The 71,775-nt window shown below is 40.2% G+C and overlaps 4 protein-coding genes across 10 annotated transcripts in view; 2 read left to right on the plus strand and 2 right to left on the minus strand.

Moving 5' to 3' along the window:
- Window positions 1-2,243: 2,243 nt before the first annotated feature.
- On the minus strand, window positions 2,244-3,688 carry LOC146575432 (uncharacterized). Its single transcript, XM_085272485.1, has 3 exons — window positions 3,411-3,688; window positions 3,030-3,312; window positions 2,244-2,897 (listed from the first exon to the last, which is right to left on the minus strand). Exons 1-3 carry the CDS (start codon window positions 3,671-3,673, stop codon window positions 2,244-2,246), a joined length of 1,200 nt encoding a protein of 399 aa, XP_085128611.1. The 5' UTR covers window positions 3,674-3,688.
- Window positions 3,689-8,269: 4,581 nt separating this feature from the next.
- Window positions 8,270-45,895, plus strand: LOC146575433 (beta-1,4 N-acetylgalactosaminyltransferase 2-like). 7 transcript variants are annotated; one of them, XR_014892121.1, is made up of 15 exons: window positions 13,762-13,916; window positions 15,517-15,644; window positions 16,574-16,723; window positions 16,979-17,085; window positions 17,714-17,751; window positions 19,383-19,449; window positions 19,821-19,934; window positions 20,126-20,212; window positions 34,249-34,430; window positions 35,143-35,286; window positions 35,799-36,027; window positions 38,328-38,371; window positions 44,547-44,949; window positions 45,031-45,156; window positions 45,441-45,895. XR_014892121.1 is itself a non-coding variant. In XM_085270151.1 (13 exons), the coding sequence occupies exons 2-13, from the start codon at window positions 15,517-15,519 to the stop codon at window positions 44,580-44,582; spliced, it is 1,326 nt and encodes a 441-aa protein (XP_085126277.1). In that variant the 5' UTR covers window positions 13,762-13,916; the 3' UTR covers window positions 44,583-45,895. The 7 variants fall into 7 exon arrangements, 5 of the variants coding, with proteins under 5 accessions (XP_085126275.1, XP_085126277.1, XP_085126273.1 ...); XR_014892120.1 differs by having other exon boundaries at window positions 45,031-45,895; XM_085270151.1 differs by having other exon boundaries at window positions 44,547-45,895.
- A 3,347-nt stretch (window positions 45,896-49,242) lies between these two features.
- On the plus strand, window positions 49,243-50,934 carry LOC146575434 (macrophage mannose receptor 1-like). Its single transcript, XM_085272553.1, has 3 exons — window positions 49,243-49,516; window positions 49,931-50,214; window positions 50,300-50,934. Exons 1-3 carry the CDS (start codon window positions 49,243-49,245, stop codon window positions 50,486-50,488), a joined length of 747 nt encoding a protein of 248 aa, XP_085128679.1. The 3' UTR covers window positions 50,489-50,934.
- An 18,811-nt stretch (window positions 50,935-69,745) lies between these two features.
- Window positions 69,746-71,775, minus strand: part of LOC146575435 (uncharacterized) — a 4,471-nt gene continuing 2,441 nt past the window's right edge. Inside the window, exons 5-9 of the mRNA XM_085270153.1 lie at window positions 71,496-71,715; window positions 71,161-71,372; window positions 70,901-71,048; window positions 70,713-70,822; window positions 69,746-70,381 (exon numbers count right to left, since the gene is read on the minus strand). Coding sequence (XP_085126279.1) covers window positions 70,070-70,381; window positions 70,713-70,822; window positions 70,901-71,048; window positions 71,161-71,372; window positions 71,496-71,715 — 1,002 coding nt within the window. The 3' untranslated portion in view covers window positions 69,746-70,069. The remainder of the gene's footprint in view (window positions 70,382-70,712; window positions 70,823-70,900; window positions 71,049-71,160; window positions 71,373-71,495; window positions 71,716-71,775) is intronic.

The raw sequence follows: 71,775 nt of genomic DNA on the forward strand, positions 1-71,775 counted from the left end.
AGTGTTGTGCAGTGAATTGTGCCTACAGTTTTGCATAGTGTGTGTTACAAAATTGCAAACTGAGTGCAAAGCAGTTTTTGTGCTTTTAGTTTTGCAAACTCAGTGAGTGGTTTTGCTATAAGTCTGAATGGTTTTAGAGATTGTGCTACAGGAATCACAGTTAGGGTTTAAGCATTCAGAAAAAACTGTAAACAACTCCTTGGTGGCAGAGCCCCTGGTGTTGATGAGGTCCGCCCCGAGTTCCTGAAGGCTCTGGACGTTGTAGGGCTGTCCTGGTTGACACGCCTCTGCAATGTTGCGTGGAGATCAGGGGCAGTACCTGTGGACTGGCAGACCGGGGTGGTGGTCCCCATCTTTAAGAAAGGGGACCGGAGGGTGTGTTCCAACTACAGGGGGATCACACTCCTCAGCCTCCCTGGGAAAGTCTATGCCAGGGTGCTGGAAAGGAGAGTTCGTCCGTTAGTCGAACCTCGGATACAGGAGGAACAATGCGGTTTTCGTCCTGGTCGCGGAACACTGGACCAGCTCTTTATCCTCTCCAGGATACTTGAGGGTGCATGGGAGTTTGCCCAACCAGTCTACATGTGTTTTGTGGACTTGGAGAAGGCATTCGACCGTGTCCCTCGGGGTGTCCTGTGGGAGGTGTTGCGGGAATATGGGGTGTCTGGCCCATTGCTACGGGCCATTCGATCCCTATACAACCGTTGCAAGAGCTTGGTTCGCATTGCCGGCAATAAGTCGGACTCGTTCCCGGTGGGTGATGGGCTCCGCCAGGGCTGCCCTTTGTCTCCGGTTCTGTTCATAATTTTTATGGACAGGATTTTTAGGCGCAGCCAAGTGGCGGAGGGCTTTCGCTTTGGTGGCCTCAGAATCTCATCTCTGATTTTTGCAGATGATGTGGTTCTGTTGGCTTCATCGGGTGAGGGCCTCCAGCTCGCACTGGAACGGTTCGCAGCCGAGTGTGAAGCAGCGGGAATGAGGATCAGCACCTCCAAATCTGAGGCCATGGTTCTCAGCCGGAAAAGGGTGGAGTGCCCACTCCGGGTCGGGGATGAGTTCCTGCCCCAAGTGGAGGAGTTCAAGTATCTCGGGGTCTTGTTCGCGAGTGATGGGAGAAGGGAGCCGGAGATCGACAGACGGATTGGGGCTGCAGCTGCAGTAATGCGGACGCTGCACCGGTCCGTCGTGGTGAAGAGGGAGCTGAGTGTAAAAGCGAAGCTCTCAATTTACCGGTCGATCTACGTCCCTACCCTCACCTATGGCCACGAGCTGTGGGTAGTGACCGAAAGAACGAGATCGCGGATACAAGCGGCAGAAATGAGCTTCCTCCGAAGGGTGGCTGGCCTCTCCCTTAGAGATAGGGTGAGAAGTTCGGCCATCCGGGAGGGGCTCAGAGTAGAGCAGCTGCTGCTCCACATCGAAAGGAGCCAGCTGAGGTGGTTCGGGCATCTGACAAGGATGCCCCCTGGGCGCCTCCTGGGTGAGGTGTTCCAGGCATGTCCCACCGGGAGGAGGCCCCGGGGCAGACCCAGGACACACTGGAGAGATTATATCTCTCGGCTGGCCTGGGAACGCCTTGGTATTCCCCCGGATAAGCTGGAGGAGGTGGCTGGGGAGAGGGAGGTCTGGGCCTCTTTGCTTAGGCTGCTGCCCCCGCGACCCGGCCCCGGACAAAGCGGATGAAGATGGATGGATATACTAACTCTTCATTTCAGAATAGAACACATCTTTCTCTGCACACACTAACTGTACAAAAACACTATAAATCTGACTCAAAATAAAATTAGTCTGTCAAAGAATAACACTTGTTTTCACTTCACGAGGTACATGCAGTCAATCAAAGTACACCAGGTTTCAAAATACTGGCTATTATTGACATTACAAAAACTGCATAGACTTTTATGTTTCAGTTTTACAGGTATTTGCATGCGAAACATGCAATCCACCATTCTGACACCAGAAATGTCTTGGTTGGTAACTGCATGTCCACATGTACAATAATGTTCACATTCAAAAGCATTCCAGTAAAAAGCAAACAAGTTTTTGTTTCTTTACTGTTTACTACAGGAGGTACAGTAGAAACACGGTATGATAGGACAGAGAAAATTTTACAGTATTGCTTACAGTGAACAAAATATCCATGAAACACACAAGAGCATTCTGAACAAAAAAACAACAGCAAAAAGCCAAGATAAAAAGGGGGGGAGGGGGAGGGGGGCTAAAAAAAGGCAAAAAATTGGCATCTAATCTCTGCGATCTTCAGGGTTAGGCCACATGTTTTCATCAACATCACATCTGATGTTATCCAAGTCGATGCACCTGGGATAAAACCGCCTGGTATGTCGGATCCACCCTTGGCAATCGTCAACTGTGATGTCCCTGGAGCCAGCATCCATGGCTTCAAGGAGGGACATCTGGTCATGTAGCTGATGGTCATAAACCTTCCACCTCCATGCAGAAAAGAACTCCTCTATGGGGTTGAGGAAAGGTGAATAGGGTGGAAGGAAGAGACTTACCAGTCTTGGGTGGACTTCAAACCATGTTGTTATTGCTTGCGAGTGATGGAAAGCCACATTGTCCCAGGTAATTACAAAGGTCCTCATGTTTTCACCCTCCTGACCCTGCTGTGGAACCAGGCGCTGGTGGAGATCATTGAGAAAGGCAAGCAAGCGCTCTGTATTATAGTGTCCAACCTGACATCTGTGAAGGAGTAATCCTGCATTTGCAATTGCTGCACACATGGTAATGTTTGCCCCTCTCTGTCCTGGCACATCAACTGTGGCCCTTTTTCCAATTACATTTCGTCCACGTCTACGCCTTTTGGCCAGATTGAATCCTGCCTCATCGATGTATATGAATTCATGAGGGGCCTGGTTGGCCTCCAATTCCATAACTCTCTGAAACAAAGTTTATGTAAGTCATGTTATTACTGTATACCATACTGTACTGTAATCTAGTATTGTGTAGGTTACCTACTTGCAAAGTGCAAAGCTTATAGAACTGGACATTGGATTGAATATACACTATACCTGGACATATTGTCGTCGTAGCTCCTTGACCCTCTCACTGTTCCTCTCAAAGGGAACAGTGTAGAGCTGCTTCATCCGCACTCTGTGTTTGGACAATGTCCGCGTAATGGTTGTGAGGCTGATTCTATCGATATTGTCAAATATCTCATGGTCCGCCACAATTCTAGTTTGAATTTCACGCAGTTTTATTGCATTATTTGCAGTAACCATTTCTACAATGGCAAGCTCCTGATCATTACTGAGGAGCTTTCCTCTTCCCCCAGAGGGTGGAAGACGTTGCATTCTTTAGAAAGACAAAAAATTCAACTTATGCATTACTGTATGACCATGTTGACATGTCAAGTGAGAATAGAAACAATCCATGTAAAATGCAATACTTACCTGTTGGTTTGTTGAAAGATGCGTATAATGGAGGCAACCGTTGACCGCCTCAAATTGGGCTGCACTCTTTCACCAGCCTCTCTTAGTGAAAGACCATGGTTGATTACATGGTCAATGATAGTGGCACGAATTTCATCACTGACTACTGTTCTTGCAGCCCTTGGAATGCCACCACCACGCATTCTTACACCTCTACCTTGCCCTCTCCTTGGGCCTGCTCTTCTCCCTGGGCCCCTTGCTCTTACTCTTCCTCGACCAGACATTACAGTGTTTGTCTTTTTTTTGTTTCCAAAAACATCACTCCTCAAGGTCCTGCCTTATAAACCCCACTGAGTCTAAGCCAGAATGGAAGAAGCTGTGGTTGGCCCAATTTACCCAACATAAATCAGCTGTGTGTCAATTATTCAATTGTTTGTTTATTATCAGCTGAGATATATTTTTGATATTGATATTGTTTTTGTACTGATATCATTGCAGAAGCAGAGGTTTTTATACTGTATCTAAGGTTTGGAATATTGTTTTTGCTATTGTGGGATGTTGTGTGTTAACATTCGTAGATACTACAAAAACAGTCCATAATTTTGTTGGGAGGTATAGCTTGTCTGTTAAGAAAATGTAAGCATTGTGGAAATGTGTTCACTGACTGCATATTGGGTGAACACGACATGAAATGTGTGAATGGTATGGCCACAACAGACTGATGCTGTGCTAATTGTGTTTAGTTTTGCAAATGTGACAACTGTTTGGACAAACGCTTGTTAGCGACTGAAAAAAACTGTAGTGCAAAGTGACGGTACTAACCGACTCTCATTTCAAAATGTCCTTATGATGCTTGCTACAGTGTAGCGGCTCAAATTAGGCTGGACCCGTTGGCCAGCTTCCCTCAGGCTCACTCCATGGATGATTACATGGTCCACTATTGTAGCTCTGATGTCATCAGCAATTTTATTTCTTACTCTTCTTACCCTTCCTCTCCCCCCTCCTCGTCCTCCTCTTGCTCCTCCTTGTCCTTGTCGTCCTCTTCATCCTACTTCTTCACCTCCACGTCCTCTTCCTCGGCCTTCTCTACTTCTCACCCTTCTTGCTCCCTCCATTGTACTCCGCACACACAGCTTACCTGGATTATAGTGCTTAGGCTGATTGCAAAGTGAACTAATTATCTAAAAAAGTTTTCACATGTGGCAGTGTGCCAGACAGTTGGCAAAATAGTGTAAATAATGGCCTTAAATGTGTATAGTTTTGCTAGGAGTGCATTGATCATTTGGTATTTGAGTGTAAAGCAGTGAGTTGTGTTTACAGTTCTGCAAAAAGAGTGCTGTGCAGTGGATTGTAGCTACAGGTTTACAACGTGTGTATTACAAAATGGCAAACTGAGTGCAAAGCAGTGTTTGTGCTTTTAGTTTTGCAAACTCAGTGAGTGGTTTTGCTATAAGTATTAATAGTTTTAGAAATTGTGCTATAAGAATCACAGTTAGGGTTTAAGCATTCAGAAAAAACTGTAAATTGGGAGCCAGCCCTCTCCGTCAACTTTCCCTTAGTGGTTTAGTGTAATTTACCACTTGCTCTCCCTTGCGTGTGCAGCAGATGACATTTTTCGCAATTACATTTTTTGTTGTCCGTATTATGTATTGCACATAACTTTTCAGAAATATCTTTTTCTCCTTATGATAACAGAAAGAAAACTGTAAACATCTTCCTATGTACATAATCCATACTTGTAGCAAACTGCAGGATAGCTTTACTACAACAAGGTCCCTGAGCAATAAAGGAGACTCAATGTTAAATGGACTTGTTGTTATATGTCTTTCTACTGTCACGGCACTGGGTTGTGTGGCCCAGTGTTTGAGTTCTAATGCATTTTTTTGTATTCACATGTTGTAGTTTAACGCATCTAGTTGATTTCTAGTTTGCAGTTTAGTCCTTTGTTTCTTAGTCCCTTTTGTCATCTCTCCCTGGTCCATGCGTCTACCTGTCATGTTTCATGTCTGTGTGGCTCTTGTTGTCAAGTTCGTGCCATGTCTATGTCTCTGTGTTTCCTGTTTTATTTTGGAAGAGTGTGGTGTTCTTTGTTCATTGTAGTTAGTGTTACTCTTCCCTGTATTGTCATTATGTTTCATTCTAGTCAGCTGTGTTCTCATGTGTCTCCACTTCCCCTGATCACCTCATGTTTGTGTTTAAGTCCTCAGTCTTCCTTCGCCTGTTCAACTTCCACCACGTTATGCCAGGTTTCAGGACTCTGTGCTGGTCATGTAGAGTAATTAATTATATTTACTAGTTACTTCTTGAAAAAAGTAACTGAGTTAGTAACTGAGTTACAATGTTCTAAAAGTAATTAATTACTGGAAAAGTAACTATTGCGTTACTTAAAAAAAAAAGTTTAACCCTCTGGGGTCCAGGGTATAATTGGCCATTTTTAACTACTTTTGATTTTCCCTCCACATTTCACCTTTAAAAACTATTTACTTTGCCTTGTTTGGCATCATCCTTTTCAGCACAACCTCACGTGTCTGAATTTACACTTACGTTTTCATTTTGACATACTGTATTAACACAGTTGATCTAAAATCAGACAAAAAACATACAATCAGAGTAGAAAATGTTATATTTTTACTGTAACAACCACAAACATGTTTAATGATCATATTTCATAACTTCCATCCATCCTCATCCGCTTTGTCCGGGGCCGGGTCGCGGGGGCAGCAGCCTAAGCAAAGAGGCCCAGACCTCCCTCTCCCCAGCCACCTCCTCCAGCTTATCCGGGGGAATACCAAGGCGTTCCCAGGCCAGCCGAGAGATATAATCTCTCCAGCGTGTCCTGGGTCTGCCCCGGGGCCTCCTCCCGGTGGGACATGCCTGGAACACCTCACCCAGGAGGCGCCCAGGGGGCATCCTTGTCAGAAGCCCGAACCACCTCAGCTGGCTCCTTTCGATGTGGAGCAGCAGCTGCTCTACTCTGAGCCCCTCCCGGATGGCCGAACTTCTCACCCTATCTCTAAGGGAGGGGCCAGCCACCCTTCGGAGGAAGCTCATTTCTGCCGCTTGTATCCGCGATCTCGTTCTTTCAGTCACTACCCACAGCTCGTGGCCATAGGTGAGGGTAGGGACGTAGATCGACCGGTAAATTGAGAGCTTCGCTTTTACACTCAGCTCCCTCTTCACCACGACGGACCGGTGCAGCGTCCGCATTACTGCAGCTGCAGCCCCAATCCGTCTGTCGATCTCCGGCTCCCTTCTCCTCTCCGGCTCCCTTTCATAACTTTAAATGCAAATATAAATTGTCAATTTTAAAATCCTATGCACAAGTTTTGCAAACAACAAAGTTATTTGCATCCATTTACCTTTTACCTTGATTTCAAACTATTTACAGAACAATCAGCTGTTCTGCATTCAATAAGATGCCACACAAACTATTTGTGCAACTCCAAAAAATCATTTCTGTCCACTATAAAGGAGAACATCACAGCCTGATACCTGCAGGTCTGACAGCAGCAGCTGTATCACTCCTGTTTTCTACCTGGAGACAGCAGTCGCCTCATTGTTCTGACACAACACAAAGCTATCCACAACACACTAACTACACAAGACAACACATTAACTACACACTCCAAACACGCTAAACATCACAAATCTCTCACATCTCAAAACTCGCTCTCTCTCCTTTTCTGCTCTCTCTCTCTCTCTCTCTCTCTCTCTCTCTCTCTCTCTCTCTCTCTCTCGCCATCACTCCTAAAACGTTGTTTTAGGTGACAAATGTTTTTGTTTTGTTTTTTTGCTCATAAGCAGAGAGTTCTCGCTGCGCTGTCCTTAGACAGTAAACGTGGCGAAACTATTGAGGAAAAAACGCCGCGTATATATTGTTTATCATGACTCTGGTTTTACTGGCCTATCAACACAGTTTATAAACTGGTATATATCACCTTGTTGCTTTGTCTTTAAGTGGTCATGTGATTGGCTTACCATGACTCCTTTATTCTTCCCCAGTTAAACAGCAGCACTCATGCGATTGTTTTGCCCCCTGAGCTCCAGGTGTTGTGCTAGACAGTGATCGTGATCACCGTCCGCGGGAGCGCGCAGCTGCTTAAAGCTGTAGCGTCCAGATTACTCACGTAGTCACAACTTCCGTGCAACTGATATAAGCTGCGGTAAGCTGAACACAGCTTCAACCGTCTGTTTGTTGAAAAATAGTAACGGACCGCATTTTCTTGTTAGTAACTGTAACGGCGTTGTAACAATAGGAATAGTAATTAGTTACATTACTCGTTACTGAAAAAAGTAACGCCATTATGGTTATGGGTTGTGTCCTTCTCCCATATACTTTTCTAGTATTGCTTTGTCTCCAGCTTTGGTGGGGCTGTTCTTATATTGTTGCCTTGCCACTGAAAGTATACCTTAGATCAGGGGTCCCGGACCAGGGGCCACTTGCAGCCCACGTCACCCCTACTTGCAGCCTTTATATTAACATGTAGAAATATAATGCAATTTGGCCCTTAAGGTTACTTTTTTGTTAGGGAGGATTTCTTTGTTGTTGTATAGTGTGATGTTAAAATAGGTTCTTTAAAAAAAACAAAAAAATATTTAATATGAAGGCAATATGAACAATTTTGCCATTTCTCCGCAACAGTTGCCCATAGTGGACCTCATCACAGCCACAGAATCTGCCATACGGATTAATGAATTAACACAGACAGAAGCAGAGCAAATCAGGATGAGAGTCTCGGCCACCCTCTCCAGTGCCAAAGTCCCTCCGTCTAACCTCACATTACAGAAGGCCGTCGCTTCCCTGAGCAAAGACCACAACATCACTATTTTACCAGCTGATAAGGGAAGGTGCACTGTGGTCCTAAACACAACAGATTACCATACAAAGATCACTACTCTCCTCAGTGACAACAATACCTACGAAGCCTTAAAGCGAGACCCCACAAGCAGCTACAAAAAGTAAGTTATAGCTTTCCTTCAAGACCTTGAAAGGGACAATATCAGAAAGAAAACGCAGCGTCAAAGGTGTGCGCATTTTTTGACGTCACACTGTGCGCCAGGTTATTGTTTCGGTGAAATGAATTTCTACAATGGCAGACTGACACAAAATACCATTACTGTTAATTTTCACACCGGGACACAGAGGAGGACAAGGTAGGAGAGGCAAGAACAGCCAGAGAGGAGGGCTGAGTCAAGCAGCACAGAGCTGAAAAGCTAAACCACAGAAATTGCCAGTCCCAGCCCCAAGGAAGAAGCTTCATGGCACCTCACCACTGTGGCTAACTGCTGCAATAACCCTTTCTTATCCGCTATCTCCGTCCAAGGTCCTAGTGGCTATAAACGCTGAACCCCGCTAACTGGGAGCAGCAAGAACATTGAGAAAGGAGTGCTGGAGCTGTGGGTAGCTGGGACTTGGCCACTTCCATTTCACCAGAGTGCATGTGCGTTATAATAGTTCTAGTGGATTATTCAACACAATATCAACACAAGTAGTGCAGCACAGGTGCTGTTTCAGGTCATTTCCCGAGTCAGCACCCTGAAGGACATACTGACTGACTCAGGCACATAAACCATGTCTTACACTGCTGCTCTGCATTTTTCAATTAAATGTTAACCTATTACTGAACTTTATTACCAGTAACTCATTAAAAGAGCTCTATGTGGGCTTTGAGAGCACGACCAGTGAAGCGGAGATTGGATTGTTAAACTGCAGAACATTAAAGCAGAGTTTTTCTGTAAGTCTCGTTCGGCAATTTTATCCAGTAATGGCATGAATAATTAAATGCTCTATATAAAAAAGGGAGATTACTGAATTCCATTAATAGATTACATTTTTACTCGAGTTTTGAACTAATAAAAACTTGAACTAATAAAAAAAATGAGAATTCGTCTTGTGATCTTTTCAGAGCTGTGGGTGCATGATAGCGCCTAACAGCTCCCCATTCCCGGGAATGCAAAATAAAGATCATTTTTTGAGTTAGACCACTTTGAGCCCAGTTTTTCCTCGCGGCCGAAAGAATGCAAAGAACCGAATTCAATAGTATATATTCGTATATATTGTTAGTAAATGTTAGTAAAAGTGTTAAATAAAAGGGCTGAAATGAGGTCATTTGCATTCTTTAAACTAATATTTTTGTTTTCCATTGTATCAGCAATAAATCACCACTGTATAACCATCTGCCTAATGTTGTTTAGGTCCCAAAATAGCTTAGTTCTTTTGACACGATAGCTTTTTAGGCATCCTGCGGTGTCTAGTTCTACAGTTGGTTCTGTGGACTGCGGAGTTTGACATTTATAGACTGGCCTTTTTCCAGCGCATTGCACAAATGTTTGATCAGCTCAGGAACAGATTAGGAGTTTGGAGATGTCATCAATGCCTTTGATTTTTTGTTGCTCATTGTGGTCCTGAGCAGTTTGTCTATAAAAAGTTTTTTTTGGAGCTTGTGTCAAAGCCAGATCACAAGTTTTCCATGAAAACTGTATTGTAATAGTCGCCCTGACTATTACAATAGTCAGGGACGGACTCAGGAGCAGACTGAGGAATACAGTTCTTTTTTAAACAACACCGGGTGAACTACATACAGGTGGTGGTGGTGGTGTGTGTGTGTGTGTGTGGTGGGGGTGGGAATGTGGGGGTGTTAGGGGTCGACAGCTCCTTGCTTGGAATTCCTTCCTTTCACACACACTCCACTTCAAGCTGCCAACACTCACGCTCAGGGGCTTAGCCATCCTAAATCCAAAGTTAACATTAATTCCCGAGTAAGCACCAGGAGAAACACATGTTTGCAGAGCCGGGCGTTCACCAACACGAGTTACTCAATACTCCAGCGACGAGTAGTTCTCCTGCATTATGAATCAGCCAGCAGCGACTACACTGAACAAACATAAATTTTTAATCCTCTGCTCTCTGTAGAGAGAAGGTGAGAGACGGCAACATTTATAGATATAGCTGTAATTTCTAAATAGTTAACAAGTAAAGTAACAAATAGTTCCTTTTCTTAAACCCTTTGAATTAAAGCTGAAAGTCCACACATCAATCATATCTCTATCTTAACCTGACTAACACAGATTAATGACTAGAATATGTGTCCTAAAGTATAGACAGTGGATGCTAAAACATATTTAATATCAATATGATTATTGATTGGGTTGCTTAGTTGCACTTCAGCATGTGACAGTAATTAAATTATTACACTTTAGCTGTGGCTCATTGTCAAAGTAGCCGTTCATCTTACCTGAATCTTTAAATCTCTCCCCTCCTAATTATGCCCCTCCATCTATTTTCTTACCACATTAATTTCATCTACTTCATCTTCCTCACTTCTCCACAGCTGGTGCTAGTGGCAGCAGCCTCATGTGACTGCGAGGCCTAGTTACAAGCTGTTATTAGTTGTTGCTGGTACTACTGGTACCACTAATAGCTGATGTTGTCACAGCTACGAAGCGTGTGTGTTTAAGGAAAGGACCCAATACGCACAAATGGTTGAAAAACAAAGTAAGGCTAACAAAAGGCGAGCCATTATTACGGCTGGTAAGAAGAATACAAAAACAAAGCAAACAGGGGCGAAAACTAAAACTAGAACCTAAACTGGGGAAACGAAACTGTGATAACCATGACAACAGACATGGACATGATTCTGAACAGGAACGTGTAACAAACTATGATAAACGTAAATCACGAAATACATGGAACATGACGTGGCGTGGTGGGAGGAAACACAGACGGCCAGACAAAGACTGAAAGAACACACAGACTAAATACACACAGGAGAAGAGGAAACACATGGGGAAACAGCTTAGTGAGGAACATAATGATGCCACAGGAGAAAAGTGAGACTAAACACAATCAACATAGAACACGTGACAATATGGAACACACAGACAAGAAATGCATGACAACTAACACAGAGGACGTGGGTCAAACATAACCTAGACTACAACTTGAGGCAATCTAACAATAATCAAAGAACTTAACATTATCTCAAAATATAACACAAGAAATCAAAAACGTAAACTGAAAACGCTGCACCTGTTGTTTCAATTCATTTAAGTTTAATTCGGTCTTAGAATTAGAATAGAATTATTCTATTCTCCATAGGGCACTATGGGCACTACACTATAAAATGAGTATAGAAACAGAGATACTGATAGATAAATATTAAGATAAATAGATAACAGGTATAAATACAAATATCAATATAAATATACAAGTAGCTGTGAAAATATATGTCGTGGAGTACGAAAGTGACAGGGTGCATTGAGATGTGATTAGTTCTGTTCCGCATGTGTGGATCTGACCCAAGTGGATGAATTAAAGAGTCTGATAGCAGCAGAAGGAACAACTTCCTCTAACATTTTCTCAGACAGCGACAGTGAAGGAACCTGTTGCCAAAACTGCTCTTCAGATTGTCCAGTGTGCTATGGAGCGGGTGGCAATCATTGTCAATGATTGCCAGAAGTCTTGCCAGCATTCTGTCCCTGATCACCTCCTCCAGGGTGGCAATGAGTGTGTTCAGTCTGTTTGCTTCCTTGCCTGCCATGCCTGCACCTCAGCATGACACAGCAAAGAAGGTGGTGCTTGCAATAACACACTGATAAAATGTTGTAAATTCTGACCGTTAGTTCTTGCCATAGATCAGCGGTCCCCAACCCCCGGGCCTCGGACCGGTACCGGGCCGCGACAGTAGAGGCTCAGGTGTGAAATGTATAGTTTTCAGGGTTTTTACCGGTTTTCAGCGTTATTTTGTTATCGTTTTTATCGTTAACTCGGTTTTCCTGGGTCTTTTCACGTGTGTTATGAATAAATCTTCTTTTTTTTCGGTACCGGTACTAGTTTTATTTTGTTGTATTTATCTGTGACACCTTAAAGGCCGGTCCGTGAAAATATTGTCGGGCATAAACCGGTCTGTGGCGCAAAAAAGGTTGGAGACCGCTGCCATAGATCATCAGCTGGATTCAGGTCAGGTGTTTGGCTGAGCCATTCTAACAGCTTTATTTTCTTTCTTTGAAACCACCTGAGAGTTTCCTCAGCTGTGTGTTTGAAATCACTGTCTTGCTAAAACATCTACCCTTGTTGTATCTTTATCAACCTGGTAGAGGACGGCGAATTTCTATCAGAATGTCTTGGTATCTTTTTCCATTCATGTTTCCTTCAGTTATATAACGCATGTCAGTGCCCTGTGCTGAAAAACAGCCCCACATCATGATGTTCTCTAAACTTCACTGTTGGCATGGTGAGGTAATATGCAGTGCCCTTTGACCACCAAATATCATGTTTATGGCATCCAAAAACAGACTATATTCTCCCAGTATTTCACAGGCTGGTCTAAATGTTGCTCAACATTCTTCTTTCATGGAGTCTCGCTGGTGGTGAGAGTGCATGCAGTCCATTGTGGTTGAATGCATGACTCATTGCTTACTTTGACACAATTGTACCTGCTGATTTCAGGTCTCTCTGGCTCTCCACAATTAGCCAGTCTGTATCAAGCATGTACATGTCTCTATCAGTCTGATTTCGTACTACATTTAACCAGCTGTTTTGCCAACACTTCACCTTCATTTTCCATTCATATTTCAAACCCCCTGTAGGTTATTATCCATGTCACATACAGCTCAATGCTTTTAATTCAGCTGTTTTTTTAAATTAATGTGTTTTAATATATTTATGATAGTTCTGCTTCTCAGCTTGTGAACAATTGTCTTTTTGGTTTGTTTGTTTTATCATAGCTACGTGGTCCTCACAGGACAGCCACCGCAAACATATGCTTGGATGCTGGACATTAAACAGAATATAAGTATTTAAAATGAGCTCAAGCAGTATTAATTCATTTTTATTTTTGGTATTTTAAGCAGAATTTTCATTAATACAGTTTTATGTGTTAACTTTTGTGTGTACTGTTGTACTGTACTAAAGGAATGCTTTGAAAAAGTCTTTCACCACTTGTCATTGTCAGCTAATCTTTGGTAATCCAGTAGATATTTATTTAACAAATGAAGTAATAATATGTTACAGTTCTTCAGTCAGGAAGAAACGCAGGAAGGTAAATTTATCATGTAGAGTGCAGATGGGCAGTATAAATAGTATGTTTTAATCTGGTCCTATTTATTTTGAACTGATAAATCATGGAGGAAGCTGTTTTGTTGACGCTGTGTGTGTATGAGTTTATGGGGTGATGGCATCTCTGCTTGTCTTTCTGTAAAAGTCATTTGGACCTGTATTATTTTGGATTTTACAGTCTACTGGTGCTTTTTGATAGTCTCTTTTTAGAACTCTTTTTACAGTGCAACAAGGGGAAGTCTGTGGTGCAGGTAGGCTGTACATTACACCTTAGCACCGAGGGTATTTGATAGAGGTGTGCAGGCAGGTAGGAAAGACACTCCCCCAAGGGGTTTGTCGTCTGTCTTCAAACAAGTGTTGCTCGACATTTAACATGTTTGGATTTGCTTTTCCCCATACATGATTGAAATTACCTTTGGTCAGGCTTGGAGAATCAAACACGAAGCCACACCCTGCTGCCATTGGGAAAGGTCTGTATTAATTCTGTATCTTTCACAAGGCGGAAGTTTGTCATAGTGGAGAACCGTGTTCACGCTTTAACTATAAAGGCTATTTGACTGAGGTGCGCATGCAGGTGGCAACAGGACTCCCCTCAGGCTCTGTCTTAAAATAAGTATTAGTGGATATTTGACATATCTGGATTTTGTTTTTTGAAAGACAAACGCTGCTGCTTTTCAGGAAAGCTGTGTATTATAAGCCAACTTTTACTTTACTGGGAAGAAATTGGTGCTAAAGTTTATCTCCGCAATCACATTACCTCATCGTAGTGGCTGAACATGAGCTACTCTCGTAAGTCTTGTTGTGACAAGCACAAACACATTGTTTTCAATGTTTCTCAGGTTTCTGTTCCTCCATAACAGGCATTTTGTGAGTGAGAGAAGAGGCAGCTGCTAGTATGCATATTCTGATTTCGTGAAAAACATTCCTAATCTGTATATGATGAAACAAGAATAGTTTTATGTGTATTGACCTTGTAGTCAGAAATGGAAATAGTATTTGTTGACTGCTATTTTTTAGACAGTACCTCAACATGAGGCTTTGAGATTATGTTACATTGTCCGTCCCCAGTGGAGAGGAATATGTTTGTTTGTCAATGTCTCATCATTGTTTTTAAATGAATTGTGTTGAATTCAATATTATATGATTTTTATATATCAGATTTTACATCCACACAATTAGCAGAATTTGAAAATTCTTATGTTCACGTGTTCTTCACCCTTATTTTGGGTTTCTCTGAGGAGCCAGGCAGAGGAGCTTTCTCTGTCTTTCTCACTGATTGTCCTTCCTGTTTATAAAAGGAGGGGATGCCTTACACTATAGACAAAAGCAGTCACATCTTAAACCAGTTTTTCTGGCTTTAACTGGAACCCATTACAATCGCTTCTGTTCTTGATATTGTTGCAAGTTGACAGAATTTTTAGTGTAGTTTATTTACACTCATGGCTAAGTAATGTAATAAGTACTTATTCTAAGTCAGATGTACCCTTTACTTAGAAAAGACTCATTTGAATTAGAGGTAGAGGATTCTGCCAAGGAGCAATCAAATACTGCACTAAAAGAAAGCTACTGCACTGAAAGCATGTGCTTTGAGTCCAATATAATAATAATAATAATAATAATAATAATAATAATAATAATAATAATAATAATAATAATACATTTTATTTATTTTTTATAGGCACTTTTCAAAACATTCAAGGAAAACTTACAACTAAATAGTAAAATAGTAAAATATGACTAAAATAACAAGTATGCATAACTTGACAGTTGAAGGCATCATATTATTAAAATCAAGCAGAATAGGCAAGCTTCAGTTCACTTCAGTTTTATTCATACAGCGCCAAATCACAACAAAAATCGCCTCAAGGTGCTTTACCTTGTAAGGTAGACCCTACAATAATACATACAGAGAAAAACACAACAATCATATGACCCCTATGAGCAAGCACTTTGGCGACAGTGGGAAGGAAAAACTCCCTTTTAACAGGAAGAAATCTGCAACAGAACCAGGCTCAGGGCTCTGTTAACTTTCTATAACATTAGTGCTTTTGCGTATGTCTGTCTCCACAGATGTTTTTCAACAGATTTCAGCTGCTTTTTGCTGTTTGCCTGATGATCCTGATGGCGTTCTATTTCATAGATTTTAGTAAATATCGTGGAGAGCCACCCAACATCACTCCCACTACACCAGAACGAAGGTATAACAAACTCTCTGTCTTGATGCATGCTCAATCATCCAGGTAACTAAACTGCAGGTTTCCCCAACCTGCAGTCAGCTGAGACTGAAGAAGTCACTTGGATGAGTGACAAAATGTTTCTCCCACAAAACGCTACGTCCAGATGAACAGAATCAACTTTTGGAAACCAACTCTCTGTGTGTGGATATGAATTCTGCCTGCTTCTAATTTATTCTATGTAACATTTGATATTTTTTAGCAGTATTTCTAAAATAAATTGTTTAGAATGATCAAAGAAATACCATCCTTTTTCATATTCATATTAGTAGTTTCAACAATAATGAAAGCAATGACAGGCAGGCACAGGTAGTCAATATCAATACCATGAAACACACTTTTTATAACCTGCTTTGTCTTGCATGTCCATTCAAATATACCTGCAAACTATATCAAGTGCCTCAAAAAGTATTTGGATGGTTGATGATGGAGAATTATATAGGAGGTCAATCTGTCAAAGAGTTGCACTGTGTCTTTTATGATGTGAAAGAAAACATGATAGGATGCTGAGAGAGAAAGTTTTGTATTTAATGAGGACAGAGAAGCATGTGTATGAAGACAGTGGGACACCTGTGAGGTGTGCGGTTGGAGTGACTGAAGCGTTCAATGTGGGGATAGGAATATATCAGGGATGAGCTCTGAGCTCCTTCCACTGTTTGCAATGGTGATGGATAGTCTGATGGATGAGGCCTGCCAGGAGTTTACATGGATTTGGATGATTGCAGATGACATTATGATTTGGAGTTAGAGAAGAGATCAAGTTGAACTTCCCTAGGTTGGGTCTTTAGAAACTGAACAGCAAACTAATCAAACACTGAATGTATTAAAGAATGGAGTGCTAACCATACAGGACTTCTATATAACAGCCATTCTTCAGCATCTTTATCCTACAGCCATGTTTCCAGGTCATCTGTGACCAGACCTCTACCTGGTTCCTGCACCTGTCCTCAAGACTCATATATCCTAAAAGATCACCTCCCTAAGGAGCAAAGTGAGGAGCTAAAGCAGCGACGAGCTAGGGAGTTTCAGCTGAACAAAAACAGGTACCAGCTCCATGGATAGAATGCTGGAAAATTTTATTTTCCAAAGCATCAGCATGTCATGAATTGAACAGCAGTATAAAACTTGTGGGTTTTGACCATTTAATCGTCTACTGTGTGTGTGTGTGTGTGTGTGTGTGTGTGTGTGTGTGTGTGTGTGTCAAATATAAATGACAGAAATTGAACAATTGTATTTCATGTTATAAGTCAAGAAGGTAATCTGTCTTTTCCTCTGCTCACACCTCGTCTCTTCAACAGGACAACTTCAGTACTGTCCAGACTGTTGTTTGCCTTGCCTAACTCTCCTCTGCAGTATCCTATCCAGGGTTACACAGTGCAGCCTTTGACCTCCACTGTCATACCAGGTATACTGGGCTTAATATACAGAGCACTTTGTTACTGTTTACTGTTATTAAATTGAATGAAATGATCGTGGACAAAATAATCCCTGTGTGCACGATCAAACATGGGAAGCTCATGTTTATTGTGCTCCCCCACATATTTATTGCATTTGTGTGGCTGTACTCTGCACACCTCTTCTTCGCCCTGGCAGCTACTGAAATAGCTAGGGAAGGTGTGGTTAGCATGGCTACAACGTCACACCGCCAAATTAATCTCACTTTGATCTGTGGCTTAAGTGATTTCTATATAGAGGATCGTGGGGTTTTCCATGTTCTCCTAGAATGTTCACTGTACCCTGGGCCTGTGTAGGTTTTCTCATGATTTTTTTGGCTCCTTCCCACTGCCCAAAAAAATGCTTATTAGATTACCAGGTGGTTCTTAAGTGAACATGCATGCGAGGTAAAGTGTTTAAACTATAGAGTCTAAAGCACTGTATGAATGTGTGAAACACTTTTTAGAAAACATAAATCTGGATACCCCAAACCATTTGCCTTACCTAATCTACTTGCTTTGCAAAGTTTAGTCTTGTTGTAAACTCTAAATTTGAGTTAATTATGTGTCTTCTCATGAAAGAACTGATTTCATTTCCAGCTTTAGGGCTGCATGCAGAAAAAAGAAAGAGCTACAAGGTTGGTGTGACATCACAGATGAGTTGGGGATTTCTGACACTGATGCCACTATGGAAGCTTATTTCCACCACAAAAAAACAAAAAACGATCATCTATGAGTAAGAATGATGGTCTTAAAGTCAAATTGGTCATCTTAAAATTTTGTGTTATTATCTCAAAATTTCAAGTTAGGCATTTTCATCGTATTAACTTCTGAGAAAAAGTCACAATTCTGAGATAACTCAAAATTGTATCATTTTTGCCAATCAGTTGCCAAAAAGTATCAATTCATTAATACTTTTTTCAGTGGTGGAAACAAGCTTTCATATCTAACTGATGGTAAAGCATAGTAGATGTTTCTTTTCCAAATATTTATTTATAAGTGACTTATGTATGTATGTATGTATATATATGTATATATTGTACTATTCTTAGTTAGCGTATTGTCTGTCTTGTCTTAATGTTGGTTTAAAATGGAGCACTGTAACAAAAAATAATTTCCCCCAGGGATCAATAAAGTATTCTGATTCTGATTCTGATTCTGATGTTGCCTGGTCTAATCAAGATGGCTGCTGAAAGTGTAAAGTTCACACTTCAAGGGGGATTCTGATGTATTTAACTTTCAAATCCCTAAATGTCATTAAATGCAACGATTGTGATCCTACAGCTGATGCTAGCTTGGATCCTTCTCTTTGTGAAACAAGGACAGAAAAAAATTACATTGATAATTTTGCAAAACTGATTATGGACAAGACACGTGTTTTTTTTTTTTTTATATCATTATTATTTTACAGCAGCCATCTTGGTGTTAATCTTGCTAATCTAATATATTAATCTCAGTTTGCCAAGATTGATTTTATGGCATGGACTACATAAAATATTGCATACTATTATTCAAATAACTTGGTAACTTTGTAGCAAATAGACTGGTATACATAATCAGCAAAATCAGAAACAGCTTTCTAAAAAGGCCTGCCCACACCAGGTCTTAAACATGTCATGTGATTTTAGTTCAATCTCAGTGATCATAAAGGATATTTAGCAGTAGTGTCATTTAAAAAAACTAGCATCAGTTTCCATGCTATTTTCCTCATTTTCCTCATATATCAAATTAGTAGATATTCCCATAGGCATTTGTAGTGTTTCTTATATAGCGCCTTCTACTCTTCTAGAGCACTCAAAGTTCTTTATAAAACATGCCTAATCTGCCCATTCACACAAGAACGCTATGCTTTAACGTTCACACTCTGAGAGAGTTGGAGAGCACCTTGGGGTCAGTCTTTTGCCCAAGGATATTTGGCATGCAAACAGGAACAGCCATGGATCAACCGACCAACCTTCCAATTAGCAGATGACCTTCTGTACCTCCATAGCCAAAGGCATTCCATTGTCATCAAATATTTCATAACAAACATGATTTTCATTGAAATGCTTTCTGATTGTGAAACCTGATTGTGAAACCTGTGTTCTGCACTATCTGCACACTGTACCAGTAAGGGTATATAGTTAAGACATAGTTCAATCTGCAATACCTAAGAAAATCAGAGTAACTTAAGCCTGTTTCATATACAGCTTAGTGTAGCTATTATTGTTTAGATGATTGTATAGGTATCAATATTCTGCTTCACATTATTGAGGTCTTTTTGTTGTAGGTGGTCTTAAGTGTGTCTAAAGGCATCCTCACAACTGAAATACAACATCAAGACGTGACAGTTAAAGGTGAGAATTGACTGTCAGGACTAAAGTTTATTTATAAACTGGTGAAAAAATTAAATAGTTTAAATTCTAAGGTGTATGGGGCATTTGATGATGTGTTCTTTTTAGCCCAACTCTCCTGTTTCATGGAAGGGTCAGTAAAAATGTTTCCTTTTCCTAGTGGTCGTCAAGCAAATATGGGTAAAGCTGATCTGGCTAAGCAAACTTTCACACTGCTTTAGACACGTAAAAATTGAGTATCATGTATGATAGTCATACTATGTTATACGATCATTACAACACAAAACGAAGTTGCTTGGCTCTTACACATTAACATATTAACCAAGTTATTGTAAGACTGTTGTGAAATTCTTGATTTTTTTATTAATTCACAGGTTCTGGTGAGAACAAACTGATAATTGAATCCAATAACCTGGTAATCCTCAACAACCTGCTGGCCAAAGTGTCGTATACCAGCACTATCTACCATATAAACACTGGAGACCTTGGTAAGAAATGATAAATGACCTACAATTTCAAATTTTGATATCTGTATGTTCTTTTGTTTATGAGCGTTAATGGCTTTCTCTTTGCTCTGAATGTAAACTTCTAACATCTTTAACATTAAATGCAGGCGGATTCAGGTAACAGTGAAAAGTGTTTTCTTAATTTACTTTTGTTTTCTCCATTTTTTCTATAGCCACATTCCAGTTTGAAAACCATGAAGCGGTGTTCCCCATTGCCATCAAACAGCCTCATATACCAGTCCTGTACGACATAGGGACAGGTAGGAGTGCGCTTTTTACCAAGATTCAGTCATGAAATGCTTATTATTTGTAAGTGCGTGTTTGCATTATGCCCTCTGCACTCAAGGCATTTCCTACACTTTATCAGTCCGGACGAAGCTTATGACCTTCAAAAGACCGAGTGCCAACTCATTATAAGCACATTTGCAAGGTGTGTCTGAAAATTATTAAAACCACTCATTTTAGCAAAAGACATCAAAAACAAATTAGCCATTTTTAATTCTAACATTTGACCCCCGTTTTCACAAAAATCATGTGTTTGCTTCCGCCTCCTGTCCCACGGTTTCCTCTCCAGTGTGGTACTCAGCTTCTCGTGAACACAGGCATTTTATCTTCTAAACGCTATTCAGTTCATTTTAATGATTAATGCTTAAACTTGGAAATAATGATTTATGCTTCTCCCTGATTCTCTAAAAAAGTCCGGAAACCTCTTGGGTCACTATTAGCTTAAGTTTTATCATACCTAAATTATTAAAACACAAATGAAGTCATAAAAATGTTCATATAACCCTTGTTTGATGTTAAAACTCGACTTCCCCCCCTTTTTTGACACATTCCCATGTGTCAAACCAACGGAGCTAGAAAATTAAAAGAAAAGGTTAGTGACTTTATATCTTAGAAAGTATCAGACTTTCTCCTACCCAGTGTCGTTGCTCCAGTCCCGTCATCCTGTGTTAGGGAATGAAATCAATTTAATTGTCATGTTAGATCTGTTCAACTCCTGGCTCCGCCCAGAGCCTGCGTCCGCAGAATTGCCAAGAAACATAACCTGTAATAATATGAACTTCACTTCAATATGAACCTGTTGACTACTTTAGACACAGCAAAGAAACATTCTCTCCTCCTCGAGGACAGGCACTGACTCCCACCTATCTCCTGGAGCCAACTGTCCCTTATTGAGACCCAATATTGCGGCTACAAGGTTTTGCAGATTGTTAAATTGATCTGTGTGTAATGCTCTGAATCAGGTATGTAATATTAAATAAATGTCGTTTAATTAACTGCCACTACTTAAAACTTAGCAAAAGATATAACTGAATAAAAGATCACAAAGAAAAGCATGATATCAGTGTTATGTAAGCGCGTGCGGCCTTCCACGCCCAAAGTCACTCCAGTCCATAGATCAGCCAAACATCGCGCTGACTGTAGTTTTTAACCCTTATTAACTTGAACACAACTCTATAATGAGCAACAAACTGCAATATGTATAAAAATGATCATGGTTACACCTGCAATGAAAGATCATATGATTATCCCGACACCTGTAAATAGAAGATTAACCTGAGGTTATAACAATCACTGGGACACAAATGTTAATGTAATGTCAATAGCTTCAAGAAATGTTTAATGCAATGCTTGTTATATGATTCTGATGTAACAATAATGCTGATGCTGAAATAACAGTAAAACACCCCCTTTTTATCCCGTTTATAAACTTCACACATAAACGTTTATAATTGCCTCTTTTAAATTTTATTTCCCCCTGTTTTCTCCTCACTGACCACAGCAGGGGAATCTTAGTTTTGAATCAGCCATGAATCCAGCTCACCTGATTCATCACTGAGCCCCACCGTCACTGGCGTCTGACGGGGTGACGCTGCATACTCTTCCTTTAATGTCACTATTTTCAATCTGTTAATTAGAGTGCTTAAACATGAAGTAGACTGCGTCCACAACAAGTCAATACAGCTGTAAATGTGGCCAATTATCAATCTATTACCAATCAATAATGAAAAATAGCTTTTATTTTATGCATGCTTTTAGTCAACCACTCACCCAGAGGATCTTCAATCCCAGAAAATTCCTTCTCCTCATTTAATGAGTCCACCCTCCTTCCATGCCCTGGTAACTGGTCCATCCAGAGCCACATGATCTCAAAATATACATACAACAAGCCAAACCACACCTCGGTCACACCAACCCTTTTCCGCCCTGAAGATGTCCAACGCCATCTCAGTCTGGACCAGGGTTTTAATAGTTTTGCAATTTTCATTAGTTTTTATTTTTATTTAGTTTCGACTTCAGACTTTCAATTTTATGTCCGTTGTAATTAGTTTTTACCAATTGTTTGCTAGTTTAGTTTAGTTTCTATTTTTTTTTTTTTTTTTTTTGAAAATCCTTAGTTTCAGTTTAGTTTTGGTTGTGTTTGCAGTAATTAAGTGTAACAAAATCCCAGTTTCATCATATCAGTCATGCTCTTGTGCTTATCCTTGGGTATTGAGACTATTAACTCTTGCAGCACCGGGTGTTCGTAATTTTGGTTCAAGTGAATTGATAAACTTTTTGAAGGCAACTGACTCACACAGTTATGTAGATATCCCCGTCCTGTTGTCTCGGGATGCATCACGCTGCCTTGCATGGGGTTAGCTTCTGTTTTCTGGGGATGAGGGTTGAGTGTGCTCCCTTACCTTCTCAAGGTAAGCTAGGTTAGCCTTCTTGTGTGAGCTTTTCAAGTGCACTTTAAGGTTTGTGGGATTTTTCCCTTTAGAAATGTCCCTCATTTGCCCCTCAATTTGTCTCTTTCCACTACAAGACACTTGCTTTAACCAAAGCACAGTCATACTCAAAGTAATCCCAAATTGGACTCTGGCGCTTTCTCCCGACTTTTCCTGACATGATTCTGCGCGTGGACGGAGCAGCGTCACAGACGACTCGACTAACGTGCTTCCACCTGCTGGCATAATGAGACAGCAAGAAAAAAATCTGGAAACGAAACTTTATCTTCACCCTTGACTATTGTATGACACGCACACATCAATGAAAACTAAACACATTTTTGCTATAAATTCAGTTAATTTGAGTTAGTTTTGTGAGCACTCATTACAGTTTTAGTTAGTTTTCCTTTTTTGTTTTTCTTTTTATTTCCGTTAATGTTTTTTCACTTCTAGTTTTCGTTATTTCGTTAGTTTTTGTTAACGATAATAACCTTGGTCTGGACTGTCAAAGGTGACTTTAACGCTGACTGTTCCGACAATCCATTTTATAACATTTCCTGGTCAGATTAGCCAATCTCTGCACACTGGAATAAACATAATCAACATGGTCAATATTTTTCCTGCGTGTTATTTCACCATCTTATCGATTCAAATGCTCCATCCTTATGTGGTTTGCGACATTATGTTTATCCACTCTGTCTCTAAATGTTTGAAGAATTTTTCAAGTTTGGGGTCAAATTTTGAGAATTTGACCATAAGTGAAATTTATGGTGTCATCACCCCCTTCGGGGCTTACCTTTCCCAGTTTTGATGATATTCCTCCCTATTCTTTGCAAGTACCCCCTGTTGGTGGCGAGAAACTGTTGGTGTGGTCAAGCGGGTGCTGTAAAAACAAAAGCTCAGGACAGAACAGCTATCAGTCATGTGCTCACACACAAAATTAGCATATATTGAATTTCATATTGATCCTCTGAGTGTAATGGTACATTTTAATTTGAATTTATCAAAGCTAAACACAATAATTTTTCTTCATTTTGCTCTTGTTCTTGTGCAGCACCACCTCCTATCACATGCCCCTGTCGATTATATCTCTACTTTTCTAAATTATTAACTATTTCAATGAAAGGACCTAAAAGACGGGGACCAGTGTTTATCATTACATATCTCCATTTTGAATGTGACAAGCCTAACATTTCCTTGTTATCAGTAGATATTAATAGAGTTTTTTGGCTTTTTTTTTTCCTCTATAAAAGTTAATTGACTCTTAACAGTGGCCCGCTATGGTTAATAATAACATGTTCAGTCATGAGTGAAATCAAACCTTTTCTTCACTTTAGCATTTAACCTTCCCAACAATATAATGTGATATATTAATCGAAACACAGCTACTAAAACACACTTTTCTTAATGCAAACATCAGAAACTCAAAATTAGCAACCAAAGGGTTCAGTCTGCAGTTCACACTCCTGTGAAGCTACAGCCTCCCCCTTTAGTCTCTGTCATTCTTCTGTTCTTGCAAAAACTAAACAAAGCAAGACAAAACCTCCACCCTTCTTTTACAGGCTGGGTGACTTGTTTGTGGACATTTACTAATCCTAAAGTCGGCACCGTTTTTGTCTCAGTATCAAGTCAGTTAAAACTTTTAGTCGTCAGTCCTTCACAGTCCAGTCACATGCATACACACACATTCATACCAGATATTGCTGATAGTGGAGTCTCACGCGCAACCTATTCGAGCCTCCCTCACCAGCAAGATGACGTCATCATTTTAAAAGGAAAACAGTTACTTGTTTTTTGGACTGGATTGACTCGCTGCAATCCTTTTAGGCTCAGGACTTCTCATGTGATCAATGTCCCATATAAGGGAATTTCTCCCAAGCCCATTATAATCATGGAAAAAAATACTTTGCGACTGTTTTCAGTAAGAATATTTTATAGCGCTTTAAAGTTCAATCTCTCAGGCCTGGATTAAAGAGCTGATTTGTTAAATCAGGAGCTCACAAAATACCAAAATATCACCACCGGTGGATCACACCTCTCAGATGTTCTTATTTCAGTGCACTGTAACAAAGGCAAAAACAAACGTAACCAATAAAATACTCATATAATAACAAATACTGGGGCCTATTGCAAACATGTCCAAGCATAAAACCATCTTTCTATTTCTTAGAGAAAGAAAACAATCCAAACCTCACTGATAGAATCAACCTAGTGTCAAGCAAAACCCAAAAATCAACCAAAACTTCACCAGAAAGTTTTTCTCCCTCCCGGGATAATGTTGTGTAGGAATACAGGTACCGTAACTCCTTTTTGCACTGACAAACACATGTTGAATTGACTTAATTCAATAGTGGACACTGGTTGCACACAAATGCTTTGCTTTGGCAGAAACTTAAACAACTGAGTTAAATCAACACAACCTTTTCATATTCAGTAAACCTGTGCATTTTGTGTTCATAAAACACGATTGAAACATGTTCAGATGGAGTAAGTTGAGCTCTTGTAATATTCTAATTCTTCACAATTCTGTCATTTTATTTCAACACTATTCAGTAACTTTTATGCAAATACTACTTGGTCACTTAAATACTACATGTTGTCTTCATATTGCCTACGGTTCAACAAAGTCTAGATCCTGGTTGCCATAAAAATTGAATGGGTCTTCAACAACTACCATCCTCCTATCTTTATCCTGGTTGCACCAGGGCTGAGAAATAACCCTGAAGTGATAGGTTGCCAGGCAGGGTACACCCCGGACAGCTGACCAGTCTATCAGATAGAAACAAACAGCCGTTTACACATTCATGGATAATTTAGAATCATCAAGTAACCTAGCTCTAATAACTGCATGACTTTTCACTGTGGCAGAAAACCAGAATACCCAGAGAGAAACCACTGCAAACTAGCGAGACTGTGGACTTGCACCCAGGAGCTTCTTACTGTCAAGCAACAGCACTAACCAGCATGCCAACAATAAGATAAGATAAGATAGAACTTTATTAATCCCTCGGGTGGGTTCCTCTGGGAAATTCGACTTCCAAAAAAAGCACAGCAACGACCAAAGTTACAGTTACAGAATTGTTATATATATATATATATATATATATATATATATATATATATATATATATATATATATATATATATATATATATATATATATATATATACACATACACACACACATATATAAATACAGAGACAAATATAAATAAAATATACAAAGGGGATAAATAGAATAAATAGGAATAAAAAATAAAAATACAAGTGAATTGCACATTTCAAGTATTGAGTCTAATACAGGAAATACAGGAAATACAGGAAATACAGGAAAGCTATGATTTCCTGTATTTGATGCAGAATTCTTTTGTTCTTGCCCTTGACAGGTTAATCCACAATAAATAGCAACAGCATGCATGTGGTGTGTGTGTCATTGTCTGCCTCTTATAACTCCAGTGATTTTCCTGTAGTTTGAAATCTTATGCGGTGTTGTGAATTCCATGAGTTCAGCAACTAACCACTCTTATTAGATTGTATCGTGTCATCTCAATGAGAACAAATTGAGTTGTTGGATTTGGTACAGATCTTTAAAGCCTGAGGCAATTGTGTTAAACACACGCGAGATGCTTACGTAAATCCAAGGGCTGGCCCCTTTTTTTTTTCTTTTTTTTTTCAGTGTGTTCCTCCTTCAATTAAATCTCACTCACAACAATGTGGTGCTCCGAAATAAAACTCACACCGTTAATTCATCATTTTCGCTCTGTACCACTGCTCCTTATTAGGCTGTGTGAAGCACAGTAAACAATTCAGTGGAGGCCTTAAGCACAGGCACAGACATTGTTTTCATAACCAAACTGCCTTGGACCTTGTCCCCTAAATCTACACAAATGCCTTCTGGGTGACATGAACTGCATTTAACCAATAAACAATCAATGGCTTCTTGTTGTTGTAACAGATTCTGTATTTGGGGATGTTTGTGTGCAGCATTTGTTAGTAAAGCATTCTTCATTGCATCAGCGTGTGTGTCACTCTTCATTGCACAAGCGTGTGCATGTGTGTGTGTGTGTGGATCACTTCTCAGTGAATTGAATCAGCATTTCGATTTGCGTGTGTGTGTCATTTCTCACTCAATCAACGAGTGCAGATGTGTTCATATGTGTGTTTCTCTTCATTCTGAGTCAGTGCATGTAGATGTGTGTGTTTGTGTGTTTGTGTGTTTGTGTTCATCACTTTCCTGTTCTGGTGTTCTGGGTAAACCACGGCCTGAGGTGTGCCCTGGGGTCCTGCCCTCCTCCTTTTCAGTCCGTTTGCATCCGTTGGTGCTGCTGCTCAAAGTTCTATCCATACTGGTTCTGGCCCCAATTGAGGCAGTCCTTTTCTCCAGTGTCCTGCATCTTCTCCTTGTTCCGCTCCTCCTTAACTTGACCCTTTTGCTTCTGTAGCTCCTTCAGGGCTTGCTCCTGCTGTTGGAGCTTCTCGTCAGGTTTGGCGACCTCCTGCTCCAGCAAGCTCCGGCCTGATTTCAAGTCCTGCGTCTGGGACTCCAAGCCTGACTGATGGGTTCGATTAGCAGCCAGCTCCTCCTGAGCCATGCTCAGTTTCTGCTCTGATGCCTTGAGCTCTTACTGAGGGCAGAAGCCTCAGAGTCTTTTCCATACACGTCAGATTGAAGTTTATTGATGTTTTCCTTGCTTTGCTCCACAGCCTTCTACAGCTCTGCTGTTCGGCTCTTCTCAGAGGTCAGCTCCTGGCCGAGCCCCGACACCTGTGCCTTCAGCTTATTTTCTTCTGGTGCTTTTGTCCATTCTGAGGTGCCTTCTGACCTCAGTTACTCCTCCTGTCTCTGGCACGCCCTTTTTGCTGCCCGATCATCCGTGTTGGTTCGTCACTGTCCTGCACAGTTTTAATGCAGAGTTGTTAAGGTCAGCATTGTCTTGCTCGGCCTCACTTTTCCTCCGGGCTTAATGGGCGTCTCGTCACAGCTCTGTCAGCTGAAGCTGTCCGGAAATCTCCCCCGTGTAGTGAAACGGGCCTTGGATTTAACGCTCTCCGTCTCCGCTGCATGAGATCGTTTTCCTGCAGCACTGTTGACGTTTTCAGGTTGTTGTTGTGGGTCCAGCTGCTGTAGCATTTGGTCAGGGTCACATCAAAGATGGTAGAGGAGAGAGCAAAGATGGTAGAGGGGGAGAGCAGGAGTCCAGGTCAGCCTCGGCTTTCCGGGCCGACAAAGCAGCCTGTAATCAAGCATAAAGAGAAAAAACAAAACAAAAACAAAACATTTTGTTTCCCAAATTTTGATTTCCCACCTTAAATAACAGCACTCCATGTCTTCAGCCAGGAGTCAGAGCCTGCTTGTGACATTCAGGGACACATGGTGCCAATAACAATTCAGCCAAAAACTTGCCTGAAAATTTCCAGTGATGGTAACCAATAACTGGAGGAGAAGATGTCCTTTAAGCTTCTTTTACGGGTGGGGACAAAGTGAGGTCAAGCTGTAATTTTGAGCCAAAGCTTGGTCTGTCTGTCGTCCCAATTCTGTTTATGCTTTTGCCGCTGTACTCAGTCAAAGTCAAAGTCAAAGTCAACTTTATTTGTCAATTCTACCACATGTACAGGACATACAGAGAATAGAAATTTCGTTACTCTCAAACCCTAGATGAAATAGCAAAAGAACATTTAAATATAAGAGAGTGATTAAAAAATGCAAGTAAAATAATTAAAAAGTAAAAATTTAAATAAATACAATGCGATTATACCAAGAAAGCTATACAATATACAATATTCAAGTAAGGGTAAATGACATTGAGTGTAAACCGAGTAGTGCAAATAGGCAAATAGTGCAAAAGGAGATTTAGTAATGTACGGTAAGAGATAGTGTAACAACAAAGTCTTATGAGGTAATGGCAGTCCAATGCTCCACAAGGTGACTGGTAACTGGTGCAGGCCAGTGAGTGAGTCAGAGAGTGTGTGTGTGTGTGTGTGTATGTGACAGAGTTCAGTGAGACCATGGAGGAGAGAGGGGAGAGGGGGCAGAATCGGGAGGGAGTTAAGCTTCCTGACAGCCTGATGGATGAAGCTGTCCTTCAGTCTGCTGATCCTGGCCTGGAGACTCCGCAGTCTCCTCCCTGACGGCAGCAGCTTGAAGAAGCTTTGCATTGGGTGCGTGGGATCAGCCGCTATGCAAAGGGCTTTTTTAGTGAGACGGGTCCTGTAAATGTCCTGGAGGGAGGGGAGAGAGACACCAATGATCCTCTCTGCAGCCCTCACTATGCGTTGGAGGGTTCTATGACAGGACGCATTGCAGGCTCCAAACCACACAGTGATGCAGCTCGACAGGATGCTCTCGATGGTGCCTCTGTAGAAAGTGTGCATGATGGGGGCTGGTGCTCCTGCTCTTCTTAGTTTGCGGAGAAAGAAGAGACGCTGTTGTGATTTCTTGGCCAGTGCTGTGGTGTTGTACGACCAGGAGAGATCCTCTGTGATGTGCACACCCAAGAACTTGGTGCTGCTCACTCTCTCCACAGACGCTCCGTCAATGGTCAGAGGAGCATGTTGGGTGTGCATTCTCCTGAAGTCCACAACAATCTCCTTTGTCTTCTCCACATTCAGAGAGAGATTGTTGTCAGCACACCACGTGGCCAGGCGTCTCACCTCACTTCTGTAGTCGGTCTCATCCCTGTTGGTAATGAGACCCACCACCGTTGTGTCGTCCGCAAACTTGATGAAGAGGTTGGAGCTGTATGATGGAGTGCAGTCATGGGTCAGCAGAGTGAAGAGGAGGGGGCTCAGCACGCATCCCTGCGGGGCCCCCGTGTTTAAAATGATGGTGCTGGATGTATTACTGCCGACCCGTACTGCTTGAGGTCTTCCGGTGGGGAAATCCAACAGCCAGTTGCACAGTGAGGTGTTGAGCCCCAGCTGGACCAGTTTTTGAGTGAGCTGTTGGGGGATTATAGTGTTGAATGCTGAACTGAAATCTATGAACAGCATTCGAACATATGAGTCTTTTTTGTCCAGGTGTGTGAGTGCTGAGTGGAGTGCAGTGGAAATAGCATCATCGGTTGAGCGGTTGGGCCGATACGCAAACTGGAAGGGATCCAGGGAGGGGGGCAGGACAGTCTTGATGTGTTGCATGACTAGTCGTTCGAAGCACTTCATCAGGATGGGAGTAAGTGCAACAGGACGGTAGTCATTACAGCAGGAGGGAGATGACTTTTTTGGAACCGGAATGATTGTGGTGGCTTTAAAACATGTGGGGACCACAGCCTGGATGAGTGATATGTTGAAGATGTCTGTGAAGACATCAGTGAGTTCCACTGCACAGTCTCTCAGTACACGACCAGGAATGTTGTCAGGACCCAGAGCTTTACGTGCATTGATCCTGCTGAGGGATCTCCTCACGCTGTCTGGGGACAGAGTCATCACCTGATCACCAGGAGGGGGTGGGGTCTTCTGTGCAGTGGTGCTGTTTTGGACTTCAAAGCGAGCAAAGAAAGTGTTCAGCTCGTTCAGCAGGGGGATAGTGCTATCACAGGTCTGTGGTGGGGGCTTGTAGTCTGTGATGGTCTGAATGCCCCGCCACAGGCTCCGTGAGTCTCTGCTGTCTTTGAAGTGATGAGATATTTTCCTGGAGTACTGTCTCTTAGCCTCTCTGATGCCACGGGAAAGGTTGGCCCTAGCTGTCCTCAGGCTCGCCTCGTCTCCATCTCTGAAGGCAACATTCCGAGCTTTCAGCAGCCTGTAGACCTCTCCTGTCATCCATGGTTTTTGATTGGCCTGGACAGTTATGGTTTTCGTGACTGTTACATCCTCAATACACTTGTTGATGTAGGCAGTAACAGTCTCTGCGTACTCCTGGAGGTCAGTGGTGTTGTTATAGGTGGCAGCCTGCTTAAACATGTTCCAGTCTGTGGTGTTGAAGCAGTCCTGTAAAGCCTCTGAAGACCCTTCTGGCCACACTTGTATCCGCTTACGAACCGGTTTGGTGACTTTAACGAGCGGTCTGTAAGCAGGCATTAGCATGACAGTGATATGGTCTGAGGCGCCGAGGTGGGGGAGGGGAAAAGCTTTGTAAGCTCCTCTCTGGGTGGTGTAAACAAAGTCCAGTGTGTTATTTCCCCTTGTTGGAAAGTCTATGTGTTGTTGTATTTTTGGAAACACGCACTTTAAGTCTGCATGATTGAAATCCCCAGCCAGGATGAGAAAAGCATCAGGATGGGCTGTCTGCTGCTCACTGATTTGCTGGTACAGTTCATTCAGTGCCTCACTCCTGTTGTTGACATTGGAGGAGGGAGGGATATACACAGCGCACAGTAGTATGGCTGTATATTCCCTCGGTAGATAGAATGGTCGGCACTTAATAACCATGAACTCCAGCACTGGTGAGCAGTGTTTGCAGACCGCAACAGCATCGCGGCACCAGGCATCATTGATGCAAACACAAAGTCCTCCCCCGCGGGTCTTACCTCCCGCGACGATGACTCTGTCAGCACGGTAGCATGTTAGCTGGTCGAGCTGAATGGCGCGGTCCGGGACACTGTCGCTGAGCCATGTTTCCGTGAACACAAAAGCACAGCAGTCCTTTACATTCCTTTGAGATGAACGTAGCAGTCGGATGTCGTCCAGTTTATTTTCTAGCGAGCGTACGTTGGCCAGAACGATAGAGGGGATGGCGGGTTTGTGTGGGCTAGCCGCTAGCCTAGCTCGGATGCCACCGCGCTTACCCCTCTTCTGCTTCCTCTCACACCGCTTGAGGCGCATCCATTGTGGGCGAAGTGCAGGAGTGGAGGTCGGTGATTGAGTAGGCCTTCGGAGCAGACCCAGATCTTTCAGCTTCTCGATGTCCACAGAGTTTAACTTAAAAAGTTTGTTTCTGCCGATGTCGAGAAGAAGTGTTCGGGCATATCCTTGCTTGCACACAGATAGACGCGACAATGACTTACAAAAACACTGCAACTTACAGGACGAAAAACACGAAAAAGTAGTTTGTTTGGGAGAGAGAGAAGCCGCTGCGTGTGCACGCACCGCCATCGTTTCCAGGTTGAGAGAAATCCACCTGTATTAACACACTAAAACATTCACTTAGTATTTCTTTTCTGAAAACATCCATTCGCTTCATCTGCCTAGATTTTACTATCTCTCTCTCTTGGTGCATACTTCACACAGTCAGGCAGTTGCCTTTTATGGGCATGCAAAGTTCCTGTCACACACACTGCTTCATATGACACACACAGCTACTCCACCCAGCAGCTGCAAAGCCGTCTTCATGTCCTCTCTCCACACTCTCAGCCACAATCCTCCGTCCTCAATATGAATGTATAAAACCAGTCATAATTATCCCTAGAAACACACCCTCAAGAAAATTCGTTGTATTTACTCATCTATTCGTACTCACTGTGACCAATGCAATTCATGTAAAGAAGATCCTCTATAGGTGAAATTTCAATTCAGCACGACCCTGAAATAAGCATGCCTTTTATCTAAGTAAAATGAAATTACTACACCACCACCAGTGCTGAAATTCGTGCTTGATCACACCCTATATTATGATAAAACTAAAAGTAAATCAAATGTAACTGCTTATATTATTGAGCTGAACCAAGAGTCACTTAAAAATCTTATAAATCCTGCTTCACACCACAAAACTGAAACAAATAACAGCTGTATTTATCACTCAATCTTACTCTGCCGACTGAAGTGCCGGTCTAGATCATGCACGATTTGTCTCTTCTATATCAAAACCCAGCCAAACATCAAACATTCAGCGTAGTCATTCAAAACTTTATTTGTAATATTATAATCAGCAAAATCAGCGTTTTAATTACAGGCATGTATCATTGTTTGCAAATCATAATTATAAAACTCAAAAACACCGCTAAACAGGAAGCAAAAGTCCTCTGTGCGCTTCACAGCAGCCACCTCATTTGCATGTTCACACACCGTCTAAAAATAGCTCGCAGCGCTGCAGCTGCACGTCACACACAGTCTCACACACAGTCTCACACACAGCTCTGTTATTTTATATTACAAAGACGTCTTATATTTACAATCACTCTCAGGCCTGACAGCTTTAGCGCCTACACAATTTCGACAAATTTAAGTTAACGGTCCAACCGAAAAAGTCCAACTTTTTTGTGATCAATTAACCAGTATCTGTCCAACAGTCTCTGGCCTTGTCTCTAAAGTCCCTTACTCAATTTAAAAGTGTCCAGCACCCAAGGTCCAACCTTTGCTGCCCAAAAAAGCGCACATACTCATACCAAACGGTAAAGAGACTCTAACTCCTAGCTTATTCCAGGATGCCCTGTACCCCACAGTCAAGCCAAACTGAACTAACCCTGTTCGCCGACAGGTCAAGGTCGCACGTTCCTCGGCCAGGAGGGAGCGTAACCTCCGGGCTATGCGCTTCTCAGCAGTCCAACTGCCGTTCTTGAAAAATGTATAATACTTTGAAACAACAGTCAACACCCCAAAACAAGACTATGACTGACGCAGGTCCAACCTTAAAACCAACGGGGACTCTAACCCACAAAATGACCAATTCCCTATCAAACTAAATTCACTCAGCAGTCCAACTGCTTTAACTTCAATCAGCAGTCCAACTGCTTTAAATACTCAGTACTGTCACTTTCCAGTAATTTCAGTGAGTAGACTTTAATTTTATCATGTCCAATTTGGCACACTTTGGAAATAGATTCAACAGGTAGTGCCTTACCTTTGTATAAGCCGGCTTATGCCCACTCACGTCAGACCACTGGCTTGTGCCTGTCCGTTCGACAACCTCGGACCGTCCAAACCTCCAACTTCCACCCCAATACCACCGGACGAGCCCCCAAACTGTTACGGATTCAAATATTGGGGATGGAGACAAGAGGAAAAACCACAATAACAACACTGGTCCGGCCGGGTTGAGTCAAACGATGATTTTAATGATCACACGCGTGGGAGATGGACACCGTACGCAGACAGCATCAGATCTCAAAATAGTGGAGCATTGATCAAACTCTTATAGCCTCTAGTGGCCCCCACCTAATCATAAAAGCCTAAACATTCACATGCCTTCTCTCACACAGCGCCTAAGCTACGACCTTGGCTCCCTCTTTATCTGCTCCTGCTGAGATGGGGCAGAAAACTCCAGCATGTTCTGTTCTCTTCTAATCAGACAAATAAGGCGATGACTTTCTGCGAACAGTATTTCTTATAACTCAGCAGTATAATGCATCATAAAACAATATCATTCATTCACAATAAATCAGCAGTCTAATGTAATGCAAATCAGTTTAACAAACGCAATAGTTATCACCTTCTTCTAATTCAGGAGAATAATGCAAACTAAAACTACATAATAATTCACAATCTTTAATTAGGGGTCTAACATGGCATAAAATAATATTATAATCCCACAGTACCAGATACAGCCTGCTCTAGGTGTGTAGGCAGGTAAAACTTATGACTGAAATCTTACAGAGAGAAGAGGAAAGATCAGTGTGTATCCTTTTCTTCTGACCTTTTTCTGTTCTGCTGTTTAATTTTTCTATTGACTGAAGAAAAGTGAAAATAATTTGCTTTCTTTTGCCTTTTAGACATTAGTTCTCAAGTCACCATCACCACAAAGACTTTCCTGCGCTACAGAGAACTGAAGGTGTTGTTGGATAGCATCCGAAAATTCTACAACAACATAAAAGTGATTATTGCAGATGACAGCTTAGAACCAGAGCCAATTCACAGAGAAAACATCTTATATTACATCATGCCTCCAGCACAGGTATGTGTGGTAGATCCAAGAATTGGAACCACAGTTGTGTTTACTAAATATGCAATGTTGGTACAAACTGTCAGTTTGAATTTTCTACAAAACCAGATAAATCTCAGATATAATTCAGATTCTTGTATGTATGAATTTAAAATAAGTCTGACCTATGGTGGAACGGTTCACAGCCGAGAGTGAAGCGGTGGGAATGAGCACCTCCAAATCTGAGACCATGATCCTCAGCAGGAAAAGGGCGGAGTGCCACTCCGCTTACGCTGTACTGGTCTGTTGTGGTGAAGGGTGAGCTGAGTGTAGAAGCGAAGCTTTCAATTTACCAGTCGATCTAAATCCCTACCCTCACCTATGGTCGCGAGCAGTGGGTAGTGAGTAAAAGAATGAGAAATAGGCTTCCTCCGAAGGGTGGCTTGCCTCTCCCTGAGATAGAGTAAGGAGTTCAGCCATCCGGGAGGGGCTCAGAGTAGAGTAGGGCTCCTTCACATGGAGGAGGTGGCTGGGGAGAGGGAGGCTTGGGCTGCTTCTTTCGTGACACAGCCCCGGATAAGCAGAAGAAGGTGGATGGATGAAATTTGTTTTTTGCTAATAAAACAAAAAACAGTGTTGCTTTACAATGACTTTTATTGTATTGATCACTTGAGAGCACCATTACACCACAGTGTAAAAGATTAAAATGTTAAGATTAAGATGTGAAAGATGTTTCCTTCCTCAGGGCTGGTTTGCAGGCAGAAATCTGGCTGTTTCCCAGGTAACCACCAAGTACTTCCTGTGGGTGGATGATGATTTTGTGTTTACAGAGAAGACAAAGATAGAGAAGCTTGTGGAGGTCATGGAGGCGAACCCTGAACTGGATGTGGTGAGAATGAAATAGCTCACATAAAGCATTTGCAGTTTATTTAAAATAATTTGAATAGAACATTAAAATGTAAATATAATACACCCATAAAATACACATGTTAGACTGATGTAATCCTTTTTTCCTTTATTACATCTGATCTAGTTAGGCCTTTTGGACCATGTAGCATGCCAACGTTTGGGGTCTTAACTTCACAATAACTTGCATGGAGCAGATCCTTTATAATCAATGAAGACAAAGGTTATTCTAGATTTTTGGGTTTACTGTAACATCTATTATTAACAAAGATCAGATGAGCAGTTATGACCACGCACAATAAAGTAAAGTTGGTGGAACCAGCTTCTGGACAGATGCATAGGTTACCTGAAAGACTAGTCTCATTTCTAGATTTGATTTTCAAAAACAAGCATGACAAGTAGTGTCTACCTGAACATCGACTGAACAATATTGGAGCTTGCAGTGAAACACTAGCCATTTTGTAACAAGATGTTGTGTTTCTTTATTCGTATTAGGTTGGTGGGGCTGTAGAAGAGAACCAGTTTTATTTTACTCTTATATATGAGGAAGGAAAGGAAAATGAAGGTGGTTGCCTATACAGAAAGTCTCAGGGGAAATTCCACTCACTTCCTGGCTACCCACAATGCTTTTTGACTAATGGAGTAGTCAACTTCTTCCTGGCTCGTACAGATGCTGTACAGAAAGTTGGTTTTGACCCTAAGCTACAGCGAGTAGCACATTCAGGTAGGTCCAGATCTCAAAGAAGTTTATATTACAAATGACAGCAAGAGCATTTTGTGTTAAATATTAAATTCCAATTTCTAACTCTAGAGTTTTTTATGGATGGTCTGGGCTCTTTGCTGGTTGCATCATGTAGTCACGTATCCATTGGTCATCAACCCAAAACAGCCAACAGCCAAAGTTCTATATACGACGAATATAGACACCCGGGAGAAAATGATGAAGAATTCAAACTGCAGCTTCACTTTTACAAAAACAACCTTAAGTGCATTACATATGGATAGAAGATTCATTCAAAGAACATCAGTGTCACTTGTAATGTCATATTGTTTTGTCATGGTCCCAGGGTTATCTGAGTTTAGGATTCTCAGTGAATATAGCCGAGTTTGGCTCTCTGTTTGGATTTTATTCATCAAGATTTTTTTTCTTTATTATTCCTATAGAGATTAATATCTTGTGATGTTGGTGACACTGAATTCTGTTTTTACTTATTTTCTTTTGCTGTTTTGTCATCCTGTGTTTTCACTCATGTTTTCATTGTAAATCTAATACACTGAACTTTAAAACGTTATATATCTTCACAGAAGTACAAAACACGCTAAAATCTAATAGATGTTGTGAGTCATTTATCTATGCCACCTATGTTTATATTTAATAAAACCAAAGAAATAAATATACATACTGTACAAGAATGAACAGTGTCGTAACAGTAATAGTTCCTTAAAATTTATACTTATGATAGTTTACACAGATGTAATCAGATGCCATAATTTCCCTTCTAACCACATGTTTGAATCCTGGTGTAAATGGGCTAAAGAGTTCACTTTTATAGAAGCAATGTTTACTGAGAGGGGGGTGGTTGTCAGTGAGCTTTAGATGCTGGTTTGTTGAATGAGTTCAGTTGGTTTTTTGTTCAGTCTTTTACAGACAACCCACTAGTCTGAGATGCATAGGTCAAAGATTTATCCAAACAGGTGTGTATCTTGACCTCACACAGACATCTGAGTGCCCTATAAAAAGCTTTTGGACCCATCTATTATTTGTTAAGCAGAAAGAAAAACCCTAACTCACATTGTATTGTTATGAGTTATGTAATATGTTTTTTTTAATAACAATTTAAAGATATGTGGTACAAAAGGCTCAAACAGGTTAAGTTCATTTCAGTGCACGTTTCAGAAACATATTTGAACTGCTTCCCTCTGTTGGCTCTTGTGCTTTGTGTTTATTTTTACTTCATTTAGCTTGTTTCCATTGATTTGTTGCACCTGTTTGGGTTTTTTTACGCATGTGTTCCCCACTACCCAAATAAACGTGTGTGTATTTACTGCCTCGGTTTTCTCTTTGCCTTTCTGTCTCAGCACCTGTTATTCTTACTCAACACCTGTTTCTATTCATGGACTTTGTCTTCTGCAGCCTTTGTGGACATCCTCAAAGCTGAAGTACAGGTTTTTCTTTGGGTCCACATTATCCCCACCCCGTGACAGTTATCACTTAACTCTGCAGCTTTGCTCTGATTACCAGAGTTTCATATTGTGATTGTTACCTGTTCCCAACTGTGGTTGACTCACCATGTTGATGATTTTGGCTACAACAGGAAGCTGCTTCCAGTTCTAAAGCATGGCCTGCTCACCAAACACGATGCCATGTATAAATCCAGATACTCCCCTCAGGAGTTGGGAGAGAACAAAATCACAGCTAAAAGAGCCAATACATTCAGATGGCCAGAAAAACAGCTCTGTTTAAAGATATGGTGATTTAAGTCTACTTTGCACTGGTTTCATAAAATGAAGTTGTAGTGCTCATTCTGAAGAAGGTACTAAGAAAACCATTATTTGAGCTCAAAATATTACCTCTTTCAATTATGAATCATGATTAGTTGACATTTATAAAAACTATATATAAGTAACTGCATTGGGGGGAAAACTGTGACATTACGGTGACACTGAATGGAGTTATCATTTAAATCTGTAATTCTGCTCAGTTTAACAGTCACATATCGAGTTTCAGTTCATTCGCTATTCTGTCCCCAACTGTGGTTCACCCGTCATGTTCACAACAGGATTTTGGCCACAGCACGAAGCTGTTTTGTGTTCTAAAACATGGCCTGTTCAGCACCAAACACACTAAATCTTGTAAGAGGTAAAGAACATAACTTCTTTCTGTATGGTTAAATATTTGCTTGTTGTAAATAGGGACAAATGTGTAACTACATGCAGTACTGTATGAATAAAGAACTAACTTTAAATGAGGAACTCTTAAGTTTAATCAGATTCTTCCTCTTTTTCTGTGTTAACCCCACACAGATTCAAGACCTGAACCAAGAGGAGCTGCAGTATGGAAGGGAAAGGTACAGTCTATGATTGTATATGACCTAAATTTCTACAAATACCTGTTATACGCTAAGTTAAAAGCAAAGATGCACTCTGGGTAGTGACGTCATACAGTTGCATCGTTGCAAATAGTCAACCAGCACTTAGTTTAGTTGAAGATGAAAACAATCTGTCACACGAGGACGAGAGAGTGACGGAAAACTACTGGTGTCTATGCGGCTAATGCTTGACAATGGCAACAGCGACTGAGAGCGTTTGTTGTAAAGCACCAAAACTTTGAAGCCGTATGGCTTAATCCAGATGTTCTTTGGGCAGCACTTGTTAGCCTCCATGACCGCTGTCCGGTCTTTAAGTGATAAGATTATGAATCCTGCTTCCGGGCCCAGTCTGCATTTAATAAGACTGTTGTGTTTTTAACATGTTTTAATGCTTGGTATCTTGTTCCATTTAATCTCAACAAGCCCCTAAAAACAGTCAGTGATCACTGTCGGCTTCTCTCGGCTTTTATTACTGCTAATCACTTTAAAGCTCAGTTTTTAAACCCTTACGATGTACCTACAGCCCAGCCCATGCCGCAGTGTGACTAACCTTGTATCGTGGATGGATTATCTCGGTGGTTCTCCTGACTAGGGTTGCCAACCGTCCCTTAAAATACGGAATCGTCCCGTATTTCGAAACAAAAGAACACGTCCCGTATTGAGCTAATAAGGGACGCACTTTGTCCCGTAATACAGTGAGAATCAAAAGTAGTCTATAACTTTTAATGGAATTAACGCTTTGTTTGAAAACATAATTCCCAGCCCCTCTCCTGCTTTGTGACCAATGAGCTGACAGCACACTTATGACAATTCGAGTATGACAATTCAGATTACCGCTCATCTCATTGGTCAAGGAAAGGTCGCTTGCGGAGAAAATACCGGAAGACAACAGATGACCACAACAAGAAGCATGGCCAACAGGGAAACAAACGCCGACACTGCGGTGCAAGTCTCGGACGACAGTACACCTAAAGCTGGGCAGACACTGTGCGATTTTTTCAGTCACGTTATTCAGCTCCTGCTCAAACTGCACGATTGACTCGCAGAGGTTAGAAGTTGGTAGGTCACGATGCAGGTCTCACACTATACCGCCCGATGCTCTGATGCGACCTGAGTGCTCACACTGTGCCTCCATAAAATGAAGGTTATAACAGAAAATCTGTCGCTCTCTCTGTCTTTCACTCACACAGACACACAACCACCATCAACTTTGCTAAATTGCTAATGAAAAACATTGATCAGGCAGCTGTAATTGAGCAGCAGTGTAGATCCAACTATTTTCACGGTTGTTGTGGTCGTGATAATTTTGTGATGCCACATCGAAAAGGCTCGGATGAGCTTTCCAAAGTTCTACAAGTTGTGCCTCCATCGCTTGTGTCCAGATCACACGCTGCACAGCCGTGCTGCTCCGTCTTTTTCACCGACGTTTACGTGTTTGCGCGTGAGCAGTGTGAGCGCCTGTGGTGAGACCCTCACGAGCGATTGATGATCGGGAGCTGGTCGTGAGGTGTTAATCACTTCTCTTTACCCCACGTATACTACACGACGCACGATGAAGGCCAAAATCGGTCCGATCACTCAAAAATCGGCTCAAAATGGGCCAAAAACCGCACAGTGTGAGCCCAGCATTAGAGCAGCAATGTTTGTTCCCCTCAGAGAAAGGGAAGAATGGGAAAAGGAAAACACCTGGCTGGAAAACGTTAATATGGGCATGTGCAGTGAATATCAGCGCTATGTGGCCAGAAGTGTGATAATATAATTTATTTTGCGTAATAAACAACTGCAAGGATAGATGATTACAACAAATAGATGACTAATACATAAAAGTAATACATAGATGAATAATGATGATGAGTTATGATGCATAATCATGGGAACAAGTGGGTTTACAAACAGGAGCAGCTGATTAGCATTAGAAAAGCTGAAATAATACCTCAACTGAAGCCAATTGTACTAAATGCACTAAATGTGCACTGTTACAAGAATATTTTTCTTTCTATTGTTTTCTATTATTTTAAGTTAAGCAGGACAGAGTTCTTTTAAAGAAAGATTTACTTATATTCTCAAAAGTTAAGCATGACAGGCTTCTGTTTAAGAAAGAGACCTGTTTTACTGTGTTAATGTTGTCATTTTGAGCTAAAAATAAATGGCTAAATGATCATTTGTTTCACATGTGTTCATATCACAAAGAATAGAATATGCATCTACTTAAATCAACTTCAAGTCAAATGGTTAAAAAAATAATTTCACACACAAAAAAAGAGCTAGAAAATTCACCAAACTGGGAAGGGTGAAGACAACTGGGTCGCCCGGCCCTGGCCACGAGGTGTCCCTTATTTATTTTTCAGGGAGTTGGCAACCCTACTCCTGACTGATGTTTGGTCTGTTTACAGCATCCTGCCATGTGATTACATTTGCCCCTAACCATTGGGAACCCTCATATTAACTTTTATAGAATTGAAAAAAGTCCTCCGTTCATTAGCGTTCGTCCTCCAGCTTTACTGTTTATGTTATGCTAACATGGCTTTGTCGCGCTAGCGGTCACATAGCACATCATTATATACCAGCTAGTCCAACTTCAGTAACCCTACAAACGTCACTGCTGTTTACTTTCCTGTCTTCATTTATGTTGGAAGTGATAGCAGAGCTGTACGTTTGAATTTGTTTCATAAATCCCTTTAGCTGGAAGCTAGCGAGCTAACTCCCTGCTAACTTCTAACTCAGTTAACCCTGTCATGCATGAATTATGACAACCTTAATTTTCTTCTTAAGCATTTTTAGTCATCTTTAGGCATGAAAAGATGAATAAAAATGCTTAATAGACGTTGTCATGGGACATGGCGAGGGATCTACTGTATTCAGTCTTTCAACCACTTATGCAAGTTCACTGGCTTGACAGAAATGGTCAGGCCTTGTGTTTAAAAATAATAACACAACATAAAAATTAAAACGTTCTTCATTTAAAACAGTACTGAAGTTAACATGTGTAATCAGCATAAGGTAGCAAAATTTAAAAAAAAAAACAATAACAAAAAAGTTGCTTTAAGTATGTTAAATATTTTGGGGGATTCATAGCACATCAGGGTCAAGAATTCACAATATTAAAAAATATGAATAAATATGCTATACTGTAGTAATGCTTTCTGATCTGTCAACAGGCATTTTGATGGCAACCGCAAGTTAATTAGTGGTTAATTAGCAAGTGTTTTCTTCATTTTTACACCTTCTACATTGAATCCAATATTTTGTAAATAATAATAATAATAATAAATAAATAATAATAATAAATTAGATAATTTAAGGAAACATATCTGATCAAAACTAACAACATATTCAAAGCATTTTCCTTAAAATGACAGTTCTGTTAGCAAGCAGAAACTGAGACAGGCAGAAGAATAAACAGACACAAAGACAACATATCAAATTCATTGACATAGAAAAGACATTTTGTTGGCAAGCCAGTTAAGATAAGTACCTCCTAAATATTGTACAGGTCTTAAAACAGCTCTGGCCCTTGTGGAGAATGCTTCCAAGTGTTAGAGCCTGTGGTAGAAGATATTTTTTGCCATCTTTTATGCTCCTGAGCTCTTCAGCAGTCACATGGATATGTTGTACTTAGTCAAGATTAAATTTAGTTGAGTGATGATATGAGTTGCTACCTTATAAGGTATTCATTCATCCAACATTCATTCAAGTTGGATGTCCAAAAAACTCACTGAAAAGCCTTCAGCTAATCCAAAATGCTGCAGCAAGAGTCCTGACAGGGACTAGAAAGAGAGATGTTTTGGCTTCCTGTTAAATCCAGAATTCAAAATCCTGCTCCTCACATACAAGGTCTTAAATAATCAGGCCCCATCTTATCTTAATGACCTTGTAGTACCATATCACCCTATTAGAGCACTTCGCTCTCGCTCTGCAGGCCTACTTGTTGTTCCTAGAGTATTTAAAAGTAGAATGGGAGGCAGAGCCTTCAGTTTTCAGGCCCCTCTTCTGTGGAACCAGCTTCCAGTTTGGATTCGGGAGACAGACACTATCTCTACTTTCAAGATTAGGCTTCAAACTTTAGCTTAAAGCTTTTTTTCTAAAGCATATAGTTAGGGCTGGACCAGGTGACTGCAATAGACGTAGACTGCTGGGGGTTTCCCATGATGCACTGAGTTTTTCCTTTCCAGTCACCTTTCTCACTCACTCTGTGTTCATAGACCTCTCTGCATTGAATCATACTTGTTATTAATCTCTGGCTCTCTTACACAGCATGTCTTTATCCTGTCTTCCTTATCTCACCCCAAACAGTGTTATGAGACAACTCAGGTGGACCCAGATAGCAGACCACACGGGCACATTAGATGACAGTGCAGATGGTTTATTTACAGTGAAGGAGAAACATTAACATAGTTCAGGGATCGTGTGGGAACTGGAGGAGAACTCAAACGGTCTACGGGAAGGAAAAAGAGTGGCAAATGTGGATTACGTGAGGTAGGAGAGTTGGAGAGCTTACTGGTCACAAATCTTGGTAATAAGCTTGACTGAGCAATGTGAGGAACTGGTGACAGCGCAGGCATTCCAGGAAAAGACAAACTCTGAGGAACAAGCTGGTGACTGTCTGCCAGACCTCTTCCTGTCTGAGTTTCTGAGTGTTTTTGGTGAAAGAAACTGTATTCACTGACACCTTGACTTTCTTTGGAATTTCTTTGTGACTTACATTTTTAAGTCTTATGATGGTCTGTCTCTCTTCCATTGTTAATTGCTTTTTTCTCACCATTTTTGTAGCAACACACTACTTTCTGCAATACAATACTGTCCAACTGATGCTCACAACGGCATGGTACCACAGTGTATTCCAACACTGCTTTTATGCAGACAGAGGGGTTGTTTGTAAGTAATCCAGAGAAGTCAGAACATGCTGGCATTTATTTTTATCCTTAAGGCTAATATCTCATAATTAGCATGTTACACTTGGAGCATATTCGTCTTCTCTCTCTCAAATATTAACCCAACAACAACAACAAAAGTAACCCAACAAAGACCTGTACGAATCGTTGGGATTTATTTTTATCTGTAAGTATAATATCTCATAAATAGCATTGCATATTTGTGTTTTGTCTTTTACTGCACACAGTGTAGAATAGTCTTCACTCACTCTGATATCAACACACTGAGATCCCTACACAAGAATGTGGATGGGAGTTTTAGTACCTACAAGACAACGAGGCCATAAATAAGATAAGATAAGATAAGATAACCTTTATTAGTCCCACACGTGGGAAATCAGGTGCTGCTGGTGTGCACTCTCCCTTATTCTGACCAGAGGGCAAAAGATGGTTGCCATAGTAATGGGGCGTTGCTGGCAGAAGGCTTATCTCCAAATAAGGAGATGCTCAGAAAGCTGCAGAGAAAGAAATGTGAGCTGAAGCGCTGGATCTTAGCCAAATAAGGAGATCTGTGGCTTTCCTCCAACTCTTGACCAACTCTTGACCTTAGTATCCTGTTTATCACACGTAACTAAAAGCATTTACTGTCTGCGTGTGGTGCTCTTTTAGATCATCCTGGAATCAAAGAGACTGCCGTTTTTAACTCCAACCTTTGACTGCTTGAATAAAACAAAGATAAAGTCATATGTTAAGTTTGCATTGCCTTCTCTCATAAAAGAACTCAGCAGAATTAGTAGCACCAGCTTTCAATGCTTTCAACCTCCATTGCTGCAGTTTTAAATTTTTAACCCATTTTGTGTTTCCTGAAAAAGGCAATTTTTACATAGGCATCAGTCAACAGATCTTAGCCATAATCTGATAAAATTCATATCGATCTCTGCTGCACTTGATGTAACCGACCACCACAGCCACTGTGTACCAGTCAATCACTGTTCTTTACTTTGAATCTATCACAGTACAGCAAACTTGTTTATCCTGCACTAAACTGCAGAATATTTTCATGCAGTGTTTAAATAGCAGTTAATCCACTTGAGTTTGATTTGCAGCACATTTCATAATATAATAAAAAAGATAATGTCACATTTTCCGGCACAATATCTGGTTTAAAAACACTCCTTATCTTTAAATCTAACATCTCTTCTTTCTCTCCTGTCCTCTTTCTTATCTTTCTCCATCTCTGACAGAAGTTAGTTCTTTTTCTTGTCTCTCCCTGTGAAATACAGAAGCTCCAAAAGTTGATTCTGTTCATCTGGACGTAGTGTTTTGTGGGAGAAACGTTTCATCACTCATCCAAGTGACTTCTTCAGTCTCAGCTGACCCAGGGGAATCTACACCAAGCCTGTATGGTTTACCAAAAATACATAAACAGGGTGCACCTCTAAGTCCGATTGTCTGCATGATCAACTCGGTCACCTATAACATCTCCAAGTTTCTGGCTTCGATCCTCAACCCGCTGGTGGGCAGCTCTGAACACCACATCCAGGACACCCTGGATTTTGTTGTAATGTCCTGATGACACCTATTTTGTGATCCAGTGGATTATGGCTATGTTCACACTGCAGACGAAAGCGCATCAAATCTGACACCTTCGCACAAGAGAGAGCACAAGAGGCTAACACTGATGAGGTTGGGTAGTTTTCTGTACCCTGTTCATATTTTTGAGAACTCATACTAGTTTATAAGTTTTTATATGTATCTGTCTGATAGGTGTGGACAGTCCTACATTACCTGGCGGGTGAGTGGCTGTGGGTGGGTGGAGAAGAGATGCAATATGTGGATATCCCACGCTGCCTAATTGAAAGCTTCTGTGGTGTCCTTGAGAAGAACGGTGCTGCATCCTTTGGTATAAGAAATTGCCAGCTCAAAAGGAAGTTCTTATGTTACAAGAAGCCTTAAACACATTACATTCAATGAAGTACTGTAGTGTAACAAATACATGTACTTGATACTTTGTCCACTTTCATACACTGTGCTCAAAACATGAATTACAGTCATGATATTTTAATTATCAAGTCATGATATTTACTCGAAGTAATCATTTTATCATCTTTTAGAATTCACATTCAGTAAATTCTGTGTACATAATAATTCTACCAGTCTCCTTAACGTATGGTCAGCCAGCTTTTTAATAAGAAGCAAAGATGAAATCCTGAGGCCACCCAAGTGGAAGCCCCACACCATCTAGCTACACCTTAAAAAAAACAACAACAACAAAAAGAAAAAACTATGACTATGCCCAAACAACAAACAAAGGCAGCTCTGACCGTGGACATCCAACAGAAACAAGTCCGAATACTGCTGGCAATACAGACCAAGCTCTTGCCACAGTTGTACAAGGACTGAATGGACAAACAACAATGAAAATAATAATAATGACAATGTGCAGTAAAAAACACACACTCATTCTTTTTCTTTATTAAGCAAAGTTACAGTGCTGTGTTATGTTGTGTTGTGTGTAGTGCCGACATGGGTCAGTTTCCATATTCGTTGTGCTATTGTACTAGTTATGACTGTGCAATGACAATAGGGTTATCTCTATCTCTCTACTACGGTGTATGAATAATAAACAAGAAAGAAGATGCTGAGCATGTGGTCCATTATCAAACTGTAAAGAAACATCCACCAAACGTCTTTGTTGAAAGGTAATACCTAAAATATGACTGATTCAAACAGCCGTCATAAATGAATCAGGGATCTGTAGAGTGTGTTAAGTTGTTGTATAACAGCAGACATTGAAATCTACCACATAAAAGCAAGGGTGGGAGGGTGTTTAGATGACCTCTGCAAGTGTGAGGCTGTTCCTCCAGCACAGAGAGCTTCAAAAACCCTCAACAAAAATCAGATTCTCCAGTTACAGACAAACAAAAAACTCCAGCATGGAGAAGGAAACGTGGTCCGGACCTTGCTAGATGCTGCTGGTCTGAATCACACATTAGCAGAGCATTTGTTGTTCCCACTGACCCATGTGGACAGTGACTGTGAAGAGCTGCTCTGGCAAACTGTAAAAGGGACAGAAAATGTAAAAAACCAAACAGGATTTCTATAAAGACCATCTTAGAATCAGTAATGACAGAATGTACCCTGCCTCTGTCCCAGTGTTAGGTGGGACACACATAACACTGGGAAGATGGCTTATAGTAGGGATTCTGTAGAAAGATTGCTGGCTCTAATATTAATGCCACAAAATCCAAGAACACAATAACAGTTAATACCTCAGATTTCTAGAGCCATTTAAAAAAAGTCAGTCTATGCATCTACTGTCTTCTGCCTATTTAATCCAGGGTCACAGCGGGAGGGTGGGGGGGGGCTACAGCCTGTCCCAGTCGTCATAGGTACAGTCAGTCTGGACAGGTCACGTCTTTCGCAGGGCTAACAGAGAGACAGACATTAGTTAGAGTTGCAAATCTGTTTAAAATTACAGCAAGTTTTCAACAACTGTATGACTGACCACGTGTTTCTGTGTGTATAGTCCACTTCTCAGGAAGCTGCACTTAATTTTTGTATTCCCTTTCAGACTGACCTCACAAAAGGCTGATGTGGCTGGTCCAGTGGTCCAAATTAAGTATAGTACCTTTGATCAGCCATTATTCCAGTACAACCCCTGCACCGCCTTCATTTTAGCAGTCCTGGAGTGCGTACTCTTACGTATTTTTCCTACACCTGAATAAAAAATATGTTTACAAATAACAGATTCAGCTAATTGTAAAAATAGTGCTGTTGACACAGGGACACAACAAAGAGAGGAGGGCAAAGTCTAATTTAAGCATACACAGGTTTTGTTGTTCTGCTCTAAGGACAGAAAATGTTTAGTGTTAACCTAATTCACTGATCATTTACATTATTCCCAAGAGTCTGTCAGCCTTTGCATGATGTACGAGCTGTAAGCAGACTCTCAGGTGTGGGAGGTGTGCCAGTAGGAAAGCAGGTCTAATAAACCTGCATCCTGAGGTTTCTCATGCAGGATTAAAGGAGCCAGACTTTGTTTAGACATCTAGAATTTTATTTTACACTGACCCTGGGTCAGTGTGTGTATGATACAGTTTAAATGAAGCACTGGAGCTAGAAGAACTATAGCCAATCAGCAAATTTATTGGGAATATGTGGTTGGCAATAATTATTTTAGTTAACTAGTAACTTAATTACCAATTAGCAGTGACACAAGCTAAAAATTTACTTCCCTAACATAATTTAAATAATAACTGTCCATCCATCCATCCAGCCTAAGCAGAGAAGCCCAGACCTCCCTCTCCCCAGCCACCTCCTCCAGCTTGTCTGGGGGAACACAAAGGCGTTCCCAGCCCAGCTGAGAGATATAATGTCTCCAGCATGTCTTGGGTTGACCCCAGGGGTGGGCCATGCCCGGAACACCTCACCCAGGAGGCGCCCAGAAGGCAACCTGATTACCGCTAATAAAGTATATTTAATGGACTGGTAACGTACAATATCTCTTTCTTATTGTTAAACCATTGACCACAACGCAAGCATGTGAGGTCTGTAGTTCTTTAGGTGCTGTTCTGGGTTCTTTTATGACCTCATGGATGAGTCATCAAAGCACTCTAGGATTCATTTAAATACTAATTTGAATAACAATTTAAATAGCAAAAATATAATTTAAAAAAAATGGTCAGGTTCATCGACGTTACAAGTTTCCTCCCTCCCACCATGGTTAGCTGGAGTTCCATAGCTTTAAAAATGGGTTTTAATCATTTCCAGCATGATGATGCCAAATACTTTGTTTTCCAGATGTTTTGTTTTTGCGTGACATGAGGTGTTACTTTAAAACTGAAGTGGCCTTTTCCATAAAACTTGGGTAATCATAGTTAATCCATGATTTGGGGTTGAGGTTGCATTTTCACAGCTTTTTTTCCACATTCAAAACTACCTCATATACATGGAAATCACATGATGCTTGTAAAGAAAGCAGCAAAGCGAGTTATTAATTAATGAGACAACTAAAGGTTGTAAGCTTTGAGTTAAATAGCAAAACAAACAAACAAAAATAATAAAAACATCCCACATGATGATTTCTTCTTTGATTGAGCGCCAAAACAGAAGCAGAAAGATCGCTAAACTACATTTGAATGCTGCTGCTTTGCATCTTTCTGGGGAATGACATAAAGATGCAAATGCTTCTAACATAAGTGGAGTCACCTATGCTAAAGAAAAGCTTTGACAGGTCTTTCACAGTACATGAGTGTCTCACATCATCAGTAGACGTTGAGGTTCCCCCTTATCTGTTGCCAAGGTGAGTTCTGCTGTAGAAACTGATATACAGTGTAATGAATGGTTTAACCTGCTGATAGTATTTCACTTATGTGTGGCTCACTTCACTAGGAATGATTATTCAGGTGTTAGTTATTTAAAAAAAAAAGTTAATTTAGCTTTTTAGTTATTTGTTCCATACATGATTTAGGCGTGTGAAATTCTTGTAGGATGACATTGAGCAAATGCATTAGGTAAAATATTAATTTGATAAAGTAACATTACTTTGACTAAAGATCAGTAACATTTACACAGTACTTGTTCTAACCAAACCTCACCCAAATATCATTTTATTATTTTATATATTAGTATGTGTGCACAGATCTTCATGCAATGTCATTTTTCTTGTTTAAATTTATAGTTGATGTATATTTAAAAATACAGATGTTAGAGGAATTGATTTGCTTTAAAAAAATTATGATATTTATTTATTATATTTATATTGAAAGGTCATTTTTATTCATTATATAAACTTCTCCTTACATTTCCTAACACTATATTGTGTCCTACATTGTCATTGCTCAGAAAGATATATAGACTCATTATCAGTGAAATGTTGTGGCAGCGCAACGGACTCCAGTCTTCCCCTCTGTGATTCTTTTCCTTTCTCTGGCTGTGCATACCTTCTCATTACAGTGTCAAGGCATCCTAAGGAAGATGTTCATTCTCATCCCTCTGCTGCTTTTTCTTTCTCCTGTGTGTGGAGATCTGTCAAATTTTACATTTTACACTGATACTTACATGACAAGTTGGACAAAGGCCCAGACCTTCTGCAGGAAGTACCACACTGACCTGATCACAATCAGAAATGAACAAGAGAACACATTCTTTAATGGCCGAGGGTGGATCGGGTTATATCGAGCTAATACAAATACATGGAAATGGTCCAGAGGAGACGAGATAACTAGCTTCACCAAGTGGAGTAGTTCTCGTAAGTAACATGTTTTAAAGCTCAAATATTTATCTTATACTTTTTTAGGTGTAAGTGCAAATTATTGAGCTAGTTATTGAGTTATTATAGAGATTGCAAGATCAAATTCTTTGGTATTAACACAAGAGTACTTTGTATTGTAAAGTACTATATTTATTTATTTATTTGTCTGTTTGTTTGTTATTTAATTGAAGCACTTTTCATAGGCCACTTTTTGCCAACGTCGGTGGCCAGATTTGACGCTTTTCAGCATGTTTTGCAATTTTGTTAGATGTGCCGAGGTTGAAACTGCACTGAAAAAAGTATTCAGTGTTAAGGACAGAAAACTTTCACACATATACATGATCAACACAAAAAGACACAAAAAGGCTTTTCTAGTAATTAATATTTCTTCTCTGCTTCTTCTTCTTTCAGAGCCACGTCCAAATGGAGACTGTGTATATAAGAAAAATGGTGTATGGTGGACTGACGGTTGCGATGTCGATCATTCTTTCATGTGTTATGATGAGAAACTGGTTTTGGTGAAGGAGAATAAGACGTGGGAGGAGGCATTAAACCACTGCAGGTCTCTGGGTGCAGTGGACACAAATGATCCCAACTCTCCCTACAGGAACCATCGCTACGACCTGGCCACACTGATCACTACTGATGACCACACCTATGCACGGGAGAGAGCACAACAAGCTACCACTGATGAGGTTGGACAGTTTCCTACAGCTTATTCGTGTTGCTGAGAAACTCATACACCATGTTTACAATTGTCTCTCTGTTCAATGTTGTCAGGTGTGGACGGGCCTGTGTAACCTGGCTGGTGAGTGGCTGTGGGTGGGTGGAGGACAGATGCAATATGAAAATATTCCAAACTGCCCGACTAATGGCTTCTGTGGCGTCCTCGAGAAGAGTGGGACTGCATCCTATGGCATAAGAAACTGTCAGCAGAGAAGGAACTTCTTCTGTTACATAAAGCCTTGAATCTGACCACATTTACTCAAGAACTACTTTAGTTTAATTTTGATTTCCTTATTAATGACTCTTAGTTTTGACTGCTCAAAAGTTTGTACCCCAACCGCATTAACATTTTCCCTGAAAACTCATACTTTCATTGTTCATATGTGATAATAGAAAACAATCATGGCACTGCCAAAGTTAGAAACAAGTATCTTTACATACAATTACAATTTTGTGTGTTAAACATTACTTTGTCAGAGAATCATTGGCATTGGCATGCAATTCCTTCTTACTTCCTGGAGTGCCCGCTACAAATTCTACATTTCAGCAGCAGTGGAGGAGTTATCAGGTGGTGTAGGTTTAATTCCTTTTCTTAATTTGTCAAATAATTTGCACAGAAAATGACCAAAAACACTTGATGTAAATTCTTTCATTGTTTTTTCTTCTGCTTGTGGCAGTTTTTATCATGAATATCCACTGCTCTGCTGTCACACAACATTCTGCATGACAGGTGTAGCCAGTGATTGACAATGGCCAATTAATAAAGTACGTAGTTCAAATCACTGGGCAAAACAGCATCTGTATCTGTATGCAGTATCTCTGTGTTCCATGCGAGTCGATGTCCATGTCCATGGTCGGTTTCATGTTTCATGTCTTAGGTTCCCAAGTCATCACATGTGTTCAGGTTTTAGTTGTTTTTCCCAGTTTAGGATTTGTTCGGTTTGGGTGTTTCCAAATTCAGGGGTAGCATGCTTCAAAGTCCGCATCTGTAAGCAATGACATCACAGTGATGTGACGAAGGCTGTCCAAATTTGAAGAGTCCTCCAAATGCGACGACAAATGCGTCTTCCTTTTCCCCAGATTTGAAGGATGGGTCGGGTACATCCTTCGTAGTCCACCATATCCTAGGAGTCATTGCGGGTCATACGGGAGAATCTTTTGCATAAATTTAGAAGAAGAAGATGAATTTTGCGCATAACAATGGCGGACGAAGCGGGAGTGAAAGCAGGAGAGGAATACACTTAGCAGTTGTAGGAGACCCTATTGGCCCATTTCTATGGTGCTGATTACCACTAATAAGGTATATTTAATGGACTGGTAACGTACAATATCTCTTTCTTATTGTTAAATCATTGACCACTGGGGCTCGGTCACTCTGGCACAGCTGGCTGCCGGCGGAGCTCCTGGGCACATCACTGCAATGTGCCCGGGAGGGCTGTGGCCCCCCCACACCCTCTAGCAGATCATTACATGAAGGAACCTTTTAAATACAAGCGCGTCCATGCTCACAGGTGTACACACGGGTGCTCACACACACAAACGACACCCTTTTTGGCTCCTACCTCAAAGCACACTGTGCGCTGTCGATCTTACGTGCTGCACAATAATGTTTAATATTTAGTATTTACTGTTATATTCCCATATATCATCGTGATGTTGTTTATTCTATTGCTCTTAACAGGTGATCCAGGTGATTGATATATGTATTTTTTGTCTGCTTGTTTTGTTGGTTTTTGTTTATTGCCCTTTCTCCCTCTTTCTTTCTCCTTTTTCTTTTCCTCATTCAAGTCTGTCCCGTATCTAGCAAGGGAAAAAAAACAAAAAAAAACAATAAAAGGTGAATCAAATAGACCATTACGGCAAGGCTGGGATGGTTCATTTGGTAAATTAAATCCGTTGGGCATCTTTCTTTGCCTTTAGACAATAATTCTGATGGCAAAAGAGCCAAACGGGACAGGCACAAAAAAAAAAATCATTGACCACAACGCAAGCATGTGAGGTCTGTAGTTCTTTAGGTGCTGTTCTGGGTTCTTTTATGACCTCATGGATGAGTCATCAAAGCACTCTAGGATTCATTTAAATACTAATTTGAATAACAATTTAAATAGCAAAAATATAATTTAAAAAATGGTCAGGTTCATCGACGTTACAAGTTTCCTCCCTCCCACCATGGTTAGCTGGAGTTCCATAGCTTTAAAAATGGGTTTTAATCATTTCCAGCATGATGATGCCAAATACTTTGTTTCCCAGATGTTTTGTTTTCGCGTGACATGAGGTGTTACTTTAAAACTGAAGTGGCCTTTTCCATAAAACTTGGGTAATCATAGTTAATCCATGATTTGGGGTTGAGGTTGCATTTTCACAGCTTTTTTTACACATTCAAAACTACCTCATATACATGGAAATCACATGATGCTTGTAAAGAAAGCAGCAAAGCGAGTTATTAATTAATGAGACAACTAAAGGTTGTAAGCTTTGAGTTAAATAGCAAAACAAACAAACAAAAATAATAAAAACATCCCACATGATGATTTCTTCTTTGATTGAGAGCCAAAACAGAAGCAGAAAGATCGCTAAACTACAGCTGAATGTTGCTGCTTTGTATCTGAAATGACAGAGATTTAAATTAATTTGTGGATGGAAAGCCAGAGCAATTCAAATGCTTCTAACATAGGTGGAGTCACCTTTTGCATAAATTTAGTAGAAGAAGAAGAATTTTGCGTATAACAATGGCGGACGTAGTGGGAGTGAAAGCGGGAGAGGAATACACTTTCAAATGTACATATATGAAAATCTGGTGGTACAAAATCTCCAAAAGTTGATTCTGTTCATCTGGACGTAGCGTTTTGTGGGAGAAACGTTTCGTCACTCGTCCAGGTGACTTCTTCAGTCTCAGCTGACTGCAGGTTTCCAATCTTATAAACAGGACATTTGCATAATGACTGAAACCAGCCCACTGAAGGAACAATGGGCTGGGAGGTCAGATCCTTAATTTTAATTATGCAAATTCTCATGACCCTTGATCAGCAACCACTGATCAATGGCCATGAGTACCATTCACAGAAAGTTCGGGAATGGCTGCAATCACAGCATTTTGTACTGGTGGTAAAAAAGTTACATTTTTGTAGTGGTTGTGGTTTTAGACTTTGTGCTTTTGCTTATGGTTATTTTTAATAAAAATAATCTTTGTAAAAATTGCCAGTAAAATAGCTTGTATGGTGGGTCCTGCAGTTTTTCATGTAGTGGAGATTTCATCTGAATTTCAGGCGTGTGACCACGCCTCCTTCACGCCCCTCCGGCCTCAGGCTATAAAAGCCCCCCTTCTCAAATACCTGCTGTTCTCATTTTCATCCCCCCATTTTTCCCTCTCTTCTCCTCTTTTCCTTTCCTTCATTCATTTCTCATTAGTGTGGAGATCAGGGAAATTATTTTGCTGCTATTGTTAATAATCATCATCATTATTGTTGCATTAATAATATAATCTACAGCATTGATATTGCATTCAGATGTTTAAACAGTGTGTGTCTTTCAGAAAGACTAAGTTGCAGGCTGACAGGAAATTGCAGGTTTGCAGAGCGTGCCTTTTGCAGAAGTGAAATCGAAAGCAGAGTCTAAGTGCAGGTTATTCTGAGGATTACATGTAAGGATGAGCCTCTGTTCTGGTGAAAGGTCAGAAGTGCAACGGGTGAGATGAGAGAGCATTTAAGGACGAAACACACATACAGTTAGTGGGTTCATTTATAGGTGAGAGGTTAATCATGTTTGCTTGTAACTGTGGGTTTTCGAGAAGCAGCAGTCAAAAGGTTGACAGGAAACATCTGCCATGAAGATAGAGACAATGTTCCTTTTTAAACTGTGTTAAAAGTCATTGTGGTTTTGATGTGACCTATGTATGAAGTGTATCTGATGACGCATGAGGGGGCGTCATTAAATTCAAACCCTGATGGTATAAAATATCTGCCTATGCTTTGATTAGTCGGAGATCAGTGCTGTCTGCGAACGGAGCTGGTCCCCCCACGCGTGTATTTCATTAAAATCAATTGTTTGACCAAGCTCTTGTTGGACCATGGTTGTTTGTACTCTCCTTCCTCAATATTTGAACCTTAACATTAGTACATGGGGATCTGCCGTCGGCAGTCCCAAACTGCAGCATCAGTTCACACTTCCTCATCCCTCATCGCCCAACGTTACTGAGGATGTGGTCCCAGCTAGTGAATTGCCGCTTAACACAACTAATTTCGATTTTTTTCAAGTTAACCTTTGTGATATGTTTTAGGGAACAAAGACAAAATGGCTCAATTTATTAAAATGAAAGGAGAAATTGATCACCTCCTCTCTGGGGTGAAGAATTCGGCCACTGTGGCATGGACGTACAAGAATAAATCAATAAATCAAAGCACACATCATATTCATCATATAAGCAGGGGTGCACATAAGTGGTCCGCAGGTGCACATTCGCTGTCAAAATAAAAGACGCGCACCAGATAAGAAGTTGCAACGCGTGTTTGTGTACATATAAAAAGCTGTTTTTGTCCGCTAGAGTGGGATTTTCACGGCACATTCTGCACCACATCTCTGTGCGTTCATCATTTGTTTGAAGCCAGCTCACCTGCTGCAACCACTTTTCTGAGACTACGTGCTTCTTTTGCGGTTCGGACTCCTTCTGACATTTCTTTGGAGGTGGAGGAACACCAAAGTAATTGCTTAAAGGAGCTTACTTCTTTGACGTCTTTAAGAGGTCTAAACAACTGTCCTCCTCCGGAAAGTCTTATGTACGCAAACGTGCGTTGCAACTTCTTATATGGTGCGGGTCTTTTATTTTGACAGCGAATGCGCACCTGCGGACCACTTATGTGCACCCCTGCTTATAAGTACGGTTTTATTAACCCTTATGCTGTACAGAACCTGTGATGTCCAGACGGTATTCCTCTTGTGTCCTGCTGTGAAAACCTTTGGATTTAGGGATTAACGTAGTTGCCATGGTTTTCTCTCTTCTCCTTTTTTTTGTGTGTGATCAGGACAATTCTGGAGAAGGTGACCCTGCAGGGGAAATTCACCTCCTTGCAGGTCGGGAAAAAAATGGGGTAATTTAAAGAAAAAATACAAAGTATGTTGCTATCAAGAAGATAATTTGTAAGAACACACGTTAATAAATGTGCATTTACTAAGAGTTGTTGTGTTGTTATCATTTGTCAACTGTCATTTCTGATTTCCTCTGCCTTTAGGATTGCAAGTATCCAGGGTCAGGAGAGGGAGTCAGCCACAGAGGCCTCCCATTAGGCCCCCTGTCCAAATTTCCTCTATCCCTGAGGACACTCCAGGACCAAGCACAGCAGTGTGTGAACAAAATAAGAGGGAAGAGGACACTGATGAGGAAGGGCGGGAGCCACCCACAACATGGAGAAGAGGAGAAAGTGTCACGGCTGTCGAGGCGAGCCGTGTGGAGTTGGAAGAAGGACCCAAGATGCAGGCAGTGGATGAAATGCTGGTGAGGTTTATTAACAAAGGTGTAGTGGCAAACAAGCAGTGGGGCATGACAAATAACTGAAGACACCTAAACTGGGAGAACTAAAAATAACAGACCTGGGAGCATACGACAAAGGGGATGAGAAGCAGAGAGACGCAGACGAGGAACAGGACACCGTGGAACGCAGGGGAACGCAGGGGAACGCAGGGGAACGCAGGGGAACGCAGGGGAACGCAGGGGAACGCAGGGGAACGCAGACTGACACGAAGTAACACAGACAAACCAGCAACAGGCAGGAGAACACACAGGGCTTAAATACACACACCAGTAATCAGGGGAATGGGCCACAGGAGGGAGACACAGCTGGGAGCAATTAGGCTAACGAGACAGGGAGAGGTAAAACTGAACACACTGACATAAGACATGAACTTTCAGAATAAAACAGGAAACTAACAGACACAGAAAACCAGACAGGACACTGAACTTGACAGGCAGACTCATGAGCAGGCACAATAACACCATGGACAGACAGAGGGAACACAGAGAGTGGGAGCAGGCAGGCAAAGAACAGAAACCTAACAAATGGCAAAGTCACAACAGAATACACACTCGGAATGAACAAAAGCATAAGGAAACACAAAACACTGAGTCCTCAGACTCAGGACCATGACAGAAAGGATGAGGACGATAAGCTGCTTGACCTCATCAGAGAGATTATGATGCATCAAACAGAGGCTGAGGAGAGGAGAGAGGAGGGAAAAGATGGACAGACTTTTTCCATTCTTGAATGATTAGTCGCAAAATGAGACCGTATTGGAATGTTTTTATTACATTGTTATATTTGTTTTGTAAGTTTAAAAGTTTTATGTTATCAATAAATTGATTAAAACAAACATTAAACTCATTTTATTATAGGTATTTTCAACATGCATAAACAGAAACATAAACACTAACTTTAATTTTAAATGGATATTTATTCAATGACAAAGTAAATAACAATAAAACAAGAATATTTGCAATACACCAACAATATTTGAAGACAGGGGGGAAAATATTTACTGCTATTTACAATTGTTCACACAGTTTAACCTGAGCTACCTGCTCCTTTACCGTTTCTTTAGCTACTTTAATAGATTCAAGGAAGTCTCTGGCAGTGTTGCTGGATCTGCCAAAGCAAGATCAGACATGGATAGGGTGCTGCAACTGAGACCTGCGGTTTGTCTTTTCTGGTCAGTAGAGAATCACACAGCTTGGATGTTTCTTCCCACTGTCCACTGCATCATCCATCCACAGGGTTTGCAGGGCTGGCTCAAGAGATGGCTGCCATACCACTAAGATATTGTCAGAAATATGAAAGCAGGACATGGGAGATGCTATATTGCTACTAGTATAATACTAGTAACTCTTTAGCAGACAACAGTTTGACAAAGTGCTATATTAAAAAAAACACACGACTCCTAGATAAATTTTCACTTGCCTGTTAACAGTAGTCGTGGTCTGGTGGTGGTACCTCCTCCTGGGCAGACACCTCTGCCCTGGAGTGGCGCCAAATAGTGGCGCCAAAGAGCACCACTAACTGCCTCTGAACCAGCCTCCCCCTCCTCAGCCTCTGCTCCATCTTCCTCAGGCTCATCCTCTCGGGCTGCAATGTCACCAGCACCGAGGCAGATGTTGTGGAGGACGGCACATGCTGTTACAACCTGTAGCGGTTAGAACAAAAAACTCAACTATAACTCAAATGTATAGCTTCATCTTACATCAGTTTATTCAGTCAGTTTCAATCAACTGATACATTAAGGGTTTGTTCTGTTCAGCTGTCTGCATTTGGGTCCAAACTCTCTGCAGTCCACACATCTGCCAACACAGACATAACAATAATGTACATTAAGACTTTTTCTTCCACTGCTAACAAAACTGCTTGAGGTTGCATATCAAGCAGTTGAAGATGCACATCTTTACCAAATATAGTCTTTTTTCTGTCAGTGAGGGATGTTTGCATTTAAATAGAAGAGCATAGTGAAACTTATCATTCAAAACTTATTTGGATGCAGAAAGAAAGTGGTACTAAGTAGACCACAGGGTGGAGTTTTAAGTCATCAGCTAATACTTCTAAACTTTGTTGTACAGTAGCCTCAATAAATTGAATGGTTCCAATGCAGAGAGACAAATAAAGTCCTAATTGTGCTAAATAATAGACCAGTACGATACCAGATTTTCATGCATTATTACTGGTTGAGGTTTTTCCATAAAATATCTTTCAAAAGATATTAATATTACAAACATGTTCATGTTCAGCAATTCTAATAAGAGGTAGTTAGGTTAACAGCTACCGGTGCCAGGTGTATGTGATGACATACCTGTCAAAGCAGACATGTCCCTAAATTTAAGTCCAGTTTGGTGGACTATCAAAAAATGTGTTTCTGTGCACAAGGAGGAAATCATATCAGACTACGTACATAGTTTTTAATATTAATAAGCTGTTTTAAAGAGTGTTTGGGGATTAATTTGCATTTTGAGCTGGTTTCAAGTGGCCACTGTAGGTACTGCAGTTTCTGGCACTCTCACATTAGTGTATTTTAGTGGTGATTGAGCAAATCGCACTGCATTCCAAGGTTAGAAAATCTGTCATTCAGGCAGCACATTATCATCTTGCAGGACCCATATGTGTGAGAAAAACTTTCCTTCATGTGCTCCATCTCTTTTCCTGGACATGTTTAAAATGTGATGTCTCTAAATCAGTAAAGACTGCCCATGTTTGTTACATTCAATGCAAACCTAAATGTTTGATTATCACAGTGCAACAGTGTTAGGAAGCAAAGTTCAGCTTCAAGTTAAGATCCAAAACCATTCTGAACGTCACCTCCTTTAGTAATGACTAACGTAACAACAGGAGAGGCAACAACAAGAAAAATCCCAAATACAATATTGACTAAGTAATTAGTAATTAATTACTTTTTAAAAGTAACTTACCCAACACTGAAGATGACATGCTCAATCCGTTTGTTCAGATATTCACCAATGAAAGAAACGTCAGCTCCATCTGGACTCTGCGTTGACAGTGGGGTAAGACCCATTGGGATCAGAGGTTAAAACTTATAGCTGAGCCAGATTTCAGATGAGAGAGAGAGATGTGGCATATAGGCAGACTGATATGCATATCTGATTTGATTTCTCCTTTCTGAAGTGCCAGCTTGTGGACTCTGAGATTGATTTTGTCTCTGCACACTTATACTTTTATATGTTGATCTGGTATGATGAAAAGTTACTCGAATGTGTGTGTGTGCATGTTTATGTGTGTTTGTGCATGTACTTGTTGTTACTTGTTATTGTATAGTAAATAAAGAGGAATTTTGATCAACCAGTGTTTGATCTGTAAACCAGAGGGACCTCATGTAAACAGTTAAATTACATATAGTAAGTGTAATTATTTTACTATTTTTTTGTGTGAGCCTAACACATGTAGTGTAATGTGCATAAAATCCAATAATATACATATATATAATCTAATCAGTAGTTTAAAGACAATTACAAAAAGTAAAATGAAGGTTGATATGATTTTTTTATGCATCTGTGCTGCAACTGTAATCTTCCAACATGATCACCAGGGGGTGGTATGAGGTTGCAAAAAATGGTGGATCAATAAGAAACCATTTTTGAGATTTTTTTTTTTTTTTACACATTTTTTAATGTTTATTCTTTACTTGCTTATAGACTCAGAATGCATGTCAAAAACCCACCAAAATAATTTAAACTGCCCCACTGACATTTTAAAACATGTACAAAAGCAGACATCTTACAGCTTTAACTCCTGGTACAAACCATGAACCAGGAGTTCATGCCTTCTTGTGAAAAATGGAGGAGCCCAGTATCTCATTTGTGTACATAGACAGCATGCTAACGCAAAGCTAACCAGGAACCCTGAATAATCTCATATTGACTTTTTAAAAAACTATGTGTAGTGTGCCGTTTTCGCGTAGATTTCATGTCTAAATACATAGGAAAATTGTATCTTCAAATATATTTTTTCCTCCCTCAGCTAATGAAAGGAAAAACTTGTGCTGTGATGTGCGATTTTGATTTTGGTATTGATCTGATATCAAGTAAATACAGGTCCAGTATTGCGAATAGCAATATCGATAACCTTTTAACCCAAAAAGGAAGATTATGTAGGCAGTGTGTCATGACTTATCAGAGGACTTATCATTAATTTGCACATTCCAAACACATTTTAATGATCACTAAATCAGTGTGATTTTTACTTTCTACAATAATTAGTTAACACAACATACTTTTCATGCTTTTCATGTTTTCATTCGTTTTTTGGAGACTGGGAGTGTAAATGTGCTTCTCTCTACAGCACTTTGGCAGAATTTATGCTGTTTAAATCACACCAGACATGCTAGCAGGCAGGGCATACATGGAACGCCATAACCAAGTGGCCGGCATTGTATAGAGAAACATCTGTGCCAAGTGTGGCCTGGAAGTCCCGAAATCAAAATGGGGCACACCCTCTGGCATGGTCGAGAATGACCAGAAGAGCACAGTCCTAGGAACAGCAAAGATACTGCGCAATAAATATGTGTGTGTGTGTGTTTTAATCGAATACATTCATAAATGCCAAGAAGACACAAGCAAAGGGAGACCACACCAGACCCCAGCTTGAAGGATAGACTGCCCGCAGGGGCGAGAGGGGATTTTTATTTATATATATACACTCCACCTAGGCTGCACTGTCGAGTGCAGATCCACTGAGCGCAGCGCAAGCTAGCAAGACAGAAGCTAAGCTCGTTGCAACATGGCAATTGCCTCAACGCTGCCCAAAATTGAACCTCCCCCACCCTCATTCAGATCTGGCGTTTGGAACTATCTTGGTTTTCATGTGAAGCAAGACCCTGATGGTAAGCGCATCATGGACAAAAGTAAAACAGTATGTCGGATGTGCCACGCAATGCTCAATTGGTGGGAACTAGTGCGTTAGCGCAGTTAGCTTGTTAACGTGTTGACGCCGTCCAGCCCCACACACGGGGCGATCCGCGGTTACTCGCTACGTTATGGCGTCAGTGTCATTTTAACAAGGTTTACGCTGACAGCACTAGTGGGAACACAACGAATATGACTGCACATTTACGCCGACATCATCCTAGTGCAAAGACAAGTGGAAGCAGACAAAAACAACAAGCACGCATGCTACAAACTTTACCCGAGTCATTTAGACAGCCGTTAGCACATGATTCTCCTTATGGGGACCTGATATGTTTAATATGCTGCTGAGAATATAGCCCAGAAGAAGCGTATAGTATAGCTTTTATTTTGGAAAGAGCCATTTCTCTGTAATAAACTCTCTTTTCCAAAGATGAGTGATTCCTCGATCAGATACATTTATTTATTTTTATTATTTTATATATATATATATATAATTAAGTTACTCGTATCCCTTCATTTTCTTTCTTTTTGTAGCTGTTCTCTATATCTTTGTTAACACTCTGTATCCCTTTGTTGTCATTTTTGTAGTTTCATCACTTTCTTTTTTTGCTTGGTTTTCAGTCTGTTGATTTCCAATAAGAAATGTAAACAGGTCTGTATACTGTTGCCCCTTGATTGTTACTGGGGGAGCCAGAAAGAGGCAATGAGTGGTGCTGTTCCTGGTTGGATCGTAAAATCTGGCAGTTGTGAGTATTATGTTTGTTTCTTTTTTGATTTGGATGCTGACTAAAGCCAGAGTTAAGAGTTAAAACTCCGCCATGTCTTAAAAACCATGTAGCTTAAAAACCATGTAGCTTAAAGTAGAATTCACTGTGTGTCTCATTACTGCAATGTAGAATTATATGAGGCGGGCTTGAAGTTTGATTGGCTTAGATGACTGAGGTCAACAAAGCATTTGATTAAAACTGTGTCAAAGTTCTGCCAAGTGAGTGGATTGGTCAGAGTCTGGCCCACGCCATGTTGGGAGCCCAGAGAATCCACAGCCCTCCTTTTCTGTGGTGGTGACGCTGCAACTTAGCCAACTCCACTGCTTTCTGCTTCACAACTGAAAAAAAAGGTACACGTGTTTGACTGTGGGTGTACATAGTTGTCCACCAGATGGCACTTTGTACTGAAATCCTTTTAAGTTGGAAGACCCAGCCTCAACGCTACACCCTTCACAGTCTCAACAACTGCACAACAATAAAACACACCCACAACACAAGATATATACTTAAGCAGTCCAAGTAGTTTATTAAAGTTTATTGATAGAAAGTAATTCACAATGTGAAGGAATGATAAAAGAAATGCCAGCATTATAAAGCAGGCAAAAGGTTCTGAAGCAGCACACTTGATCCTCTAATATTAAGGGAAGTCAATATATTAAACATCACACAGAAATAAAGCAGATAACCTTTCAACTAAAAATACTTTAAAATTAATTTTGTTACTATTGATTATTAAAATAAAATTATGCAGTTAGTATACAGCTTTTTTTTAACACAATCTTGTCATTTCAGTAAGTAATTGGACAAATTAAATAACTGAAATTAAAATGTTCATTTCTAATTTTTGATTGAAAACTCTTTGCTGGGACTGACAGCAAGAAGTCTTGAACTCATGGACGCCACCATATGCTGGTGTCCGAAGTTTAGTCTTCAACAAGTGAAATGCAAGCTCTATTGTTTAAGATCAGTTGAGTGACTTGTTCATTCAAGAACATCCCACTTCTTTGCTTTAATAAACTCCTGGGTTGCTTTGGCTTTATGTTTTGAATCATCGTCCATCTGTTTTATGAAAACAGATGGACTGCATTTAGCTACATTTGAGCGGACAGTGTGTGTTTGAACACCTCAGAATTCCTTCAGCTGCTTCTCTCCTGTGTCACATCATCAGTGTCCCAGTGCCACTGGCAGCCATCACACTGCCTCCACCGTGTCTTATAGATGATGTGGTATGCTTTGGATCATGATCTGTTCCACGCCTTCCCCATACTTTTTTCTTGCCATCATTCTGATAGAGGTTGATTTTGGTTTCATCTGTCCAAAGAATGTTTTTCCAGAACTGCTGACATTTTTAGATGTAATAATGAAAACTAAAAATTTACTGGACTAATGAAGATTAGAGTGAAAACTGGCAAATACACTACGAAAACAATTTGTAACTTAACAGAACTGCAAATGCAAAGAATTTAAAACTAAACACAAATTAATCCTAATCTGAAAATAAATAAACAGAAAATATGTTATTTCTGGCCTTCACATTGATATCACATAACACTAACCCTAAGCAACACTAATCTGATGTCAAAACGTTTTAAAAATAGAAAATCCAGAAAAAGTTGTAAACCATATCTACATATATCCACAGTAGCTTACATGTTCAAGCTTGCCTTTATTGTAAGGGCAGAGGTTGAAGCTGTGCAACTTAATGAGTGTGTGTGTGTGTGTGTGTGTGTGTGTGTGTGTGTGTGTGTGCACGCGCGCAAGCAACAGTGTGTAATACTTGGGTTGCCACAAACTAATTTGCCAAATAAGCATGCTTGAAATCAGTTCAAGTGTTTCAAGGAGTCGAGGTGTTTCTTGGTTAATTTTAACTTACTGTTTAAAAGAATTTAATTAATTCAAATTAAATCAGAATGTGTGTTGGAAAGAGAAGAGAGGGTAAACCAAAAAAAAGTGTTGCAGGAAGAAGCTTTGAGAAACAGAGAAGGGAGAGCGAGAGTGGAAAACTATTAAAAGAAGTAGAGGACAGGAACCTTTGGTATGCCAGAGACAGGCACAGACAGGCTGAATGAGAGACACAGAGAGACAAGAAGGAAACATGAGAGAGAATGAAGTGATGAGGATTTGAAAGAAAACTGTGGCAGCAGCCTGAATAGAGGCTTGAGATATATTTAAATGAGAGCTAATATGTTAATATGAAGCTTGATGTGCTGTGCTGATTGTTTTTCCCTTTAGCCATTTTTTTTTTGTTTCCTGATTGCTTTAAAATGTGTTTTAATGCTTAGTTAGCTTTATTGGCTAAAAAAATCTCATGCTTAAATGTGTTATGTTAATTAGCTTAACTTAACAACTCTTCTCTAATGTTACGTCCCAGTCTAGGGGAACAGGAGTGCAACATAAGGGTTACAAAAAAAGGTGTCCCCGCCCTGGTCCCCAAAGCCCTACCCAACAGCCAAAACCTGAAAGCATTAAATCTGGGGTAAACAAAGGCCAAAAATAATAAACAAAACAAGCTATTCCAAAGGAAAGGTGGTACCTAAACCCTATGTTCAACAAAAAACAAACAAAAGACAAGCATTACCCCAAACTTTAATAAACAAGTGAAAAAGTACAGAAACATCAAAATAGGCAGTTCACCTCTTCTGCTTCAGTGCTTATGTTACACTGCTGAAATGATGGGCCAATTCATCTTGGGTGCAACATTTATTTTTCACAACTGTAAAAACAGAAAAATGTCAAATTAATCAGTTCTCTTCGACGCGCGGGCCATACGCTGCCTCTTCACTACTGACACTACTTCTTCTAGTGTAGCTAACATTACTTTTTCCAAACGTATACAGTTTCATACTCACATGCACCAATTTTATAAACTGCTTAACCCTTTAAGACCTACCATAGAACCAAGTCTGCCAGAGCTTATATTATATTTTTACATGTTGTAGTGCCATTTTTGGAAGCATTTCGAGTTGATATACATCAATACAACCATTATAGCCCAAATATTAATGATATGTATGGATTAAGTACATAGTAATTACATAAATTGCATAAAAGTGCAATAAACTACAAAAAATTTTTTAAATCGTTTTTGTTTTTTAAACATATATTTCTAGTTAGAGAAATTTAAGAGGCTTATCCCTCAAAACTATAAATACAAAAAAGTTGCACAAAATAGTTTCCCACCAGAGGAAATTTATTTTAAGTGTTTTCATAGTTTTATTTTTGAAATACACCAATTTTTATATACTGCAGGAAAAACGAAAATAAATATTATACTGCAAATTTGGAAAAAAACAGCATGTGCTTCAAAATAAACTATTTCCAGCAGTGCAATATGAGTCCTAAGCATCCCAGAAACGACACAGAAAGTCATAAAGTCAAACATAACTTTTAAAAACATCAGTATAGGCTCATAAGGTCCTGATGGTAAAAAACTACATTTCCGCAAAACGACATCACGGACATGCGATAGTTCGCGCTGTTCCTGCAAGCGCTTTTTATGCAGTGTTTGCAAAGCTATATGTGGAAGGAAACCATGACCTAGGACAAGCTGAGGGCATAAGATGTAAGTGCAACTCCTTCGGTTTCATATGCAAAAAAAAATTATTGCGCTAGCTTACGTGGTTGCAGTGCTACCGGGATTTAAAAATAGTTACGCCAAACGGAACGCAGCCACTCCGACCGGCTTTAAAGGGTTAAATCACAAAAATACATTTTACTGTATGCACAAACACCATAATGAACTGTGATTACCGTTTTCTCTTGTTTTTACTACTGTTTTAATCTATTTATGAATCTGTCTTATTAACTTTATTTATTCAACTCGATCCCTTTCAAATAAATGTTTTTCTTAACATATTTCTACAGCATTCGCTCTCAAGGAACTAAACATACAGCAATTCACATTTTTTCTCATTGTGCAAAACATATTAAGTGTGGCTTTAACCCAAAAAATATACCTGTGTGGAGCTCACAGACTTTCGGTACCGTCTGACAACTGCATCGGCACAGGCTAACAACTGGACCAACTTGGAAATGAGCTGTCTAGCTTAACATTCGCTACAAACAAGACATTTGTCATCAATCGCCACTGCTGTCTGTCACTTTTATAATATCTGGTTTATATTATCAACCCACCAGCTTACCTGTAAACATAGAAAAATGTCAGATTAATCAGGTCTTTTGGCACACGGGCTGTCTCTTTACTACCGTCACTACTTCTTCTAGTGTAGCGTCAGCTGCCGATGCGCACGAGACTGAGCGCCCTCTGCTTGCAGAACTTACATAACAGTAAAACTGACATTACAGTGGCCTTACCAAAAGAAAGTGTCTTTGAGCATAAAATAAAATGGGGGGCTACTATTTTCATCTCTCTATCTTTAACATAGTGACAGATGCTCTTCTGCATACCTTGGTTTTCACAAGTGGTTTATTTGAGTTGCTGTTGCCTTTGTATCAGCAATTGTTCTCTGACCTCTCGCACCACCAAGGTGCTCACTGGATTTATTTAAAAAACCATTCACAACTCTTGAAATAGGTGTCCAGGAAATTATGAGTAGATCGACAGTTTCTAAAATACCCAACAACCATGATTTGTAAAAATGCATTTAAATGTACCTTTCTTCATTATTCTGATGCTCCATTTGAACTTCAGCAGGTCATCTTGACAACATCTTCATGCCTGAAGATGGCAGGCATGAAGGCATGCTGCCATTTAGCAGCTAAACAGTTGTACCTAAGAAAGTGGCTGCTCAGTGTGTGTGCGGTTTTTTTTTTTAAGAAAGAAGAGCGCTCAGAACGCTCAGTTGTTTTTTCTTTTAACTGTTGTGTATTCAAGGCTACAAGATTGTGTATTAGCGAATTAATGCATTAGTGTGCATTCATGCTAATAAAGAGATATGTGTGACAGTGCCTATTTGTCAGTTTAATTGGGTTCATTTACCATCCATTTTTCTGCTCTTGCAATATTTGCGTGTACGTTGACAGCTAGAACTGTGTAGTACATGAAAGTAAAAGACATGATCAGAGAGTGTTTCATTCTGCCTTCTCCTGTTTTTCCATCTGGAAGCAGAACACCGCCTTCTTTTTCTTTAACCCTGCCCTCTGCCTGATCAGCAACACCCCCTTGGTTGCTCTATCCTCGGCCACCCGTCTCTCACTCGCTTCTTCTTCCCCCAGCACCTTAAAACTGTAGCATGTGTCCACATTTGACACCTGATTTTAACTGGGTAAACTAGTGAGCTGGATCTTACTATTTCCACAACAATAAAACGAGTCCATCAGTCAGACTAGTCCCAAATAAGTAGTACCAAGTAAGCAGAATATAGAAGTTGTGGGGATCCAGGGTCTGGGTGTGTGAACGGGAGTTCTGGTTTTGAGAATGCAGTTATATAGTGCAACCACCAGGGGACACTAGGACAGTTCAATCTGTCCAGAGATGGTGACATCCTAAATAAATCAACAACAAATAGATTCAGCCATTACCATAGCTTTGTAACCATAGAGTTACAGTATGAACATGCAGATAACTGTATTACATCTGTGTTATTCTACTTTATTGTAGAAAGAATGGGTGGTCTGCATCAACGAGGAAGCCATTTAAAAAAGAAATGTATTATTTCTGTGAATTTCATTCTACGTTAAATATTTCCATTACAACCAAAAAGGCAGGATTTGTCTAATCTTGTCTAACCTTGCTTTTGTGCATTACTAGTGGTTTGCACTTGTTTGTAAACCATCTGTGTCTCTAGATTGTAGACACTGACAATGATATGCCTACCCTTCTTAAAGTGTTCTTGTCTTGAGTTAGATTTTTTTCAACCAAAGAAAGAATTATTTTATCATCCACTGTCATTTTCTGCTTTCATATTCCAGGCATGTTGGTGTTGCTAAGCTGTCCAATCGCATTTGGCTATTTGGCTATGTTCTCTGAAGGTTTTATTTTGTTTTTTGTTTTCTTTATTTAGTATCCAGTGAAGAGTTGTTAAACGCAAGATCAATACCTGGAAAAAAGAACTCCTGATTTTTTATCTAATTATTTGTCATGAAATGTAAAAGTTTTAACTTTTGTTAAAAACTGTCATTGCTTAAAATCTTATGGACCTAACTGTCACATACATTGGAAAACAATTCTATGTAGGAATTCTTTCTGGAGTTCAGTATCTAATGCTTGGATTAGTTATCTTTCGGACAGTGCCACGAGGATAGAGGGTTCCCCATTTTTGTTTTTATGCTAAGCTAACTAGACGTGGCTTCACATTTGCTGCAAAAAGACTTAAGAGTGGGCACGTTCTTAAAACACACATCTTTAAAAACATAAAGGCTATCGTCTAATCTTTTCTTATCTCCTATTATCTCCATTGTAACAAAGCAATGCATTTAACAGCATAAATTTCTACTAAGAAGGGATAACCAGAAAAATAATTTCCTTCCTGGCCTTGCAGGTGAAACTGAAAAGCTATGAAGAAGCATTCAGATCTTATAGTAAAACCACTGATTTACAACTAAGAATCTTTTTAATCATCTATGCTATTTTCAAACCACCATGCTGCCACAATAGTACATAGACTGGTTCTCATATAGCATTTTTGTACTCTATGCTTGTTCTCTGTAAGTGCTTTGTATCTAACATTCACACACAGATGGATGCATCGGAGTGCAACTTGGGGTAAATATCTTGCAGCTCAACAAGCATGCAGACTGGAGCAGCCAGGGATTGAACCAGCAAACTTCTGATTAGTACAGGGAGTGCAGAATTATTAGGAAAGTTGTATTTTTGAGGAATAATTTTATTATTGAACAACAACCATGTTCTCAATGAACCCAAAAAAACTCATTAATATCAAAGCTGAATGTTTTTGGAAGTAGTTTTTAGTTTGTTTTTAGTTTTAGCTATTTTAGGGGGATACCTGTGTGTGCAGGTGACTATTACTGTGCATAATTATTAGGCAACTTAACAAAAAACAAATATATACCCATTTCAATGATTTATTTTTACCAGTGACACCAATATAACATCTCCACATTCACAAATATACATTTCTGACATTCAAAAACAAAACAAAAACAAATCAGCGACCAATATAGCCACCTTTCTTTGCAAGGACACTCAAAAGCCTGCCATCCATGGATTCTGTCAGTGTTTTGATCTGTTCACCATCAACATTGCGTGCAGCAGCAACCACAGCCTCCCAGACACTGTTCAGAGAGGTGTACTGTTTTCCCTCCTTGTAAATCTCACATTTGATGATGGACCACAGGTTCTCAATGGGGTTCAGATCAGGTGAACAAGGAGGCCATGTCATTAGTTTTTCTTCTTTTATACCCTTTCTTGCCAGCCACGCTGTGGAGTACTTGGACGCGTGTGATGGAGCATTGTCCTGCATGAAAATCATGTTTTTCTTGAAGGATGCAGACTTCTTCCTGTACCACTGCTTGAAGAAGGTGTCTTCCAGAAACTGGCAGTAGGACTGGGAGTTGAGCTTGACTCCATCCTCAACCCGAAAAGGCCCCACAAGCTCATCTTTGATGATACCAGCCCAAACCAGTACTCCACCTCCACCTTGCTGGCGTCTGAGTCGGACTGGAGCTCTCTGCCCTTTACCAATCCAGCCACGGGCCCATCCATCTGGCCCATCAAGACTCACTCTCATTTCATCAGTCCATAAAACCTTAGAAAAACCAGTCTTGAGATATTTCTTGGCCCAGTCTTCACTGCAAAAACCCACCTCCTTAATACTAGAAAAATACACTTATTTTTGGTGAAGATTTGCTTAAAACAAGTGAAATTATCTGCCCATGGGGTAAGTGTTTTTTTCTTAATAAGATTTCTTGAAATAAGAACAATATCTAGATTTAAATAAAGCTAAAAATAAGTATTTTACACTCATTCCAGGGAACAAATCAGAACATTGAAACTTAAAATAAGCTTTAACCACTTATTGTAGGCCACAAATAAGATAATAAAGCTAAAAATAAGTCTTTTACACTTATTACAGGCAACAAATTAGAACAATTGAAACTTAAAATAAGCTTTAACCACTGATTGTAGGCCACAAATAAAGATAATAAAGCTAAAAATAAGTCTTTTACACTTATTCCAGGCAACCAATCATGGCTTGAAACCTAAAATAAGCTTTAACCACTTGTTCTAAGTAAAATGTTGAAGAAATTAAATCTGAAAATAGGCATAAAACACTTATTCTAACAAACAAATCAAGGCAAATAATCTAAAAACTAGTACATTAAATCATTTTTAAGAAATTTCTTCTTTTTAAATTTAGCTAAACACTACTTTAAGATTATATTGCTGATTAAGGACAAAACAAAACTGAAACAGAGTAAAAGTGTCCATCTTTATTTGTCCACTTTAACAATAACCTGCAGATAATAAAGATACAATTGAACAGTACAGGTCCAACATTATGAGTTTGTTTAAGTGGTTTCAACATTTCAACAGCCTTAGAGGTTTCGCCATTGCCCCATTAAAATTGACGAGTGACATAGGAAGACCACAAAGATTCAAATTTCTTCCGAATGACACCAAATACCACAAAACTTGTCTGGGTGAGTAAATGAACATTTTCCATTTTAGAAATAAGACCCAGATTGAAAAAACAAACAAAAACAAAACAGAAGTGCCCTCTCCTAATCTTATCTGAAATTTACACACTACTTTCCAATAAATGCATGCCATTCTGCCAGGGCTTTTCTGTAAGATGATGTAGTGTCATGCTCATGAATGGCATCCTGGAGAACTTCTGTCTGAATGACAGACAGCAGGGTTGCCACGCATTTGGGGTAAGTCAGATGGAGTGCATAAAAGTATGCCATCACATATATCATAGCCTCACCAATTTTTTCTTTGTCAAATGTTGTAACTGGTAAATTACCAACAGCAATGACACACTTGCAGCCATCGAACATCACTACTGGACATGACAAGCTTCGTTTCTGGAGGACAGCATCTGGATCTTCTGTAGGCTGCAAGACACAAAAGACATGACAGTCAACATCTTATGTTAATTGTATGTTTTTTTTGCTGGGAATTGGTCATAACGTTGGAGATGTCATTATCTTGTTCTTTGTTGGTTACACACATTTTATAGTAGTTTTGACTTATGGTTTATCAAGCGACTCCTTATGTGACCACACTCGTGTACATTAAATACGTTATAAATTAATGAAAACAATAAATTATAGATTTAAGTCTTTCGGCTGAAACTGAAAAAGCATTTTTGAGTCATGTTTGACCGAAATATTTTGTTTGCCAAATTTTCTGTAGATCTTTATAAGCAAATTTTATAAAACTTACCTTCAGGACATGTAGAAATGCTTCAGAAGCATTCCCCATCTTTTTTGGTGGATGGGCAGGTGTGGGAAAGAGGGTTGGAAGAGCCTTCATCAGTGCAAGGTGGGCTTCAGCTGGACAAAGCAGAAACAAACCTTCATAAACATAAATTTTAAAGGATGAGAACTTTGTATTCAAATGGTAAAACTTACTTTTGTCCATGGTCATTGGTGGATTCATTGCCTTCTTTGACACACCGTAGAACTCTACCCTGGAGCAGAATTCTTCCCATCTCAGTTTTACTTGACTGATGAACTTGTTGTTGTGGGGATCCAAAATTCTGCGAAGCTCACCCAACGCCTACAATAGGTTTAAAAAAATAAGTAGACAAATAAAATCAAAATAACTTTACTACCACACCAAATATATTTGAAATTAAAGTGATTATTTATTAACTCTTCCAAAAACTTACATGATGCAATTCTTTAAAGCATGGATATGCATCCAAGATGAGGCAAGCTCTGTTCTCCTCTTTCATGGTGTCTGAGTCAATGAAGGATCTTCTGGCTTCAAACTCGAGGTCTAATAGCTGGGACACATCTTCTTGGTTTGGTTTTGCCTTCTTACACATTTCTTGTAATGTTTTGTAATGTCTTGCTTGTATTTGCCGACTATCCTTGTCAGCTAAGATAGAGAGAAGTACAAGAGCATTTTGGTTTTTCATTGTTACTGAAGTAGACTTCCACAAAACATTAGCTACTACTGGCTGTGTGTTGATAACCATTTTACAAAATTACTAGTACTCACATGAAGTGGAGGCATTGTCAGAATTTCTGACAGGTGATAACAGAGTAGATGCACCACTGGAAGAACTGCGATCAGCATCTTCATCATCAGCTTCTTCATCCCTTGGGTAGAGGTCAGTGAGCCTTCTCTTGGGCCGTCCCCTCTCCGGTGTTGGTCCTTGCCTTTTTACTGGGGTTTTCATATTTTGCAGCCTTTTTTGTAACTTGGCATTAATGCTCTCCTGGTGAAAATACATATATATCATGCCCCCTGAACAAAACAAAATGATTTATATATGAGA

Source organism: Mchenga conophoros, linkage group LG4 (genome assembly GCF_057382185.1).
Source record: "Mchenga conophoros isolate Kocher_MC1m ecotype Shallow Benthic linkage group LG4, M_conophoros_male_GT1.1, whole genome shotgun sequence".
NCBI classification, from domain to species: Eukaryota; Metazoa; Chordata; class Actinopteri; order Cichliformes; family Cichlidae; genus Mchenga; species Mchenga conophoros.

Bases quoted from the DNA above. Each gene is read 5' to 3' on its own strand.
- LOC146575434 (XM_085272553.1), top strand. From the start codon at position 49,243: ATGTTCATTCTCATCCCTCTGCTGCTTTTTCTTTCTCCTGTGTGTGGA. The intron at 49,517-49,930 runs GTAAGTAACATG...TTCTTCTTTCAG, and splicing joins CACCAAGTGGAGTAGTTCTC to AGCCACGTCCAAATGGAGAC. The intron at 50,215-50,299 runs GTTGGACAGTTT...CAATGTTGTCAG, and splicing joins AACAAGCTACCACTGATGAG to GTGTGGACGGGCCTGTGTAA.
- LOC146575432 (XM_085272485.1), bottom strand. From the start codon at position 3,673: ATGTCTGGTCGAGGAAGAGTAAGAGCAAGGGGCCCAGGGAGAAGAGCA. The intron at 3,313-3,410 runs GTAAGTATTGCA...GTCTTTCTAAAG, and splicing joins ATCTTTCAACAAACCAACAG to AATGCAACGTCTTCCACCCT. The intron at 2,898-3,029 runs GTATAGTGTATA...ACTTTGTTTCAG, and splicing joins TACGACGACAATATGTCCAG to AGAGTTATGGAATTGGAGGC.
- LOC146575433 (XM_085270149.1), top strand. From the start codon at position 15,517: ATGTTTTTCAACAGATTTCAGCTGCTTTTTGCTGTTTGCCTGATGATC. The intron at 34,431-35,142 runs GTATGTGTGGTA...TTCCTTCCTCAG, and splicing joins ACATCATGCCTCCAGCACAG to GGCTGGTTTGCAGGCAGAAA. The intron at 35,287-35,798 runs GTGAGAATGAAA...TATTCGTATTAG, and splicing joins CGAACCCTGAACTGGATGTG to GTTGGTGGGGCTGTAGAAGA.